Raw genomic sequence first — 72,089 nt, 5'->3', positions numbered from 1 at the left:
CAGTGTTTTACAAGTCTTCTATTTCCTTGTTGATCTTTCACCTGTTTGTTATATCCATTATCAAGAGTGTGGTATTTAAGTCTCTCTCCAGTTATTACTTCCTCATTTTTTCCTGGTCAGTTTAGCTAAAGTTTTGTCAACTTTGTTGATCTTTTATAAAAACCAACTTTTACCTTTCAATTCTGTCCATTTTGCTTCATGTATTTTGGGACTCTGTTTTAAGAAACATGTAAGAGTATTATATTTGTTTTTCTTATGAATTGACCTTTTTACCATTATAGAATGTCCTTCTTTGTCTCTAGTAAAAACATTTGTCTATTTTGTCTAATACTAGTATTGCACTTAGTTCTCTTGGTCACTGTAATGACATAACTTTTTCTATCAGGTTACACTCAACCTATTGTATCCTCAAATTTCAAATGTGTCTCTTGTAGGAACCACAAAGCTGGATAATTTCTTTAATCCACATTTCAATCTCTGCCTTTTGGAGTATATACTCGATTTTCATCTAATGTAATTACTAATGCTTTAAAAAAACTTAGGTCTGCCATTTTGCTAATTATTTTCTATATGTCTTATGTATTTTCTTATTCCTCAATTCCTTCACTGCCTTCTTTTGTATTTAATCTATACTGTTAGAGTATCAATTATTGCTTTATGACATTATCATGTAAATTAAATGTGAAAAGAAAATATTTGAAAACAAATACTTCTACTGTCATTTATATTTACCACTATAGTTACCATTATCAGCGTACTATATTTCTTCACGTGGATTTGAGTTATCGCCTAATATCTTTTCATTGTAGTCTGAGGGACTCTCTTTTGTATTTCTTCTAGGGCAGAACTGCTGACATCAAATTCTCTTTTTATCTGGGGATATCTTCACATTCACTTCACATTTCACATGAAGCATAGTTTTCCTGGATGTGGAATTTTTGGTTGACAATCTTTTTCTTTCAGAACTTTGAATGTATCATTCTATTGCTTTTTGGCCTTCGTGGTTTCTGATGAGTAGCCAATTATTAATGTTATTGAGGATCCTTTGTATGTGACAAGCTATTTTTCTGTTTGCTGCTTCAAAATCCTCTCCTTGTCTTTGACTTTTAGCAATTTGTATATGATGTGTCTAGGTGTGGAACTCTTTGAGTGTATCCAACTTGGACAGCATTGAATTTCTTGGATGTGTAAACTGAGTTTTTCATCAAATGTAGGAAGTTTTTGCCCATTATTTCTTCAAATATTCTTTGCACCCACCCCTTTGTCTCTCTTCTCTCCTTCCACTATTATGAATGTTTCCTTGTTTGGACTCACAGGTCTCTGAGGTTCTATTTGTCTTTCTCTATTCTTTTTTCTCTTTGATCTTCAGAATGCATAATCTCAATTAACCTTTCTTTAAGTTAATGATCCTTCTTCCTACCAGGTCAAATCTGCTATTGAAACCCTTCAAAGACTTTTTTCACTTCAGTTATTGCACTTTTCAACTCCAGAATTTCTAGTCAATTCTTTTTTATTTTATCATTTTATTGATATTCTCTATTTGGAAAGGCATTGTTCTTACTCTTTTCTTTAACTCCTTAGACATGGTTTCCTTTGGTTCTTTGAACATATTCACAAATAGCTAATTTAAAGTCTTTGTAGTAAGTCTAACTTCTGGACTTCCTCAGGGACAACTTCTATTGATTGCTTTTCTCCTATGTGTAGCCACATTTTCCTGTTTCCTTGCATGTCTCTCAGTTTATTTTTTTAACCTGGACATTATAAATCATATACTGTGGTGACTCTGGGAATCAGAAGCCCCCACCCCCCCCCACAGGGTTTTTGTTGTTTTTCTTGTTGCTCCTGCTGCTGTTTAGTGAATTTCTTGGTCTAATTCTGTGAAGTCTATATTCTTCGTTATCTCTAACCACTGATTGGAATATCTGTTTGGGTTGCTCAGTGGTTAGCTAATGACTGGACAGGTTTTCTTAAATAGCTTGAACTAGTAAGTCTCCCATCCTTTGCTGTGGGGCTGCGTGTGTGTAGTTGGGCACATCTTTAGCACTCCAAATGTTTACAATGTGCCTTAGCCTTTATGTCCTGCTTGCACAGACCCTGAAGGTGAGCCAGCGATGAAAAATTAGGGCCTTCTTAGGTCTTTTCTGAGTACATGAACAGCCCTGCACATGTGCATGGACTTCTAAATCCCCATAGGTTTTCAATGTCCCCTAGACACATCTTATTCCCCAATTTTCCTTTAAGTTTTTTGGTCAGCCTCTAGTTTGCCTCAACTGGTGTCACTGCCTTAGGCAGTTGTGATATTAAACAATTGCCAATGATTGTCAGCAAATACCCTTGGGAAAGGGCTTTTCCCACTGAATGATCTCTGCGTCAGATGTAATAAAAATGAGCTTTGTGGATGGGGTTTTTTCAGGGGAGCTCCCAGGCAGGTCAAATAGTTACAATTCTCCTGAGATAGGGCTCCTGAGAGGCTCCAAACCCTATGCCCCCTCCATGGCTGTTAGGCTTCTGCATTTCACAGCCAGCCTGCTTGCAAAGCTACTAGTTTTTTTGTTTTTTGTTTTTTGTTTTTTTTTGAAAGAACACAACACAAATTGTTGGTTTTATTGGTATTACAATGTAGTTTCAATACAAGCTAAATATAAACACAATTGTTAGATATTCAGTCACTTATCCTGTGAAACAAAATGCCAAGATCAACCTTGAAGGACTTATAAAAATGAAAATGTATAAAGCATCTTCTTCAATTAGCTCTAAGGACAACATATACGAATGCAAAAATGTGAAAGTGTCAATAATCACATCAAATGTTGAGCTGTTGACTGAGGAGTAAAAAACGATTCTACTTTTAAAATTAAATAGCTTCAGGTAAAAGCATGCAATTTCCCACACCCACTATCTTTGTATTCTGCACAGAGTTCCAAGGCAAAGATTGCTACTAGTTTTTAAGACAATCGGAGAATTAGGAAGTAGAAGATTGGAATAAGGCAAGTTAAAACATGACAAACTCATGGTTCTTACTGAGCTTCAATCATTTTTTCTTAAGTAAACAGTCACAAATTTTTGCAAGCCTTTGCTTAATTTCCAGAATTCTGAAAAAGTTGGTCTTAACAATTCTTGCCACTGTTGCTTTTATGAAGGTAAGTTTTTGAGGTTCTTTCTTAGCCATTATTCTGGAAATTCTTCTCCTAAAGTGTATTTTTAAAAGCATGAGACTAAGCATTTAGACTCTTCTCTTAAAATTATGCAATCGCTTCCCTTTAATTTTCAGATAAAGTCCCAAAACGACCTACAAAGCTCTATGTAATCTCGTCCCTCCCTCTCAGCGTCAATAAACCACCTCCCCACTGGCCTTTTGCATAGATCATTCCTTCCCCTCTAACCCTTTTCCTCTCCCCATTCCACCCCGACCAGGCTAGTTCCTGTAAACCTTTAGGTCTCCCTATAAATGTCACTTCCTGGGGGAGCCTTCTCTGACTCACATGCTACCTTCAGTTTCTCCATCAAATGCTCTCATGGCACCCTGCATTTTTACTTCATTGCACTTATTTTAACTGTAATGAAATGTCATTCATGTATTTGTTGAGTTTTAAGATCCACGATGGCAGAGATTTAATCTGGCTCAGAGGAAAATGTTCCAGAGATGTTTGTTGAAACAAATGAATGAATGAACAGAAGAAATGCATTATGCAAATACCTGGCTACAAAAGCTGTTCTGTCTTGGGAAAAGGTGATGAGGAATGAGAGACAAGAGATGTCACCAAAGTAGCCCTGAAGCTACACACACACACACACACACACACACACACAATTAGTGCTTCAGCCAGTGTAGCACCTCAAAATATTTATTTTGGAAATTAAAGAGGATTATGCTATTACTATGAACACCACTAGTCTAAATCCCTCATTTTATAAATGAACACACCTATTACCCGTGAGCAAGGAACAAAAGGTTGAAGCAGTTGTCAATCCCGGCTACCAATCACATGAGAGGATTTTAAAATAATCATGCCCAGATCATGGCCCCAGAAATTCAACGATAATTTGCCCTTGATGTGGCCTAAGAGCCTGGGTATTTTTGAAAAGCTCTCCAAATAATTCTCCTACGTGGCCAGGCTTGAGAATCATCATAGGTAAAAGGGTTTCTTGCCTCAGGTTTGTTTCTGTCAAGGTGCTCCAGTCCTTACAGCAAGGAAATGCAAAAAGATTTGGGAAAAGTCTGATAAATGAAAGACAGGAAGATAAGAAGCAACCGGGATGTGTCTCTCAACCAAAAAACTAAAGCAAAAGTACTCTTCACGTTTGAAATAACAGAAAAAGCTTGTCCCTCGGGAAGATACAACCTGTTTTCTGCTAATAAACTCCAAGGTGGCTTCTGTGGCTGCCGTGATTAATTGGTGACGATGAAATAACCAGTGCTCAGGGATACACGAGACAGCGAAGGATTGTAAGTGACAATTTGCTGTTAAAATTCATCGGCCCCTGCAAAGCTCCTTGATTAATGATGCGTCTGCCTCTGCTCTGAGGAGGGGGCCGCTGTGGGAGGGAAGGGAAAACAAATTTGCAAGGATGCTCTCGCTAAAGAGGTTCGGCACCCGGTTGCATTTAAACTATCTGCTGTTCCATTACGCAAGGACCTTCTCCCTCTCAAGTGTTCGCTGGCGCTGCCATTAATCACCGACTTCCGCAAAGGAAAGGAAAGTAGGCGAGGAGGTAGGGGACACAGAGCTTTCCTTGCTGGCTTGTAGTGGGGGTGAGAATGATGGGTAAGCAGGGGGCTCAGGAGGGGCTCAGGAGAGGAACCGCTGCGTTACGGCCAACCAGAGGAACTTGAAACGGGATTCAGAGTGGAGCCTCAGCAGGCCACAGCAGGATGCTCCTCCGCCTGCCGCGGCCTCTGTGGAGGAAGTTCTTGGTGCAACACCGCCATCTACAGCTCACTGTGAGAACTGCTCCGAGGGAGTCCTTGAGCTCCCGAAAGCGCCTCCCTTCCAAGTGATCTCACTTGCAAATCCAGTGGCTTTAGGAAGTTGGCGCACTGGCCAAGGAGGTAGGACAACATTGGTTTCCAAAGCACAGCCTGCCTTCCTTGGTGTCTGGTCCTGCAGCACGTCGTCCTGCATAAGGTTAAGGTAGTACCAATGTGAATATGCCACAAAGAATGGATTCCCACGAAATCATTTATGAATGACTTCTTTTCCCTAGAGGAAAAAACAACCAGTCCCCATATTTGAAATTCACCCAGTTAGAGAGGTCTGCTGCACTGCGTTGGACCTTGCTTTGAAAACAGTCTTAAGGAGTTTCTAAAATCAGTGCTAAAATCTCCTTATGTGGCCATACTCAATGTAAGGAAATCTGTTTTGTTATATGATCACATTCTCCAAGTTGTATTATGTGTAACATCTGCGTACTTTCTGATACATGATGACACTTCTGTATTTGTAGAGCCCCAAATTCTAATATGCCAGCAATGGAAGGGTCTGTTTGGAGTCTCATATATCTCTACAATATTCCTGCAGTATCATACAAATTTACAAACATGAGCTTATTTAATACCTACAAAACCTGTAGTAGTTACTACTGGTATCTCATTTTATGGATTAGAATAATTCATATGAGAGATCTTCAAAAGTACCAAGTGGCTCTCCCACAGCTAGAAGTTACTTTCAAACTTCAGTTCTATCAGTGAAAATAACTGTGTCCTCCTAGCCTCTATGAACCTTGCAATTCCTCTGTGAAGACAATGGGGCTAATCTACTAGCAGAGGATGTTGTCCCAGCTTTATGTTAGCTGTATGCCTTTGAACAAGTCACTTGAACTCTCTAAACCTCCTTTTTGTTGTTGTTCTCTGCACACTGATGAGGTTACATCAAAGGATCTAGCTTTGGGAATGTGGGAATAGAAGTTGAAAATTTTAAAAAGACAATGAAGCTTGAGGCCACTTAGGTCACAAATTGGAAGTGATTCAGTTACTGAAAGGGATTCAAGCCACAACTGGACTATTCCACTATTTACAACCACACAAGGCATCGGTCATCCATGCACCAGCCCCCCAACCCACTTCTCTCCTTTGCTTTGGGCAGTTGGCCAATTACTGACAGGTGAAGTGTCCTTTCCATCCTTGCCTTTGACATGCAGTAGAGGAGAGAGCCTGGGTTTTGAATTTGATGGAGTAAAGAGCCTCTCTGCCTTCCTACTTCACAGCATTCAAAGAAAGCTTACCTGGACACGTGCATGCTGTCAGTACGTGTCCTATTTCTAAGAGAAATGCACATTAGGATCAGGATGTGGAAAGCAACGACTCCCTGGAAATGTTGAAGCAAAAGATTCTAGGAATCTTAAATAAGATTTTTTTTACAGTCTCTTTAATAAAGCCACCTTGGAATAGGACATGGTTGACAGAATTCCCCCAGAGTATTAAATATAGAATTCAAAACAGAAAATGACTCATTGATTTGCCCTGTAAAAAGATAAACGTCTACTTAACTCTGCTCTGTCCCAGCACGGGCCTTGTTTTTCAGTGAAGCAATCTGAGCAAGTCTCCCTAATGAAGCCATGCAGCATGTAAACACAGCAAGCCCATGGCACAGGACAAGAGCCCTTGTCGACCAAAAGCAGCACCCCAGAAGGCCACGCCAGCTTAACAAGGTGGCTCTGCTATCCCAGCACACCAGCAGACACGCAGCCCAGAAGCAAATGCATGTGGCAAATGGAATCTCCGGCTAAAGACGGAGCAGAAGCAGCAGCTTATATAATTCACTGCCTGGAGAGCCTCTGAAGTCACTACCATTTCAGCTTTGGTTAAAGACAGTTTTCCCCATAATGACAGGTGACTGCCATCTGTAAGACCCTGCCAGACCACATATGCCTAATAATACTCTCTCATTTTTATCCAGTGTTTTACAGCTCACGAGGGCCCTTGCATGCCCAGTCTCATTTGATTCTCTTAACAACCCTATTAAATAGGTGGTGCAGGTACCCAGTGCACTGGCTGCATTTTGGTTTTTCAGAGAGATGCTGTCAAGTAGCATTGTATCTATTGTTCATTCAGCAAGCATGTATGCAGGGCCAGCTCTGTTCTAGGCACAGGCAGGAGGTGGAAGAGCATGGAGAAGGAAAGAGAGTGCAAAGGTGAGTCAAATATGGTCTCCATATCAATGTTTTCAAGGAATTAATAAATCTCAAGAGGAGGCAGACGGGTAAATGGATAACTCTCATTACATCCAGAGCTGACAAGGAGGTACACAATCTCCAAAAGAAATACAAGGGAGTGGTGATGTGATTCTGAAGAGCTGTCTGAATTATAAAAGAACATTTTAAGGTATGCTTGCCATCCTGATATGCACTTTGAGTTTACAGATCAGTTAACAGCTTATGAAATATTTTATTATCGATGACTTTCTTAAAGTTATCAACAAAACCTCCAGGTAGGACGAGCAGGCACTTTTATCCTTATTTGACTAAGGCTCAGAGGGGCTGAACGGCTTGTGCGAGGTAACAGGTCAGGAACTCAAATCTACTAGAGAATTGTTCCATGCTGAGTTCTAACCCAGATTCTAATCCAGTGCTTCTCAAATGTAGTGTATACATCAACCACCCGGGGATCTTGTCCAAAAACAGATTCAGATTTAGTCCAATAACAGATTCAGCTTTAGTAAGTCCGGAGTAGAGTCTGAGATTTAGCATTTCTGACAAGCTGCCAGGTGACAATGATGCTGCTGGTCCATGGACCTCGCTTTGTGGAGCAAGGATCCACAGTGATGACATTGCTCTAAAAGAGCGTAATATCAAGTAAGGGGGAGAACAATCAGAGTACGTGGATGCTAACAACGGTGAATTAGTTTAGCAAAAATTAGAAGGAAAAAAAGATTAGGGAAATTTACAGGCAGGCCCAGGATTTAGAAGAACTGATACAGCTAAAGAGATGTCAGACAAGTCCAGGAGTGCCAAATCTGGAGTTCTCCTATTTCCAGGAAGCTAAGAAAGCATCGGTGGGGATCCCTAAATGTTTTTAGATATTCAAAAAATACCTGCTAGAAATTGAATATCTGCACAAAACAAGGCTCCATTTGCTAATGAAAACATGGACTCATTAATAAGATTTACCATGGCTTTGTTTCTCTTTAGTCTTCTTATTTTTATTATAGTTATTGTTTATGCTGCATGCTCAGATATATATAAACTTTTTTTTTTAAGGATTTTATTTATTTGACAGAGAGAGCATAAGAAGAGGGAGAGAGAGAGAGAGAGAAGCAGGCTCTCTGCTGAGCAAGGAGCCCGATGTGGGACTCGATCCCAGGACCCTGGGATCATGACCCAGGCCGAAGGCAGCCGCTTAACTGACTGAGCCACCCAGGCGTCCCTAAACTTTTGATTAATTAAAGATAGGAAAACAAATTAAGTAGTAAGAAATGCAGTTCAAGTACTAGGTGGAGATTAAGAGAAGGAACACTTGGTAGTGAAAACATTGGGAACTAATTCAAACCTCTTATTTTACGGGGTATTTTTTATTTGCTGTTTTCTTTTGGGTTTTTCTATTTTGTCTTTTTTTTTGTTTTGTTTTTTTTTTTGCATTGGTTCTGCATTAGATTGGCCACATAAATATTAAGTAACTAAGCAAAGGTTTAACGGTGAGTTTTCACTACCAAGGATTCCTTCTCCAGAAGAACTAGACTCAGATTCAAATGTTCTAACTTCAAGCTAATACTAACACCATTTATGAACAACCTATTTTGTGCCAAGTACCTACATTAATCATCACATTAAATCATCACGATAAGTAAAGTAAGCAAGTAAAACATTTATTCAGAAATGGAGCCTAAGTCTGTGCCCTAAAGCTCATTCTTATATTCAAAATCCTGGTTTCAATTCTCTCAAGCTGCTATTAGATTCCAGTACCTTCATATTGTATATGTGAACACTGAGGAGAAATTACTGGTTTATATGAACCTGGACTCTTTCCAAAAATGTTTGTGAGCACAAGAGGAAAAGTCAACAGAGAGCAGCCTTGAGTTCTGGCCAGAGCAACGTCCCCTACTCAGCAGCCTACCAGTATGTTGCATTTCTCTTAAAGATTGAAATTTTCACTCCTACAGACACACAAAGAAGAGGGGCAATCATCTCAAAAACGTACTAGTAAAAATGCAAACCAAATTCTCTACCTTTTGCCCTAAGGGTGAAGTAGAATAAACACAAGTTGAGGGATCAAATAAGTTCAGGTTTAAATCAAACTCCCCAAGGACTGACTCGCCCTTGTTGACAGATCACCGGCCTCTCTGAGCCATTTTTGTCATTTGCTAAAAGAATAATAATACCACACGCTTCACTGGATGGCAGTGAGGATTAAAGGGCCTTGCATAGGTAAAGCTGCTGGAACAGGTCAAGTACCAAACACATCCATCAGCCGCTCTTATCAGATTAGCTAATTACCACCTTGGAAGACACACGTTTGGCACACCTCAGCCAGATCATGGGCTGCCAGCAGGAGTTGTCCTCTTGGCTGTAGATAATCCAAGATAAAAAAAAAAAAAAAAACCTGAGCATTTGTTTACCCAACCTTATTTCAGGCATATTCCAAAATACAGAAGCTGGGTGGCCATCAGCTAACGACAGCATCCATTCTGAAAATAAATGTCCCTTGGCAAAGACCACTAACGCGGACAGAGCAGAATCAGTGTGACCGACCAGAGGAAGAAGGCTATTTCTCAGATAAGTATCAGATTGGATATATCCTAATTTGGACTTCATTTCTCATCTTTCTCACAGAGTTGGAAGGTGAGTCTGATGAAGTCATTTCTCCCCACCTCCACGCCCCATCCAATCCTGTTTTGCTTACCTCACTCGCTCTGGAAAAAAAAAAAAAAATCAATTTCCTAGCTAGCACTCCAAAGGAAGAAAGCAGGAACAGAAGAGTCCTGTAATGCCAAACTGGTGATACCATAACATCTGGGAGGGCAAACGGGTGGAGGGTAAAATGCAGCAATGCAAACCTGCCTTTTCTGCGTTTAATAACACAGAAGGATGGTTTTGTTCAGGAAACTAAAAACCCCAGTTGGGAGTGGGGAGAGAGGAGAAAACACAACTTTAGTTTTTAAAGACTCTCAGTGCTCAGTGAAACTCACTGATGCCTCTGATTCTTTTGCTCTATTCAGATTCTCCCTGCACAGCCCACACCAGACCTCTCATATTCAAACACATTGACAAATATTGGTTTTTAAAACCCCCAGCTAAGGACTCCTTAGTCAGCTCTCAGAGAGCACATGTGTGTAGAATGCGTTCTGCAAGTTGACTCAAGTCAGTCCCAGCTGGATCCTTTCTCCTGCTGAAAAGCAGGTCCAAAGAGGCAGCCGGATTCCAGCAAAGAGCAATCTACCATCCAGCACAGCCATAACTCTCTGGGAATCCTCTGCACCTCCTAAGACATGGGTTACTCTGCAGTCAGAAAGGGATCAAAAGAGCTAGACCTAAGTAAGAAGATATTTGGGGTTGAAGCGGATAAACAGTAGGGAATTTAGGACTCCCTTTGAACAATTCACAAGTCTTTGACACAAAAACCATGACTTGACTTAGTTTAATTCTCCAGTCTCATGACTACACTTCCTTACCCTTGAAGCCCCAGCCCAAAGGATTACAGTAGTCCCCGTTTACCCACAGGAGGATATGTTCCAAGAACCCCAGTGAATGACTGGAACTGCATTTCGGATAATATGGAACTCTCTATTTTTTTCCCATACATTCATACTTATGATAAAGTTTAATTTATAAATTAGGTACAGTAAGAGATTAACAGCAATAATAATAAAACAGAACAATTATAACTATTGTGAAAGCTGAAATAAAATGGAGTCACTTATCTCATGGGGTTTTAAGATAGTGCTTACTAGAATCTATTAAGAAGACCGGGCGCCTGGGTGGCTCAGTTGTTAAGCGTCTGCCTTCGGCTCAGGTCATGATCCCAGGGTCCTGGGATCGAGCCCCACATCGGGCTCCCTGCTCGGTGGGAAGCCTGCTTCTCTCTCTCCCACTTACCCTGCTTGTGTTCTCTCTCTGGCTGTCTCTCCCCGTCAAATAAATAAATAAAATCTTAAAAAAAAAAAAAGAAAAAAAGACGAGGCTTAGACACATCCTCATTCTCACCAGGTGGAACCATGGGCTTTTGAACTGGGCCAAATTGCAAAAATTCCAAGGATTCTGCAAGAACACCTGCAACTTGTTACAGTAACAGACTTTTGCTTAGTGACAGCCTTAGCAACCAATTATGTTTAGCAAAGATTAGCTTTCTGCTGCCAACACCAATCAAAATTCTTGGTAAACAACCTATATAAGCATTCCCTTTTGCTTTAAAAATACCTGACTTTTGCTCCCTAGTGGAACACTATTTGGGTGGCTGCCCAAATCTGTGTACCCTGAGTTACAATTCTTTGATCCCAAATAAACCCTTTTGCTTAATTGTTGCCTTCTGACAATTTTAGGCTGACACAATACATTGTAATAAAAGTTACAAGAATGTGGTCTCTCAAAGTACTATACTGCACTCACCCTTCTTCTTCTTCTTGTGATGATCTGAGATGATAAAAATGCCTATGTGATGAAATGAAGGGAGGTGCATTAGGCTACTATTGACCTGCTCTTTCATCAGAAGGAGGATCGCCTGCCTCCTTACTGCGGTTGACTGCAGGTAACTGAAATCACGGAAAGCAGAAAGCGAAACTGCAGGTTCAAGGGGAGCACGTGTATTCACAGTTCCTTGGACTAACCATGCCTGTTCCCACAGGTTGACTCAAAATCTGCATCCACCAAATACACTTCCTTTGGTCCTTAATAATAGGCACTTATTAATATTTTTGACTGAATGCCAAATGCATGAATGAATAAATGAAGGAACGAGAAAAGGCAAGGGGCCATTTTGGGCCCCGTCGATCACTAGTAGGTTACTGAAAACATATTAAGCCATACTATTTAATGAGTTCCCGCTTTGTGCTAGTAACAAGCTAAGTGCCTTACACACAGTGTTCCTTTTCATCTTCACACTACCACTGTGAAATGGTAAGAATTATTAGCCTCATTTCAGCAGTAAAAAAAATAATTAGAGGCTCAGGAAGTAGAGAAACTTATATAAGTTCATACATTTAGAAAGTAACAGTCAAGATTTGCAACATGATGTGCTGCTTCCCTAGGATCCTCAAGATTTGGACAAATGCTAGGGACACTCAGGATATAGGATATTTAAATTCCTCTATTAGAGTCATTCATTTTTTTTTACTCATTCATTCATCCATCGATTTTTACATCCATTCAATAAGTATTTATTTAAAACTTGTTTTAAACAGGGCTCTGTGTAAGGCTCCAGGGGATGCGAAAATGACCAACATCCCTTATTCCAAAGAGCATTCGGTTTATTTGGAAAGATAATACAGAGAACTGTAATAAGTTGAGTCCCTCAAGGGCTATGAAATGTATTAGAAATTAAAGGAGAAAAGAATCTCCATTACAGTAGTTTTTAGGCAGTCCCTTTTGCCTTTTCCCATCCCCCAAATAGGACCCCACCCTCTCCACCAGCAGGAATGCCAAGAAGTAGCCCATCTTTTAATCACTTAAAAGTGTATTTTTTAAAAGATTTATTTATTTATTTTAGAGAGAGAGAGAGCGAGTGAAGGGAGGGGCAGAGAGAGAGAGAGAATCTCAAGCAGACTCCCAGCTGAGCCCAGAGCCCGATGCGGGGCTCGATCTCATGACCCTGAGTCATGACCCTGAGACCGAAACAAAGAGTCAGACACTTAACTGACTGAGCCACCCAGGTGCCCCTTAAAAATGTATTTTGATCAAGGTACTGCCTGTTCAAAAACATTCAGTGACTTCTCATTATTAAACAAAAACCTCTGACCTTATTAGTATGTTATAACCTGGGCCCACCTACATTTCCAGGTGTATCTTCTACATCTCTAGGATTTCCTGACGGGGTGCCACCATTTTCTAAACCTATACTGTGCCTTCCCGCTTCTGCAGTTTTGTCCAGCTACTTTCCTTGGGATTAGGTTTATTCTTTTTGTTTAGGCTTTTCTACCAACTATACTATCTCTCTTTCCTGGATTCTCCTAATACAGTTTGCTTCATATAGGTATCTCCTTTTTTAGATGGCTTCATCAGAAAATTATCCTGGGTTGGAATTAACTGTTTATCTGCTAGAGTCCTGTTCTAGTCAATGAACATCTTAATAACCACACCAGTTTCTCATTCATCTTTATATCCTCAGTGCCTAACACAGTGTCACATGCAGTGCGCTCAGTGAATGTCTGCTAAAATGAAGGGACTGACTAGTCTTGTGTAACATTTACTTGTTCAAACAGCCTATTTCCCATTTAGTTACATATATATATCTTTGCATCTTTCATTTTCACCTCACCATCGTTCCCATTATAGTCTGTGTATAGAGTAGGAGCCCAGTAAATATTTGTTGGTGAATGGAAACATTGTCAATTTCATAACAGGAGTGGGCTAATCTAATTTATTCATTGCTGCCTTTTTTTGTCTGTAGACATGGTAGATACTCAGTAAGTAAGTGACTGTCTGTTAAATGGGTACCAGTTCCCAAATATTTAGCCAAGGACAGTAATGGACATATTGCTTTGCCTGACCTGTCCCTGCTTTTCTGGCCCTTTCTCCACTTCCCACATGGCAACCGCACAAGTTGCCACTTTATAAGATGTGTGACTTGGTCCTACCTGGAGTTGATGGGTCCAAGGGAAAGAAACCATAATCAAACTGTTAATCATAGCTCCTTCCTAGGATTTTGGGGCTTGGGACACATTATCTAGATTATCTAGAACTGTTAGATGAAGAAATTAAGGTAAAGGGATAGTCATGATGACCCCAAAGTTTTTGAGTGCAATTGTCTCTTAGGTTAGGTTGCAAACCTGTCCCTGTCCTTTCTATGACATACTTGTGCTGTGTGACATCTGGGTGAAAAACATATTTTTTTTCTTAACCTTGTTCAAAATGGATTTTTGTCACTTTTACCCTAAAGAGCCTTACTGACCGCAAAGACCATTCCGGTCAAAGACACAGCAGATGATAGAGCCCAGAGAACAAGGAGAGATACAAAACACTAAATTACTCAATAAAACTATAGACCTTTCCCTGGCACCTTTCTAAATGCAAGACAGGGGGACTCAAACAGTAAGGAAGCCACTGAGAGTCTGACCAAGTCAGATACTGCATAATAGTTTCATGAGAAATTACTAGGCAACAGAGGAAGGAAACCAGGCCAGGTCATTTCAGTGGTATTCAGTGAGCAATCATCAGCAGCCCAGCCGGAACTGGAGTGGAAGAGAGTAGAGAACAACACTGGGAATGTGGATAAGAACCCACGATGTCACAAAGAAATTCTTTCCTTCCTTCCTCTCTCCTTCCCTCCTTTCCTTCCATATATTTATATATATAATTTAGTATGTCCTAGGCATACTACTTAATGCTAAAGTTACGGAGAATAAAAACTCCTTCAAGGATCCTCCTCATGGTGGGGTGATGGCAGGCTGACTGAGAGGTGGAGTCCATTGTGATAGGTGGTACGATGGTCTAGAATTGCATTATAGGAGTGTAGGTTAGGGGAACCAAGCTAGTGTAAAGGCTCCATGGGAAGTTTCCCTGATAAAGGCAATGCTTGAGAAGCCCCCAAAAGATGAGTAGCATTTACTTGTGCCAAGGGGAGTGCTGCAGATAGGAGCAAGCATTCTAGGACGAAGAAACCGCATATGCAGAGTCATGGTGACTGGATAGAATAGGACATATTCAGAAGGGGTGGCGATTCCTCCAAGTTTATGTTTTAGTGGGACAGGTAAACAAGTAAATCAACAACTGCAATGCTAAGTCCTTTGACAGAGATGAGCATATGGTGCTCGGTGAAAACATATATGGAAAAACCAACCCAGCCTGTTAAGGTGGTTGAGGTTATGGAAGACTCCTGGAGGAGGTGACACCACAGGTAAGTGTGAATGATAAACACAGGATATCCAAATAGAGAAGAGATGGTGAGGGAGGATTTCTATGCAAAATGCACAGGACCTGAACAGACACTCGCAAGTTTGACTTAATAACCAGAGTGAGTAATAGATTTTCTCTGTTCCAGAAGCAATGGGGAGGAGATGGGTCTGATTTTATTAACACTAAATATTTTCTTCCCAGGGAAGCTATCTTCCGAAGCAGAGACAGCATTCAATATAGGGAGCAGAAAATCAGTGTAAAAGAGGCAAGCAGGCAAGAATGGAAGGGCTTAAATGGGAACTGACACTTAGCTCCCACGTTGAAAGCAACCGGGTGCTGAAGACTGTGGTACAGGGTCCATCTAGATGGCTAGCACTCTGCTGTTCCAAACAATTGTCATGCAGGAACATAGCCTCAGAATTTCTAGATCTTTCTTATTGTCAAGCAGACCCAGATTGTGCGCGTGTAAGAAATTTCCTGATACCAATTTAACACTCTATGAACGTCACTCTTTGGATTCAACAAAACATTCCTGCAAGTCAGAGACTTACCAGAGCCCTATAGCTTGTGATCTTTGAGTTAAAACTTAGATGACAGACATGCTAAAAATGTACTTCAATAATCTGTCATGCATTTTTGTCTTCTCGGTTTGAATTAAACTTGAGAAGCAATTGGTATATGGCATAATAATTTATCTTTCTAAAGGAAAAGCCATAAAACCTGATTTTCCCCATTTCTTTATGTCCTAAGATCTGATCTGGATTGAGAATTACATCAGAACTGAACATCAGTATCACCTAATACGTGTTATAATAATTTTCTATCTTTTCTTTAAAAGAAAACCCACAAAAGGTGATTTTTCCCAATCCCTTAGATCTTGAGACCTGACCTTCCTTCCCTGAGTATTCTATAAGCCACTTGATAAATGATGAGGTCACTGAGGGTCATTTAGGATGCCATCCCACAGTTAGTTAGTAATAGCATGCCTAATTACAGACCAGAGGAAATATTTAGCTGGAGGGAACAGAGGAGAACACGGTAAGAAAAGAATCTTCGTATAAGTGCTTCTTCCTCCTTCATCTTTCCACTCATTCTCATGCTCCCTGCTCTGTCTTGCACTTATTGCCACTAAATGCCATTCATGAAGCAAGGAATGTTAGATTGTCACCCTCACCTGCCTCCATGGGATACATAAATGTTTCATGTTACTGTGTTTAAACTAGTGATTAAGTAGAACAAATGTTATAATTATATAAGGACCAGGGGCAGGAAGATCAATAATGATAATATCTAGCACTTATATGATGTTTTGAGTCCACCAGTGCCGGTCTAGATCCTAACTCACATGACACGTGTGGCAACATTTTGAGTAGATGGGGCAGATATTACTGTGTTTATTCTGCAGAGGAATGAGCTCCACCACATATTAACCATGTGAGATCAGACAATGTATCTTACCTCTTTGAAATAGGAACATTCATAGAACTTATAAAGTTACTGTTTTAAAGATCCTAAAAGATTGTTCATGGGGGCACAACGCCTATCTTCATGTAAAGGCTCAAAAAGATCAGCTGTGGGGCACCTGGGTGGCTCAGTCGGTTAAGCATCTGCCTTCAGTTCAGAGTCCTGGGATTGAGCAACACGTCAGGCTCCCTGCTCAGCGGGGAGTTTGCTTCTCCCTCTACCCAGCCCCCCTGCTCGTGCTCGCTTTCTCTCTCTCTCAAATAAATAAATAAAATCTTTTTTTTTTTTTAAAGATTTTATTTATTTATTTGAGAGAGAGAGCACATGAGAGGGGATAGGGTCAGAGGGCAAAGCAGACTCCCTGCCGAGCAGGGAGCCCGATGCGGGACTCGATCCAGGGACTCCAGGATCATGACCTGAGCCGAAGGCAGTCGCTTAACCAACTGAGCCACCCAGGCGCCCTCAAATAAATAAATAAAATCTTAAAAAAAAAAAAGATCAGCTGTTATTGTCACCATTGTTATGAAGAGGTTAACACTAACTACTGTAACACATAGTTCTGGGAGTTCAGAGCTTTAACCCACTTATATAAAGTCCAGTTGGCAGGGGGAGTAGGGAGCTAGAAATGGGCTTTGCTCCATGTAGCAAGCAGGACCTTCCATCAGCCTCTAGGGTTTGGGAGTCCCTGGAACAATTCCCTGTACCTGGCCTACAGATGAGGAAAGGGAGAGAATGAAGGGGGGATTTTAGAGTCTAGGCCTGGAATTGGCCTTCATTCTGTCTACCCACATCCCATGAACCAGAATTCAGCCACACAGCCAAAGCAACTGCAGGGAGCCTGGGGAATGCAGCCTAAGTGTGTGCTTAGGGAGAGAAGAGAATGACTTTGCCTGAACAATGAGTCATCTGTGCCACTTGAGGGGACTCTGCCCAGGCCCACTAGCTGATAACTGTGAGAGCTAGGACTTGAAAGCAAGTAAAATTCTGCTCCTGGATCCAGAACTCTTCCCTCTACAATTCTCCAAGGTCCCACATGAAAACAGAAACCAGGTGTCCTGATTTTTAATTCCAGAATCTTTTCTCCCACCCTTTCTGTCGAGTAAAAGCATGTTGATGAACTATAAATGGGTGGGTTCTTTCCATGACTATGCTGTGTTTCCTTAAGGTGCTCTGATAGCGAGCACACTCACTAAATTAGAAATCCAACCTTTCTCTTCTTTGACAACTGGGACAGCAGAAAATGGTCTTACTCTATGACTGTTTCATTGAAGTCTCCCCTAGGTGACAGATAGAAGTGACAATTCCTTTCCCTTAGAGGAGAGCAATTTAGAGCAACAACTCATTGCATAGGGAGTGTTTGTGTATGCAGGATGTATGGTATGAGGTCACATTGCTGCATTATTTTTCTGCATGCCGAAATCGAGGATAATTGGGCTATTTTTCAAAGTCAGTGGAGTGTGACTTTATTGAGAGGTATTGGCCACATCCAGATTCTTCTTTCCTTCCTCTGGGTGCTGCTTTAGGTTATTTTTTCACCGTTGGATAACGTCAGGCTCTTTGCCTGTCTAGAGGTAAATTTAGAGTAATTCAGAGAGAAGCCCTTTTGGGAACCTCAGCACAAATCCTAAGCATTGACATGATCAATTGCCCAGGCCAGAGAGTGTCAAGACACAATCAGAGTGCATCTGGCCTACTGGTGTCATGCTTGTCCTCACTCAGTAGGGCCACACGTGCAAGGCCTACCTAAGAGACACAGCTATTTCTTTCCAGATACAAAGCCTCTAATTCAAGGAACTTCCCCTGAGTAAGCTGTGGTGCCAGTTTATAAGCCATGGACTCTCCCTAAAGCTTGTAAACCGAGAACCACTTCTAGTAGGATATGTTTGAGTTCCTTTCTAACTGCAAAACCAGTTTGGGAGAGAGTAGAGATTAGTGCGAAGTACATAGGTTCTGAAGGCAAACAAAATCCGTTTCAAATGCTGCTTTTTACCTCATGATCACTGAAGAGCAAAGGTCGGCACCTTTCAATCCATGGACTCCATCCATCCTGCTCTCTGTTTTTAAAAATAAAGCTGTATTGGAACATGGCCACTCCCGTTTGTTTACATACTATCTATCACCACTACACACTACAACAGCAGGGCTGAGTAGAATGAGTGTGGCCTGCAAAACCATAAATCTTTATCATCTAGCCTCTTCCAGAAAATACTGTGGATCTTCAGTTTCTTCATCTGTTAAATGTAGGTAATTAACTGTGGGGATAATTGAAGAAAGTAGTGCATAAATCGCATCCAGGGCAAATCCAAAGATGAAATACATCCTCACTAAGGAGGATTCCTTTCTCCAGTTACTTTGTGCTGGGGTGCATGTGGGTGGCTGGAGTGCGGAGGTTCAGGGATACACACATGCAATGTGACATATACAAGAGGAACACTCTTCAAGGAGCAATGTTGCCCAAGCGCGGGTCCCAGACTAAAAGAACAAAGGAAATAAAATATGAACAATCTCAATGTCCTGCAGAAAGTGAGGAGATCAGGAAGGGGCCTTCCATTATTCTGATATCACCGCTACAAGGTAAGTCAGCCCGTTTTGATGTTCTTCATTTACCTAAGAAAGAGGTGAGCAGCAATTTGGCATCTGTTTTGGGTCCTGAAACTCTTTAAAACTTCCCCCAAACAACTCATCTTACTCTGAAAGGTATGATATGCATCCTTACTTCCACAGAGAACCAAATCTGTTCTGTAATTCAGAGGACCATCTACTATTCTTAGTGTTCTAAGACCCGTTTATTAGTAATTAATGTGTGTGGCTCTAAATTAGACAATTTGTATATATTATTCTATATTATAAAATCTCAGCCTCTCAACAACCCTTCAACACATATATTATCATTCTGAATTTACTGATGAAGAAACTGGGAGATGAAACAAGCTGCCAAGTTTGTGTAACCAATAATAGGCAGAGTTACAATTCAAAGCCAATCCGACTCTCTTTTGGGTCTCCCTGATCCTTAACAAAGCTGGCGATGTCAGAACTACAAAAGGACTGAATTTTAACTGAACCAAAACTATATTGTCAGAAAGCCTGAAGAGCTGGCAAGAGAAGAGAAGGAACAAATTTTACAAATATACCCTGAGTAACAACCATCAGTATTTTCTAAACCCTTTTCTATAGATACTTTACACTGCTTACATGTCTCAAAGGAAAGTGTGGCTAAAAAGCTTTGGGTCTGAAGTAAAAGGTTCTGGGCTCTTGTCTTGGACAAGCCATTCACCTCCTCTCAAGTCTTCTATTTGTAAATAAGAAACTCAAATAGTCTTTCAGGTCATTCTATCTGAATGTCTATGATACTTCCCAGGAAGCAAGTCTTGGTCACCGGGGACTGATGGCCAAACAAGCAGTCTTCTACCGTGAGCATGACCCTGCCACTGGGAAGAGTGCCCACCCCCCACCCCACCCCACCCCCACACACAAGCATGCACTCAACACACATTTTCTTTTCAGAGAGCCTGATTTAAAACACATGAAAATGAAAAGAAGTCAGTGAGAGAAAAATAAGCTTCATAAAAGCGCAGAGCTGGGTAGATAAAGGAAGAACATAGAAACAAACAAGGTATTTGCATAAGGTTTCTGACACTGATTGGGAATAAAATATACATGAAAAGACAGCAAAAGTGAGAGTATACCAAATGATAAAAGCAAAGAAAAGCTGTATCAAAATACGTGCCTCTGTGTACACACACGGGCGATTCTAGGCAGCATCTACTGAACTGGCATTCTTCTTCTTCTTGTTATTATCATTATCATCATTATTATTATCTTTTATTAGGATGGGAATAATGTCCTTCTTTTATGTGCCTCATTTCCAGGAATACTGGGAAAAACCTATATATTCTTCTTGAGTCCAAGGTAGAAGTCAGGCCAAGGCCTGAAAAGGGCTCTCAGTTCACAGGAAGACACACACTCCAGATCATGATGAAAAATGGAAGCCCTAAGTGGAAAGCTTTATTAGGCAACCTGCAGCATCCATTTCAAGCACTGATCTCAGCCAAGGGACCAGATCCCAGCCTCTGATTTATTGGAGATAAGAAGCACTGAAACAATGCAGCAAATATAGACTGGGAGAGCTGGTTCTTTTAACACCATAATAAATGCATGTTCCCAGAATCACTTAAATCTTTTTATTTTTCAATTCCCCACCCCCTTACCTAATGCATTTAAGACCTGAATAAATAATACGAGGGATAAACAAAGAGATGTACTGCTTCCCAGAGACTCAAAAGGAAATCTAGATTACCTTCCTGCATTAATGCTACTTAACAAATGGATCTCCTACCCAGGCATAACTTAGCATGAGGCTTCCCTTGGAAAAAATTAATTTGCCCCCAGATTTTCTGGTTCCAGCCAGTTTCCTTTAATAATTCTTGTAAAAAAAAATTTTTTTTTTTTGCTTGATTGCTTGCTTCTGCTTCACATTTTTCTTTGAGCAGGACATGCTATATCCTAAAGTCATGAGAATAGATCACTGGGTAAAAAGCAAGCAGATGGACACATGCAGATTTTTCCAAAGCAAAAACCTCAGAAATCCTAGTATATCATGATGAAGACAAATCTAAACCTGTTTTGAGAAAATAAAAATCCATGCTCTTGATTTTTGGAGCTTTAGTCAAGGCAGTGGATTATTTGAATGTGGGAAGCCTAAATTTATGACAAAGATCACTGGTTCTGAAAACAAAATTTTAAGGTATATTTTAAATCGCAATGTCACCAGGAGATACCAGTCGCCAAAACCCTCCCACAGGAAAGAAATAGTGTTTATCCCAGGCACAAGTCTAGGCTTGAATTCCAGATATAATGTTGACTAGCTGGGTTATTTTTCACAAGTTCCCTAAAGTCTGTGAATCCCCATTACCTTGTCTGTACAATAGGGGAAAATATGTTACAAATGTTTTATTGTGCGGGTTAAATGGAATAATTCATGACAGATATTCTGGGAACTAATGACCATAAGAAGCTCTCAATAATTATGAGGCATTATTAAGGTGTCATTTACCTTGTTGTATGATCCTGGATCAGCCTTGAAGACTTGGAAAAACCTAAAAATGTACCTGATATAACAAATCACCAGACTAGTAGAATAACTGAGTGATTCTGTAAACCAGCTAGAAAGGATTGATGGTGGTATGACATTAGCTGAAAATGCAATTCTGGAGAAACTGTGTGACAGATTATTTGGTTGGAATGTATATTAATTTTCTATTGCTGCATGACAAATGGCCACAAATGTAGCGACTTAGAACAACATATACATTTATTACTGTCTCACAGTTTTTATGGGTCATGAGTCTGGGCATGGCTTAGCTAAATCCTCTGCTCAGTGTTCTAGACTGTAGTCAAGGTAAGGGTTGGGCTATGTTCTTAACTGAAGGCTTGACTGAAAAAGGATCCATTTGTATGCGCATTCAGGATGTGGGCAGAATCCATTTCCTTGTGACCAGAGGATTCAGAACCTGCCTCCTTGTTGGCTGTGGGCTGGAGGACAGCATCAGACTGTGGAAGCCACCTGTGGTTCCTAGAGGCCACCAACAATTCTTTGCCATGTGGGTTTCTCCAATCTGGTCACTTATTTCATCAAGCCTCTAGATGCAATATGCTAAAATGGGGTCTTATTCAATGTAATATAATCACAGGAGTGATTTTAAAGAAGACCATCTATTACTTTTCTATTTGCCATATTCTTTTGGTTAGAAATAAGTCACAAATCCCACCTGCATTCAAGGAGATGAGATTGTACAAGGCTGTGTGTATTAAAGAATCTGACGCCATTTTTTTATGTTTGCTAATAAGCCTTCCTCTTTCCCTTCTGCCCCATATCTGGGCAAGGTGATAAGAAAGCCTGGGTACCCCCTCAATTGACACTGGCAGGATGTTCAAACCACACAAGCCCCAGGCCACACACAGGAACCCTTACTCCAGGCTCCCCCCGCCCCAAACACCATAAAAACCTCAAGCCATTTCTGACCATCTCAGAATCCACCTTGGCCTCCCCAGAAAGCCTCATTTTGTGAGTAATAAACATTTTCATACTCTCTTGGATTATGGTGTATGTGTGTCATTGGTGTTGACATCTGAACCAAATTTGGGGTGGAGGTCCATTCCATTCCGTGTGGTATCTACAATGGTGGCTCTCCCAAGGAGGGAGCATGGGGAACACCTTAAAGTCAGAATGGCAAAACTGGTTATTAGTAATATAAACAGGGATCTAAAGCTTTTTAAAGGATGACTATTTGACCGTATCAAATAAATATTTCAAGCACTGAGTGACCTGAACATAGTGGTTCTAAGTGCAAAGGGTTTAAAATGAACTTTTTTAACTACTAGAAGGGTTAATCTAACTTATCCTGTTCACCCATGCATGATTCCACCTATCCCTTCATTCTAAAAGGATATATTGAGCATCTGTTGTTAGGTGCAAGGGATACATTAGTACACAGGACATACCATATCCCTACCTATCCCATTATATGGGATATATAGAAAAACACAGAGAACTATACATCAGTAAGTGGTACACACTATGATGGGTAAAATTTTACCCATTTCAATAATTTAGTGGGATGACAGAATATGTCTGTTATTTTAGTCTCTGAAGACCTGCTTGAACTAAAATAACATGAAAAGCGTTAAACATCCAGTATTATGACTAAAGTAAACTGTATATTCAGAAAGTTTTTTGTTTTTTTGTTTTTTTTTTTTCAGTTTTATGGTGTACAAAAGGCAGACCTAGAGATATTGAGTTGGAAACATGCTGGGATCTTTACATGATCAACTGGTAATCCTAACACATGCCTACTGGATCTCCTATGTAATGTTTAAGATGAGTTTAATTCTCTAATTTTCTCTGGAGTCATCATAATACAACATGGAACACCTATGCATTGGTCATCATGGTGAAGGCTCTGTCGTGCTCAGTTTACGGTTTAACTCCAACGCGTAAGAGCCGAGTAGTCCTGGGTTTCTTAGAACCCCAGTTTCTTCACTTGTGAATAAGCAATAATAATATTTCCAAAGATATCACTTATGAGAATATGGGATTTCTTTGATTACATCAACTCTTCCTGTGTTCCACACCCCAGAGCTGTCATTATAACCCACTCCAAAGTTGGAGAGAGACAACAAATCTCCTCAGAGAGAAAAGCCTCTGATCCAAACTTTGGCTTCACAGTGAAAGATCCTTCAGTCTGAGTAGTTCAGGGCTGCCGCTGTTGATTCATTTTGTGTCGGCACCTGAGAAACTTAGTGACTTGTGTTGGTATTTATGCTGGCATTTGGAGTCACAGGAGGTGGGATTGAGATATGAAAAAAGACAAGAGAAAACAGAACTTTTTAAAAGCCAGAACAAGTGCTGGAATTTGTCTTTTCTCTGTGGGTTGACTTCTAAATAACTTTTTGAGGTGTCTTTCTTCATAATCTAAGAAGAGGGATCTTGGCTGAGAGAGAGAAAGAGAGAGGAAGAAAAAATTTAAAGGACATAAAATATATTCAGATATAATTTCAATGAATATAAAATATGTGCAAGGAGTTACTTTCTTAAACTATTATTTTATATATTTTTCAGAAATAGATCAGTGCTGGGACACCTGGGTGGCTCAGTCAGTTAAGTATCTGCCTTCGGCTCAGGTCATGATCCCAGGGTCCCGGAATCGAGTCCCACAACAGGCTCCTTGCTTAGCGGGGAGCCTGCCTCTCCCTCTGCCTGCCGCTCCCCCTGCTTGTGCTCTCTCTCTCTGACAAATAAATAGATTAAAAAAAAAAAAGAAATAGATCAATGCAGAGTAAAATTTATCCATGCACAAAATTAGAGGCAAAAGATTCAGGGTCTTGACAAAACTATACTTTTACAAAAACCTGATTCTATAGATGACCTACGTCCTTTGAGAACAGGGGGCAGCACACCAAAGCTAGTGTGATGTGTGGTGGAGCAAATCAAAGTACCATTCTTATATTTCTTTTAAAAAAAAAAGATTTATTTTTTATTTGGGAGAGAGAGTGGAGGGGTGGGAAGGGTGGGGTTGGGGGGAGAGAGAGTCTTAAGCACACTCTTCACTGAGTACAGAGCATGGAGCCCAATACGAGGCTCCATTCTACAACCCTGATATCAGGACCTGAGCCGAAACCAAGAGTCACATGCTTAACCAACTGCACCACCCAGGCATCTTTCACTCAATCTCATCTTTCACTCTTCATCTCATCTCTCACCAGAGACTCCAGACATAGCCAGCAGTAAAACCCTCCTGTCCTCAATCTCAGTCAAATGAGCATGCATGCATGCCGACACAATGCTGAGCTTATCCTGAGAGAGAAGCTCAATCAACAAAACAACCTACTTAGCACTTATGGGGCTTCTGCATTTCTTGATCAGCTTGAGGAAGAGGGACCATGTGGATGAGAAGTCTCTTCAGGTTAAAGAGGACTGCAGTTATGAATACTGTACTTCCATTTCACTACACAAGCTTCCAGTTTAGGGGAAAAAAGAACTCTCACTCCCTTTGTAATCTTTTTCCTCATTCCAGATGTTGCTTCTCATTGTTCAATACAGTAATTACACATCCCACACCCATTTGCAAAATTACTCTTGCACACCAATGATGGATCTCTCCCCAACACTGACATTAACACCTCCCAGAACTGAGCCCATTCTGCCATTTTACAAAAGCACAAAACAGTGATTCCTGAAAGATGACCCAGTAGGCCCTGGAAATCAGTTTAAGTGCTTTCAGAAAGTAAGGACTGTCAACAAGGTTCATTTATAGTAATGAAGTTGTAAAATCAACCTAATTGTCTAAAAGCAGGGGATCAATTAAATAAAGTATGCTATAACTTTAAAACGAAGTTCCATATAGTCATTATAATTGAATAATAAAAGCATTTTTGATGGCATGGGGACCTGCTCCTGCAGTGTTGAGTTCCAGAACACCATGTGCAACAACATGATTCTATTCTTGCAATACACTAATGTGTATATTCCTAGAAATTTCCCTCTCTGCCTCCCCTCTTCTCTCTTTCTCTGTGTGTTGGCAGAAAGTACTCACTCTTTTCTTACAGATCTCTCTCAAAACTCACTTCCTTAGGGAAGCTTTCCCTGCCCACTACACCTAAAATCCCAAGCTCTTCTCAAGTACTTCAACCCCCATTCCCTTGTTTATTTTTCCTCCTTAGTATTTATAACTCTGTAGCATACTACATGTATCTGTCAAGGTCCTGGAAAGAAACAGATGACACACACAGAGTATAGTAATTGAAAAAAAAAAGAAAAGAAAATAGTGCGGGAAGTATTTACAAGGGTGTAAGCAGAGCTAAGGAAAATCAGCAAGATAATGCAAAATACACCAAGATGAGTAACGACTGGGGTGGAGGCGATGCCATCCCTGGAAATGCAGGGGCAAGAGGAGAGCACAGTCATCAGAACCTGGAGAGAGCGTACTCACGCAGACGTGGCTCCCAGACAGGAGCTGTGGGCTGCACGAGGGAACAACGCCACTGTGCACCATGGCCCAGCAGGAATACACACTCCGGCCTCTCTCGTCTTCTGCCTTCTGATCTCCTGCCAGGGCCTCCCATGAGATTCTGTATATATAAATACATATGTATAAAACGTATATAGTGGAGTTCTGATGGAGAACATATTTTCATTTGTTTTTCTGAGATCATTCCTTGGTTGGACTAGACAGACTTTATTTATGTGTACTCTATGGGCCTTTCTTAATGGAAGGTACACATTCCAAAGCCAATCAGAATGCAGAGGACAAAGGAGCTGCTTGATGTGGTCCTTAAAGTCCATTCTCCCACACAGCAGTGTGGAAAGACCCAGGTGGAAAGTATCCAACAACCACAAGGTTTACTTATTTATTTGTATATTGACTCCCCCCACTAAAATGTAATTTCTGAGAGGATAGGGCTTTTTTATCTGTTTTGGCCACTAATGTATTCCCGGCACCTTGAAGACTGCGTGTGTACAGTATGATGGCTTCGTAAATATTTGATGAAGGAAGGAATGTTGAGTGATAGATATATAATGTTTATATTTGGGTAAGGAGTTTATGGGTGGTTTTCATTTCTTCATGTGACTTTCCATATTTTCTAAGTTTTTTTCAATAAACATATTTGCTTATAATCAAGATATATAGAGAGATAGATAGATCTATATATATACACACACGCACACATACACATACTGGAGTCTAGCAAGAAAGCAGAGAGAAGGAAGCCAATTCCTATTCTGGAACTGATCAAGTAATAAAACTGGTGCTGTGTTCCCCAGCTCCCAAACCGTGTAGACTCAGTCATGTCTAGGAACGCTAATCAATATTACCTTTCCAGACTTTACAAATATCCCAGACCAATTGCCTATGTATTATTTATGCTGTCAAGATAATATTTAGGTAATGCATAATTAAACAACAGCTAACTCCAGAGACACAAGCAGAGCACTGATCACGAAAGAATCCAGCCTTATTGTGACAAAAGGAAGGAAAGGTGTCCTTCGGGGTTTGACAACTACTTTTTAATAAAACAAGACAAGCAGCTTGGTAGTTCCTTTTCCTAGTAGAGGCCCCCAACCTCTAGCAGCGTGTGTCCCAAATGAGCATCATATCTTAAACTTTTATCTAGTTACCTGTAAATTATAGTCTGTAATACAAGCCCAATTCAATCATTGGTCCCTAAATACCAGGCCGGAAGTCGATTCTAGGAACATGTTTCCCATGGCAGAAGTTATTCTTTCAGTAGCAGAAATGTTGATTGGATGATGTGAAATTGTATTTTATTAGTCGACTCAAAATATATATAGTAAAATCCTGTTAAGAATGCCTCACTGTACCCAAGTTCTACCTGCCCCAGATACTAGGTGTTCCATCATACAGCTGTTACGACGACACCGAGAGCTTAGAGTTACCTCATACGTTCATATCAGTCTTATAATAGGGGCTTCTTCTAGCATTTTTAATGGAATGTAATAGATATTGATTTACACACCCAGGTGTGAAGGGTGTATTTTCCTTTTTCCACCTTCCAGCTTGAAAATAAATGAGCTTCTATTTCTGTTCACCATTGCCCCTTTCCTCATTCCAGATGTTGTTCCTTGCTCTTCAGTATTGTAACTGCACATCGAACACCCTGAATTCTCCCTGAATGCTGGGGAAAAAATACCAGATTGCACGAAGGTGTTCTGTCAATCGCAGGGAAAAAATCTTAGATGCAGTTTATAAATATCATTAAATCAATGAAGGCTTTAAGTTAACCTGTTTCATCTATGTTATGTATTTGTGTATTTATAAAGTACAGGTATATTTTTTCTGTATTTATCATGGAAATTTCATCTTCGACTCCAAGAACAATTCCCAATCAGGTAAATGGCAATAGAAATTTAAAATAAGACATTACGTTAAAAGGAGAAGGATAAGATATAATAACTTTTGCCATCTGATGTTTCATAGCATAGTATCCACTGAAAATTTCTGGCTGAAGACCTTCATTAACAAATGTTCCAAGGTTCCGCGGAGCCGTGGCCAGGACTTTGCTGGCTCACCACAGGCAGTGGGTGGCAGCATCGGCACCTCTGACTGGAGTAATGAATTGACTAATAAATGGTAACCAAGTTTATACAGTGTAAAGATGTTTGATTCGACACACTGATTCATCAGGGTTGTAGCTTCATGCTGAATTAGCAGGGCAGCCCCAAGAAAGGGGAAAAGTCAGTGGTAAGAAGCATATATAGCAGCCAAAATGAAAGCCTGAAAGCCTTTGCTAGAAGTTGAAATGGAAAAACAGAAAGAATTCTTTGATAAATTTGGTCTGTGGTTCAACATCATTAACAAACTAATTTGTATGTTCATCTAACTCCATTTTATGCAATTAGCAAAAGTCACCAAGAGACCGAAACAAATACAGAATAAAAAACAGGATATACAGTGCCCTTTGCCATAAATAATGCAAATTTACTACCTGCAAATTTCCTAACTACAACGATGCTGGAAACGTAACTGACTCAAGTGTATCGGGCAAAACTCTATCCTGGCAATCCATCGTTGACAGGGTTGACATTTTTCTAACATCTGTTTTTAAGAGTTTGAAGTTTGAAACTATTTTTCACTGACCACACTGACATTTTTCACCAAGTTCTCCTTAGCTAAACTGGTACCTTGGCTTATTTAATCCAAAAGGCACAGCTAGGTCTTCAAAGTTTCTGGGGACAGTACAGAGAGCAATATTCAAAACTCTTATTTCCCACCCTCCCTTAAGAAGAAGTAGGGAGCTGTCCTCTTGTGGGAAGGCTAGTTCTCAGAAGTTGGGTCAAGGATTTGGTTTGCAGTTTCTTTTTGTGAGTACTGCCAAGTCAGCACAGTGTTTATTTAAAAAGAAAAAAAAAAAAAAATCCTGGATCCTTCAGTGTATGTGAACAGAGTATGATATCTGGTTGGTTCAAGATTAGAAAATAACTGGAACTATTACTTTGCTCATTGTCGTGCTCCAACGCTGAGTACAAAGAAATTCTATAGTAAAAATGCACTGAACTTTCTGTAAAGCATTTAAAAGATACTGTTTCCTTATTTTCTTGTGAATAAAATAGAAAAAAATGAAAGCCCAATTAATGAAAAGAGAAAAGAAATGAATAGGAGAAAAGAATAACTAGGAGAAAAGAATAACTAAAAGCAGGCCTTTAAATAATAAAAGGGTTTTCATGTGGAATAATAATAACATTCTAATATGATTCAGGGGGCTTGAGGAATAGCTATGAAGGGATCAAATGTCTTCCCATTGATGAGCTCAAGGTGATTTTAGAGTAATTTCCTGAAGTCCTGAAATAGGTAAGCCATGTAGATACAGGAAGAAGCTGGGAAACTACGCTTAACTACTGTATTAGGTCAAACCACATTTAGTTGCCTTTTCTATAGCCAAAAAGGGTCCACGTAGAGGTCCTTTGATGTGTCAGCTTGGCTAGGTTACAGCACCTGTGTAATTCCATCAAACGGGAATGTAGGTGTTGCTGTGAAGGTATTTGGTATATGTGAACAAAGTCCATAATTGCTTGATTTTAAGCAAGGGAGATTATCCTAGATTATAAGGTGGGCCTCATTCAGTCAGTTGCAAGGCCTTAAGAAGAGGGCTGAAGCTTCCCTGATGAAGAAGTTTTGTCTCTGGATAGCAGCTATGCCTGTGCTGGGAGTTCTAGCCTGCCTTCCCTGGTTGCCTGCCCTAGGATTTGGAACTTTCCTAGCCAGCCCCCACAATCCTATCAGCCAATTTTTTTGCAGTAAATCTCTTAACTTATGTCTCCTCTGTAGGTTCTCTTTCTCTGGGTTGTATTCCAACTGGTGCATTCAAATTTCATCAATCTCTTGTGGTTCAGTGTGATATAAGGTCATTCGCCAAAAGAGATATCATATATAGGGCGCCTGGGTGGCTCAGTTGGTTAAGCGACTGCCTTCGGCTCAGGTCATGATCCTGGAGTCCCGGGATCGAGTCCCGCATCGGGCTCCCTGCTCGGCGGGGAGTCTGCTTCTCCCCCTGACCCTTCCCCCCTCATGTGCTCTCTCTCTCTCATTCTCTCTCTCAAGTAAATAAATAAAATCTTTAAAAAAAAAAAAAGAAATATCATATATAAGAAAAATGTACAGTTTTCTGAAAATGAGAAAATGATTTTAAAATGGGTATGAGAAAGCAGCTATATTGTAACATTATGTTACATTATGTTAACATTTTGCACTTCCTTGCGTTTGTTATTTTGCTATATATACCTGAATATGTGCAATATAAAGCAAAATTAAAATGTCATTATCTTATAACTTCAGTGAGACTTAATCTGTCCCTATTTTCTAGTCAGTCATTTAAAAAGATGGGACCAAGGAGACATTAATTTTGATAAGAAGGTTAAGAAAAAGGTTTTGAAATTTCAGAATTGCTCAGGAAAGACATTGGCAGAGTCCTTTGGTGGGAGGGATAAAGGAGACACGTTGCCTTTCTTGTTGTTGGAGGCAATGTCTAGCTTTACCAAACACATAGTTTTTTGGTTTCTTTTTTTAAAAGATTTCCTTATTTTAGAGAGAGAGAGAGAGCAAGCATGCGGCAGGGAGGGGCAGAGGGAGAGGGAGAGAGAATCCTAAGCAGACTCCCCACTGAGCGCGGAGTCTGCCACGGAGCTCCATCTCATGACCCTGAGATCATGACCTGAGCCAAAATGAAGAGTCGGAGGCTCAACCGACTAAGCCACCCAGGTGCCACCCCCTCCCTGCCAAAAACACATAGTTTTGATAAAAGGCCCATTACTATCCCAGTTTCTATACTTCTGATCAATGCTTTGCCATCCTAATGCTAGTGGAAGCCAGAAAATGTTAAATATCTGAAGACCCATGATTTTTGTCACCCTGCATGAAATTATAACTCTAGCAGACATCTCCAAACACTTTGGAGTCAAATACAGCCATGGGGTTGAAGCCAAAAGGCTGACCCTAGCTCTAACAGAGAAAAGGAAACTGGAGTCATAAAAGGTTTCGATGAAAATGATCAGCGATGTGAGTAGCACAGGTAAGGAAGGCTCTTAAATGAATGTTTTAGAATCTGACAGCCTCCCCTTAAATAAGAATTTATGGGTTTACCAATATAGGACAGTTTAAAATGGACCCACATGCAGGGAAGAATAATGAAGAGAAATACTAAAGGTGAGCTGTAAAGACAGCCATGGCCCCTACACGATTTCTCTAAAATCTAGCTCAACTGAATCATTAACGTGTTCTCTATTTAATAGGAGCTTGCTCTCTGACACCATAAATCCAGCAATAGTATTTTAGTTATTTACTAAATGATTAAACTGTAGTAATTTATTCCATTCTTACACCCATATTTTTCCCCTGGGATCCTAAAAGATTTTACTGCCTCCCATAAAGCATTTTCGCTCTAAATATCGATATTGATTTAACTATATCCTATTATTTTTTAGATTTACTTTCTAATTTTGCATGAAGTTCTAATCTCCATGCAGTTTATAAAAAGATAAAGTAGCTCACTTCTAAAACCCCTTTCTGAGTCCTTTTCTCTGCTGTTTTTCTGGCTGCCAGTTCTGGGGAAATTACCTTTGACAACAATCCTAATTGTGACTTTACTTTGGTGCTCCTTATAGACATTTTTAAAGAGGACGTGCCACATTAAAAGTAAAAACTGCATAAAAAGTGTAAAATCCCAGGCCTCTGAGGAAATACTTAAGGCAATATTGAGCTAACTAGCCAGCAAACTTGATGAAACAGTTTCTCATCACATATCCCTCACACCTCTGGCTAGTGCTGAGTATGAGGCTGGGGAAAAATCTGCAGTAAAAGGAGGAGAAACCCCTGGATGAAGTTAACCCAACATCCTGGATCATCAGTTTTACTCACATATTTAGAAGAAATATTTTATATCAAACCAGTATGAGTCATTATTTTAAATATTAATGTATTCTATATTAATGCATTGTTAAATAGTGTTAAATATTAAAATTATATACTGTATTTTATAGTTTGGCATTGTGTATTGTGGGATGGAATGTTAAACTGGCAGGAATTTGTAAGACAAATTGCAACAATTATTAAAAAATCAGCCTTTGGGGTGTACCTTCAGATATCATTAGCATCACCTTTTATGTTGGACTCACAATTTCTTCCATTTTCTTCCCCCCATCCTACTTAAAAATATGTACTCACTCTCTTCTTTATCAAAGGGTACTTGGGTGAGAAAGTTTGAAGAGGATTATGTTAGAGGTACTGATCCTAGGGAAAGGTGTTTCAGCATTGAGATGAGGATAAATCCTGGTTACTTACCACGAGTCAGACATGTTCTTAGCAGGTGAGAGCTAAGAGCTATAGTTCCTCCTGGGAAGGTCTGAATGAATGTCCAGGTTGTTTAAGGGAGCCATGAGGATGGGACTAAGCAAGTAGTCATGTTTCAAAGATCCTTGGATTCAGGAACCTCTAAACAGAGATCTGAGGCAGTAATTGCTTCCAGTATGTTTCTACTGACACCTAATACAGAAAGTCTAGACATAAATGGGCAAGCCGTTCAGAGGTTGAAAAGCTTCTGTTGGTCTCTAGCCAGTGTACCTTATTGTCAGGGTCTTCAGTCAGAGTCACATCTTTAAGGCAACAGGCTAGTCTGGAATAATGCAAGGGACCTGGAGAACTGAAACCAAATGCCTTGACATTCCTTTATAATAGCGACAAAACTCTGAGGACCAGATGAGGGGTCTGTCCTAGTTCCAGCCCACTCTTCACCTCCACTTGGCTGAAAAATATTCATTTTTTTCTTCCACAGACTGGCTTTTCCTTCCATGAGAATACTACTCAGTCAGCAATGCTGCTTGGAAACATCATATGGGGAAAAAGGATGTTGACCGGTGTCCATGGGGCCACTGAAATCTGAGGGGAGTCTTATCTCAACTCTAAAACATCGCTTTCATTCTTTCTTTGTGCCTGTTCCCCCACTTACTAAAATAGAGGCAATGACTCAACAAAATCCCATTGAGATAAAATGCTTGGTGCTTTCCAAAAGGCAATTTTAAAATAACGTTCATAGATTTATTTCATAGACATCTATATATCTCTTCTTCAAAATCAATAAAGTTGTGAATGAAACAAGTAAGGACATTTAGCACGGTCACCAGAGTCAAATCAATAGCTTTACCATGCAAGTTAAAATTCTTTTACTTGAATTAATGCCTTTATTTATAAAGAATGATTTTTAAAGAATATCAACTGAAACCAAATCTCCACGTTGTAAAGCAAAATGCAAAGCTTAAGAACACCTTTGGATAATAATATTTTAAATTTACCTTGTTTATTGAATTTTGCACTAATGAAAATAAGACATCTTAATCCAAATAAGCATATGATTACAATCAATTAAAAAAAGGCATACTTGTCCTCTACCTCTGATCTTTATCCTATACCTAAGACTGATGTTCATTAGCCAGACTCTCAGTATAAACGGCAACAGCTGTGTTGTGTCATTTATTTCCCTTTGCACAAAATAACAGTGTACCTTAAATAAGGACTTTTCTGTGCATTTTCCATGGACCATTTTAGCACAGTAAATCAAAAAGGTTGACATTCATTTGTTTTTTTTTTCCTTAGCCCCACTCTAATGTCTCAAATTAAGTAAATCAGATTCTAACCTAATAATTCTCTCCTTAGCAAACACAATGTAACTCTTTGAGCTGAATTTCCCACAAGTGGGATACGAAGATTTCCTGGCTTGCTGCACAACAGGCTATTGAATTTCTCATCACCGGCACCAAAGAGTACTGTATCCTCCCACGCCCCATATTCTAAGCTTGCTTCATTCACACATGTGCACATACACACGTACATGCACATACACACACACACACACACACGCCTCCTTCATTGGCAATACCATCCTTAAGTACCATGTGTTCACAGACAAAGCTCTTCTCTTACCCACACTAATAATCCTATTTTATGAGTTAAAAGCAACAAAAGAAATTTAGTACTTGTGTCCTTATCTAATCCATATTTACTGCACAGATGTCAGGAGTGATCAGACAGAAGAAAAAGGAGATATATTTCTCTGTATTCCAGAAGAAAGGATTTAGATATGGGACTGGATTTTCTATTTATATATCCTTGCAATACAAATGCAATAATGCTGGCACAAAACGACCTGGCTGCCTTTTTCAATAAACAGCAAGACTGTGAGCCAGCGCATTTCATAAGCTTATCTTAAAGGTGAAAAAAGAGGCATTAAAAAACACAACAACAATTATCTTACAGCTGTATTGCACCTTTCCTCTGAGCCTCTTAAAACATTCTGGAAATTATGGTCCAAATACTATGCTCAGCACATAACCATCCTCCTCTGGTCCTCTCAGTGAGAAATACAGTACATAAGAGTGGATAAAAATGACCGTCCAATAAAGACAGTTCATCATTTTCTCATGAAATACAACTATTTTGGACCAATACACACAACTCAAAAAGCCAAAGGTGCATAAAACCTAAGAGGCCCTTCCCAGGAGTTTCAGGCTTGTAGCCCCCCAGGACTGAATCCAATTCACAGATGTTGTTTGCTTGGCCTGCACATGTTTGAAAGATTAAAATTTTCACATAAAGTCTGGGTTTCCATCTTCTCTTGAAAGACGAGGGATTTGACAACGCTGAGCCCATATTCCTTACGGCAGCTGTTACAGCTTTCTCCTCAGGGGTACCGGCTTCAGCAGTGACTTCTTACCCTACATTTGCTACACTTGTCCTATTTGCTTTAGCTGCTCACCCTTGGAAGTAATCAAGCTTGAAATCTTAGTTTTAACCTGGGCAGACAGAGTACCTTAAATAGGTTGCTTTTCTCTATGTGCTTCTTAATCACACTTTAAAATTTAGTTATTGAGATAACCCTGGGATGACAACTTATATTACAACCTGGACTTAATTAATTATTTCAGCAAATACTTGTTATATACACAAGGCAAAAGCCTGGGATCTGGAGGATATATAGGAATAAATCAGACATAAATCCCATCCTTGGAAAGCCACTGGTCTAGTGAGGAAGACAAAACTTGGACAGAAATTTCAAGGCAGAAATATACCAACACTGTAAGAGGGTTATCTAAGAGCGCTCAGAGAATTTCAGACAAGGGAAAACCCAGGTCCACTGGGAATGGGTGAGGAAGGGCTTTGTGCAGGAGGTTTCCCAGGTCCTCTTCTCTGGGAAGCAGACTCTGAGATGGAGGTTTGTGTGCAGGTGGCTTAATAAGGATGCTCTCAGGATCAACACTTTGGGGAGTGAAAGAAGCAGGACTGGGAAGAGGTGTTGCTGAACCAACATGTAGAAACAACAAATGGCTTCAGAAGACCTCATGGGGAGCTTTGGAACTGGGATGGCCGTTCAGAGTTGTTCCAAATGGGAGCAAGTAGGCCAAGACTTTACCACCCACACCAGCCAGCCCATGTACGTGGTCATCAACAGGCAAACTTGCTGGTTCCCATGCATTCCCAATTTTTCCTTTCTGGGCTCAGGTATGACCAACTCTGCTTTATATTCTGTTCCCACACAGTGGGCATACAGGGCTGCAGGCCTACCTTGCCATTTTTTCCTGATTATGGCTCTAATGGGGCAGATGAGCCAATACTCACTTCCCCATGCAATTAGGTGGGTTAGTAGACTCAGGTTGCACTGCATGCTCACATTCACTCACACTTCTCTGTCTCAGCCTCATCACCGAATCTGTCTCACTCTCATTCTTGCTTCACTCTCTTCCTGGGCATGCCTGAATTTGCAGAACCCTAAATGTAAATTCAGAATGGAAGATAAGCAGCCCCACTTTGGCATTGTGTCCATAATCTGGTTTTAGCCAACTTTTCCCAGAAAGTCCCATGATGGAGTTAGATTTTTTTTTTTTTTTTTTGCTACTTTGCTCTTTGACATCCTTGTACATATGATCCATCAGCCAAAATGCCAGAGCAGTGGAGGGGTGAGCGGCACCCGAGCCCTAAGGAATGAATGTGTTTGGGTACCATTACTTATATCGGTCCAAACTAGGAAGGCATATTATTGAAGGTATTTTATAACACTGACTTAGAGAAATCCTCACTGGCCATGGCCAGCTTGATAACAACAACAGCAACAAAAAATCATAGTTATCAATTATGGACCAGTTTCTATAACAACAGGTATAAGAATAAGCAATTGCGCATATTCTCTTTAATTCTTATATCAACTCTTCAAAAGACATATTATCCCCCTTTTATAGATGAGTAAGCAGAGGATAACAAAAAACTTGCTCATGATCACATAGCTGGTTAAGTTGAAAGCTAATGTTCAAATGCTAGTCATCTGGTTCCTCAACCTGAGGTCTTTCTCCTATATCACACTGCCTTTAGAAATAGTAAATGGTTATTTAGTTCCTACTAAGTATAAAGTTCTTTACATATATTACCTAACTGAATGTTTATAGCAACTCTGTAACATTTATTACTGCCTGATTTTTCCACATGGAAAACTTGACAAAAATCAGTGAGCTAAAGCAAGATAAGTCAATCAGAGAAAGACAAGTATCATATGATCTCACTGATATGAGGAATTCTTAATCTCAGGAAACAAACTGAGGGTTGCTGGAGTGGTGGGGGATAGGAGGGATGGGGTGGGTGATAGACATTGGGGAGGGTACGTGCTGTGGTGAGCACTGTGAATTGTGTAAGACTGATGAATCACAGACCTGGACCTCTGAAACAAATAATACATTATATGTTAAAAAAAAAAAAAGAAGATAGTAGGAAGGGAAAAAAGATAGAGGGGGAGAAGAACCATGACAGACTATGGACTCTGAAAAACAAATTGAGGGTTCTAGAGGGGAGGGGGGTGAGGGGATGGGTTAGCCCGATGATGGGTATTAAGCAGGGCACTAATTGAATGGAGCACTGAGTGTTATATGGGAACATTGAATCATGGAACACTACATCAAAAACTAATGAGGTAATGTACGGTGACTAACAACATAATAAAATTAAAAAAATAATAATAAAATAAAATAAAAATAAAAGTAAAAAAAAGATCAGTGATCTAAGTGGCCATGCCAGGATTCATGGTCTTATTGTTCCCTGAGCCTGTATCCTCTCCACTCTGTCTCAAGCTCTGTGTCCTTGGTGAGAAAATAGAAAAGCTCAGAGAAGTCACATGGGAATGTTCAAACATCTTTACAATCTAAACAAGTCATGAAATATTGTCTACACTAACTGCTACATATGTAGACTAATGTCAGAAGTCAAAGTGCTCCCCCCTTTTAGCAATAAACCAGATTTTAATGATCCATATCCTCTCCTTCTAATTGAAGTCTACTTGGCAGCCTTTACAAACAGAGATCCCTGGGTCCCTAGAAAGACCCCAGGGTTCGCAAGGAAGATGATCTTCATTGCAAAGAACTATTATGAGACTCATAAGCATCCATGAAAGTTATGTAGAAGAGGGCAGATGGAAGAGGGAACGTTCAAGGCAATGTCTTTACACCTACTGAGCCCATCACCAGGTTACCAGAGTCCCTGGGACCCAAATATAACTCCTCTGAGTGACTCCAAACACATATTAACCTCCACTAGCACCTGAGAAGAGATCTAGGGGAAATAATATTCATATATAATAGCCTCTTCCAACATTCACCAGGATGAGGTCTCAGAAATGTGACTTCAAACAGCAATTCAAAGTGCTGGTGAACCAAATGGAATGGAAAATTAGTCATGATTTCAGGGTTTTGCCAATATCAATTTAAAAGCTGAGATCTTAATAAAGCTGACTTATGATAGGCTATGTAAAAGAGTCCAGACACAAAAGCTTACATAGATATCACTCCACTTACAGGAAATGTCCAGAATAAGCAAATCTGTAGAGCCAGAAAGTAGATTAATGTTTGCCTAGGGCTTGGTGGGGGGATAAGGGGCTCAAGGTTTATTTTTAAGGTGTCAAAATATTCTAAAATAAATAAATAAATAAATAAATAAATAAATAAATAAATAAGATTATGGTGATGGCTGCACAATTCCTTATAAATACTCAAAACTTCAAATTGTACATTTTAAATAGGTGAATATTATGGTATGTAAAAAAGATAAAAGCTGTTAAAAAAAGAAAGATGATTTGCAACATATTGATGAAGCATCAATTAAGGACACTTACAGTGAAAAGAATAATCAAAAAGCATTAAAAATAAAAATAGGTAAGGAGGAGCGACGATGGTAGAAGAGTAGGAGACCCTCATTTCATCTGGTCCCTTGAATTCAGCTAGATACCTATCAAATCATTTTGAACACCTGTGAATTCAACCTGAGACCTAAGAAAAGAATTGCTGCAAATCTACAAATAGAAAATCGAGTACTTTTTGCAAGGTAGGAGGTGTGGAGAAGTGAATCCAAGGGGATATACCAGAAGATAAACTGCAGAGGGAGGGAGCCTCCATAAGCTGGCACCGGAAAGTGACATAGCCGCGGAGCGCAAAATCAGAACTTTTAGAGTCTACTTCTGTGAGGGACATCCCTGCCTGAAAGGTGCTCAAGTGGCAAAGTGGGGCAGAATCCTAGGTGGGACAGTGTGGTCTCAGGATCCCTGGGACCCCAGAAAGAACGGGGGTCCCTGATTATGGCAGTGTTGCCAAGCATAGGAGCAGGGGAACTGGCTACAATCAGCAAGCCCAGAAGTGGGCTTTCAGGTAGGTGTTGCCATAAACCCAGAACCATGGCACAACAGGGTGACCACTCTCCAAACAAGGGCCCAGCAAACAGCAAAAGCACTGTAAGACCCCTGCCTTTCCCCCAGGAGGAGCAGCACAGGTGCAGGCATGACGGGGCAACCGCTCCTGGAGCAGGGGCCCAGGAAATAGCAAAACCGCTACAATGCCCTGCTCCTTCCCCTGGGGAGGAGTGGTGTGGGTGCACGCATGATTGGGCAACCACTGCCCAGAGCAAGGGACCAGAAAGCAGCCAGGCATGGTGAGATCCCCCTCCCTCCCCTGGGAGGATTGGTGCAGGTGTTCACCGAAGGAGTCTGTGGAGTTTAGCACATACAAAGGTGCTTGACTGCTTCTCCCTGAGGGTGCACTAAAGAGTGGGGCCTTTGGCTCCAGGGCTAGAGATTGGGGTGCCACCATTTTTGTTTCATTTTCATCCTCTAAAGCAGAGCAGAAAGCCTTCAGGGAACAAAAGCCACACAGAGCAACCTGAAACAACTTACACTGAGCCCTGCCCCCTGGCAAGGGGTGGTGCAACTCCATCCAGGCAAAGACACCCCAGAATCAGTGCAACAGGCCCTTCCCCCAAAAGACCATCAGGAATATCAGGCTAATACCAACTCTATGGATCACACAGAACGAAAAAACTCCTGTGCTAGGGAAAAATAGTATATAGAATTTGAGGTTTTATTCTTATGATTCTTTAGTCTTTCAGTTTAAAATTTTCTTTTTTTCCTTTTCAACTACCTTTTTATTTTATCAACCTTTTAAGTCTTTCTTTAATTTTCTTTTTTTTCATTTCATAGATATATTCTTCATTTTTGCCCTTTCACTGTATTCAATTTTATTTTAGTCTCTCTCTCTCTCTATATATATATATAGGTTTTCTTTCTTTACAACTTTGAGATCAGGTGTCATCTAACAAACACACTAAAATAAACCCACGACCAAATGTACCACCCTTTTCTGTCTACCTGTTTGATTATACTCTCTCTTTTTTCCCCTTTTTCTTTCTTTTTTTGGTTTCTGATGTTTTCTGATTTTCTTAGTGTATATTTCACTGGGGTTGTGGTTGATATTTTATTTTTTTATTTCTTTTTTGTTCTCTGGTTCGTCTATTCTTCTCTGGACAAAGTGACCAGAAGGAAAAATTCCCAGAAAATAGGGTAAGAGGCAGTAATCACCATCAGACACTTAATAAATATGGATATTGGTAAAATGTCAGAACTAGAATTCAGAATAACAAATATAAGATACTAGCTGGGCTTGAAAAAAGCATACAAGACACTAGAGAATCCCTTTCTGGAGAAATAAAAGGATTTTATTTCTATTTCAATATTAGGATTATTTCCAGAAGAAGAAAGAGAGAGAAGGGCAGAATGTCTATTTGAGCAAATTATAGCTGAGAACTTCCCTAATCTGGGGAAGGAAATAGGCATTCAAGTCCAAGAGGCACAAGAGAACCCCCTCAAAATCAATAAAAATAGATCAACACCCTGACATAGAGTAGTGAAGCTTGCAAATTTCAGAGATAAAGAGAAAATTCTGAAAGCACCTTGAGCCAAGAGGTCATTATCCTACAAGGGTAGGAACATTAGACTGGCAGCAGGCCTATCCACAGAGATCTGGCAGGCCAGAAAGATCTAGCAGGATATATTCAGGGTACTAATGAGAAAAACATGCAGCCAAGAATACTTTATCCAGCAAGGCTGTCATTCATAATGGAAGGAGAGATAAAGAGCTTCCAGGACAAAGAGAAACTAAAAGAATTTGTGATCACTAAACCAGCCCTGCAAGAAATATCAAAGGGGATCCTGTAAGCGAAGAAAGAGCCCAAAAGTAACATAGACCAGAAAGGAGCAGAGACAATACACAGAAACAATGATTTTACAGGTAATACAAGGCACTAAATTCATATCTTTCAATAGTTACTCTGAATGTAAATGGGCTAAATGTTCCAATCAAAAAACACAGGGCATCAGAATGGATAAAAGAGTAAGACCCATCGATATGCTGTTTACAAGAGACTCATTTTAGCCCAAAGACACCTCCAGACTGAAAGTGAGGGGGTGGAGAACCATTTATCATGCTAAAGGACATCAAAAGAAATCTGGGGTAACAATCCTTATATCAGACAAATTAGATTTTAAACCAAAGACTATAGTAAGGGATGAAGAGGGACACTATATCATACTTAAAGTGTCTATCCAACAAGATCTAAAGTTATAAATATTTATGCTCCTAACTTGGGAGCAGCCAATTACATAAACCAATTAATAACAAAATTAAAGAAATACATTGACAATAATACAATAATACTGAAGGACTTTAACACCCTACTCACAGCAATAGACAGATCATTTAAGCAGAAGATCAACAAGGAAACAAGGGCTTTGAATGACACACTGGACCAGATGGACTTCAAGATATATACACAGCATTCTATCCTAAAGCAACAGAATCCACATTCTTCTTGACTGCACATGGAACATTCTCCAGAATAGATCACATCCTGGGTCACAAATCAGGTCTCAACTGGTACCAAAAGACTGGGAGCATTCTCTGCATATTTTCAGACCACAATGCTTTGAAACTTGAACTCAATCACAAGAGGAAATTTGGAAAGAACTCAAATACTTGGAGGTTGAAGAGCATCCTACTAGAGAATGAATGGGTCAACCAGGAAATTAAAGAGGAATTTTAAAAAATCATGGAAACAAATGAAAATGAAAACACAACTGCTCAAAACCTTTGGGATGGGGGTGCCTGTGTGGCTCAGTTGTTAAGCATCTGCCTTCAGCTCAGGTCATGATCCCTGCTTGGGTCTTGGGCTCCCTGCTTGCCAGGAAGCCTGCTTCTCCTTCTCCCACTCCCCCTGCTTGTGTTCCTGCTCTCACTGTCTCTCTTTCTGTCAAATAAATAAAATCTTTAAAAGAAAAAAAAAAAAACCTTTGGGATGCAGCAAAGGCGGTCTTAAGAGGGAAGTACATAGCAATACAAGCCTTTCTCAAGAAAATAGAAGTCTCAAATATACAAGCTAACCTTATACCTAAAGGAGCTGGAGAAAGAACAGCAAACAGAGCCTAAACTCAGCAGGAGAAGAGAATTAATAAAAATTAGAGCAGAAATCAATTAAATAAAAACCAAAAGAACAGTAGAACAGATCAACGAAACTAGAAGCTGGCTCTTTGAAAAAATTAATAAGACTAATAAACCTCTGGCCAGACTTATCAAAAAGAAAAGAGAAAGGACCCAAATTAATAAAATCATGAATGAAAGAGGAGAAATCATGACCAACACCAAGGAAATGCAATTTTAAGAACATATTATGAGCAACTATATGCCAACAAATTAGACAATCTGGAAGAAATGGATGCATTCCTAGAAACTTATAAACTACCAAAACTGAAACAGGAAGAAATAGAAAACTTGAACAGACCCATAACCAGCAAGGAAATTGAAGCAGTAATCAAAAATCTCCCAACAAACAAAAGTCCAGGGCTGGATGGCCTCCCAAGGGAAATGCTACCAACCATTTAAAGAAGAATTAATACCTATTCTTTTGAAGCTGTTTCAAAAAACAGAAATGGAAGGAAAGCTTCCAAACTCTTTCTATGAGGCCAGCATTACCTTGGTCCCAAAATGAGACAAAGACCCCACCAAAAAGGAGAATTAAAGACCAATGTCCTTGATGAACATGGATACAAAAATTCTCACCAAGATACTAGCCAATAGAATCCAACAGTACATTAAAAGGATTATCCGCCACAACCAGTGGGCTACAAGGGTGGTTCAACATTTGCAAATCAATGAATGTGATATATCACATTAATAAAAGAAAGGACAAGAACCATATGATCCTCTCAATCAATGCATAAAGAGCATTTGACAAAATACAGCATTCTTTCTTGATTAAAACACTCCACAATGTGGAGTGGCTAAAATTAACAAGACAGGAAACAATAAATGTTGGCGTGGATGTGGAGAAAGGGGAACCCTCTTACACTGCCAGTGGGAATGCAAACTGGTACAGCCACTCTGGAAAACAGTGTGGAGGTTCCTCAAGAAGTAAAATAGAGCAATTGTACTACAAGGATTTACTCCAAAGATACAAATGTAGTGATCCAAAGGGGCACATGCACCCCAATGTTTATAGTAGCAATGTCCACAATAGCCAAACTATGGAAAGAGCCCAGATGTCCATCAAAAGATGAATGGATAAAGAATATGGGGTGTATATACATCCCATCTTATATATATATACCCCCCCACATACACACAATGGAATATTACACACACACATATATATACACACACACATATACACACAATGGAATATTACACAGCCATCAGAAAGGATGAGTACTTAACATTTACATCTACGTGGATAGAACTGGAGGGTATTATGCTGAGTGAAATAAGTCGATCAGAGAATGACAGTTATCATATGGTTCCACTCATATGTGGAATATAAGAAAGAGCGCAAAGGATCATAGGGGAAGGGAGGGAAAACTGAATGCGAAATAATAAGAGAGGGAGACAAACCATGAGAGACTCTTAACTATAGGTAACAAACTGAGCGTTGCAGAACGGGAGGTGGGTGGGGGGATGGCGTAATTGGGTGATGGGCATTAGGGAGGTCACGTGATGTGATGTGCGCTGGGTGTTCTATGCAACTGATGAATTATTGAACTTTACATCTGAAACTAATGATGTACTATATGTTGGCTAATTGAATTTAAATAAAAAATAAATTAAAGTTAATTAAAATTAAAATAGGTAAATACATAAATACATGAGAAAAGTCAACCTAAGATTTTATCAAAAATTGCCAATTAAAATTTAGGTCTGAAGTTCAGTACATACTTTGTCTAATTTGAATTGGTTTTCCTATTTCAAGTCTTTAGTTAAGGTTACATGAGAATAGAATCTGAAATCCCAAAAGAAAATCAATACCACAGTTGACCCAGGCCAGGTTCAATAACACTGCCCACATCTGAGAGCAGTGAGGGAAAACAGCATTCATTAGTCATATAATAACTACATGGCCTCCTGCTTATCTCGGAAATTCCCCCAAGGAACACAACCATTTCCCACCTATTATTTCCTATTGATTTTTACCATCTGCCAAGAGGCAGAGAAGGAAGAGGAATTACAACTGAAGAAGGTGAGACCAGAGGGGGCAAAGATAGCACTGCACAGCTCTGTGGATGCAATGGCAGATGGGCATGCAAGGCTTTCAACTCATAACTCACTTTTTTGTGTATTCAATTATCTGACTCAAGCTGATCCTGAGAGAGCTGGAATTCCATTTGCTCACCTGAGTCCTATGTTCAAAAGAATTTGAAGAGACATTGTTACATTGAGAAATCCACCATTATCATCATCATCATCATCATCTTGTTACTGTTGTTATGATGATGTTTGGCATATATGCAAATACCATCACAATCCCAGCTCACTATTTTCTATAATGAATAATTATCAGAGAGCTCTCCCCCGAGTAGTCAAGGTTCCCAGAGGATCCCTTTATATATCAAGAAGAAGCAGAACCCGTTTCATTTAACACGTGAAGAAACTTAACATATGCAGTATTTATTAAGTGCCAAGCTCTATTCTAAGTTCTTTAGGTATATTAACTCATACAATTCTCAGAACAACTCCCCAGGAAAGGTATTTTAATTACTGCTTCCATTTTACAAATGAGAAACTGAGGCATGAAGTTTAGGAAGCTATACAAAGTCACAAGGCTATGAAATGGTAAAGGGGAAATTGAGCCAAGGCAGTCTGGTATTTAAGTGCTTACTCATAAGCACCATGCAAACTGCCTTCATAGGAGAGGAAAGCTCTTTCAAAGGAGAACATTTTGTTCTGGACTCATACTGATCACATATAGCCAAAGTGCAGTAGAGGTAGGGATTCTGATGACTATCATTTCCCAAGTCATGCAATTTTTATCCCACAAAATAGAGGAAGATGGAGAAGAATAACCAGCGATAAATACTGAGAAAGAATGGCAAGGTGGCAGAAACAAACACTTCATAGGAAGATTGGGATGCCCTGGAACAAACTGCCAAATTTAAGGAAGTTACTAAAGAAAGTGTTTAGGCAGGATCTTATCATTGAAACAATACTATCTTAAAAGAACTATCGGGGCGCCTGAGTGGCTCAGTCGTCAAGCGTCTGCCTTCGGCTCAGGTCATGATCCCAGGGTCCTGGGATCGAGCCCCATGTTGGGCTCTCTGCTCAGCGGGAAGCCTGCTTCTCCCTCTCCCACTCTCCCCTGCTTGTGTTCCTGTTCTCACTATCTCTCTCTCTGTCAAATAAATAAATAAAATCTTAAAAAAAAAAAAAAAAAGAACTATGAAATCCCTAATTTGAAAACAGAAATGAGGGTGAATCCTGGCGTGTGCTTGTTAGCCTGCAATGTTTGTGTCAACCTGTTTAATATTATGGTTCCTTAACCTCAATATAGAACACAGCACTTAGTGTCTAGAAGCATTATGCTAAGTGCTTTTTAATCAACAGTTACTCTTTGAGTCCTCTCAACTAGCCTACAAAAAAGTGCTAACATATTAAGAATAAACATGAATATAGTGAGTCCAGGCCCATCCTAAGCACTTCATGTACTCAGGTAATTCTCACAATACTTTCAGAAAGAAACTGTTCATTTTATTATCCTCATTTTACAGATGAGGAAACTGAGCCAGTGAAAATTTACGTAGGTTGTCCAAGGTCACACAGTTAGTAAGAGGTGGATTGAGGGTTTGAACCAAGCAATCAGACTCCAATCTGTGCAATTTACCACTGACCTGTATTGCTTCTATATAGCACTCTGCTAGTCATTTTACAAATGCTATTAATAATTATACTAAGCCAATTTTACAATTGAGGAAAATGACCTTGGAAGGGTTAGGATATTTCACCAAGGTCACTTGGATAGTGAGTGGCAGTTCTGCATTTTGAACTCCTGTCTCTTAAACTATAGGGCTCTCACTCTTAAATATTAAGTAAGTATCATAACCTACAAGATACATAGAGAGAAACCTAAGTTACAAGAAGGCCCAGAACTCAGATCAAAGCTTTAGCTAAAAGACAGCATGACCTTGCTCTCAGAAGCAAATACCAATCCCTCTTTATGTCCCTTACGGACAAAGTCCAGCATGGAACTAAGTTTTTGGCCCCTAAACATGAACACCCACTCTCCTCAATCAGAGTTCCAGCTACCGACCTCTAAGAGGCTACCAGCAGTTGGGTGTGGGTCTCCACCATTGTTAGCACCTGAACCCATCTTGTTCTTGGAATGGACCACCCTCCATTACTTAGTGCCTTCCCCTTTTGACCAATCCGGCTTTGTAATAAAATATCCGCCTTGTAGGTCATTTGTTACAAGGTGGTATTTGCTCAGTAAACATCTCTTGATTAAGTAGTAAATGAATGCTAGAGTTGTTGAATGGATCAAATTAGATAAACCTACAAAGCACTTAGTTCCGTACCTAAAATATAGAGCCTGCTCAATAAATAGTAGCTCCTGTGCTACTATTCTGATTGTTAGTACATCATTTTTAGTTTTGTTATTGCTATTTATTAAAGGACAGAAAAAACATATAGATACATAGTAAAGCCCAAAAAGTAACACTAGTTACTGGAAAGAACTCATAGAGGAAAAAAGGGGAGATCATTTTCCTCCCTGCCAATAGGGTGGCCAGGAGAGTTCAGAGGGGATGACTACAATGTAACATGGCGTATCTGCAATTCAGCACCTCCCAGTGGGATCAAGACTCATTATCAGGTTTAGATTGGTTTTATACATGTAGATCAACTGAGAAAAGAATGATTTACTTCAAATAATAGTTTAGTAAACTGTTATTTGGTTTAAAAGTTCTAAAATACCTATTATTTTAGTTATAATAGATGATTATAGAAACTCGAAAATTCAGATAAAATGAAAAAGACAAAATTAAAATTACATGTGAATGACAATGTTTTCATATATGCATGCATATACACACACACGTACACACACACACAGATGGTCCCTGACTTACAGTGGTTCACCTTATGATTTTTCACCTTCATAATGGTGTTGAAGCAATATGCAGTCAGCAGAAAGCGTACTTCAAATTTTGAATTTTGATCTTTTCCTGGGCCAGCAGTAAGTGGTAGGATCCCCTCCCGTGACGCTGGGCACTGGCAGCAAGTGGCAGCTCCCTGTCAGCCACTCGATCATGAGGGTAAACAACCAATGCACCTTACAACCATTCCGTACCCAACCAACCATTCTGTTTTTCACTCTCAGTACAGTATTTAATATATTACATGAGATAGTCAACGTTTTATTATAAAATAGGCTTTGTGTCAGATGATTCCGCTTGACTGTAGGCTAATACAAATACTCTGAGCACGTGTAAAGTAGGCTAGGCTAAGCTACGGTGTCTGGTAGATTGGGTGTATTAAACGGATTTTCAACTTATGATGAGTTTATTGAGATATAACCCCACTGTCAGGTCAAGGAAGATCTGTATATAGTTTGGTATCACTATTTAGCATTTAGTATTACTAAACTACTTAGTAGTCAGTTACTATTTAGTATTACTAAACTATTATTTGAGTCATTTAGGGGAAATATATATACCTTTTAATATATTTATATATTTGTTCAGAATTTTCCTATCAAATATGTATGCATATTTCTCCAGGCATATTTCTCTCTTCCTTCTTTGTATACCTATAAATACACACACAAACATATCTATATACTCAAGGGTTGCATGTTTTTGTAGTTCTTAGTATCTCTTGTGTATATAGGTCCTTAGACCTCTTTGCTACTGCAAGCATCTGATCCAGAATAAAAAGTAGCAAGGCTTTTAGAAGACTAGAGTGAACATTTATTTTTTGGACCACTCACTAACCTTTCTCCATGCTTAGTCTGTGAACTTCAGGTAAGGCATCACTCCTATTTCCAGATGGGGAGCCAGTCCCACCAATCAGCAAAAGGAATTCCTTGCCACTGTGATTGGTTCAGAAACAGTGGACATATGACCCACCATAGTCCAATCAGAGTGCATCCCAGGACTAGTTGAAGAGTTCCCTCTTCGCTGTTAGACCTGAGGCCACCATACTGAGCATGAATGAAAGAAACTAACACAAGGGCAGTTATGATGAGAGATGGTGAAAATCCCAAGAACTGATGGTAACTTCTGAGTTCCTGGATCAATATCTGAGCAAGTTTGAATTCTGGCCTCCTCAATTACATAAGCAAATAAATTCCTGTTCTTAATTTAGCTGATGAGCAAAGTTTTGCTTCTGGGCAATAGAAATCATCTTAACTACTATAAGCACAAATCCTAGAAACCAAACTTTAGTTTTAGTCCCAGTGCCTCCCCCCTCTTTGTCTCTTTTGCTTGAGAAAAAATTCCTTTCCAGTATAAACCCAAATGAGTCAGCATACTCAGACTTAGGCCAGCCAAGAACACATGGCTTATTACAACAAATCATCCCATCTATCTCACTCTAGAAAGACCTTTCTTTCTGTATGTTTCAAATACCCTTCTGTGTCATGGATTTCTAAATGCCAAAAGTTGTTCAAATTCCTCCAATTCAACAAGCAAATAGAAATTAAAATTTTGGTGAACATCAGGAAAGAAAATCTTACAACCGGATTGTAAAAGTTCCCTCATGAGGTGGTTGCACTTGGAAAAGAGATTTGTGGTTCAATACAATAAAAAGTTATTTCCCCACCTGTCCTCATCAAGCTTAATGAATACCCAACACATAAAACACCCCCTTTTATTTCTGCATTCTGTGTCCTGGTGGGGATCAGACCCCCAGCACATCAAAATGGTACCTCCACCCCCAGGTAGAGTGCAATATCTCCAGGCATCATTTGCCATAGGCAAATACAGAGCCTTTCCCAAATGAAAAAACAGACTTTGTATCAAAGAAAGCAGCAGACTATCTTTGAAAACTAGAGCAAAAAATACTAATAATGTAGTCAGATATATTCAAGAGGTATATTGAACAAATATACACACTGTTTTACAGTATTTACATTTTGAAGGGAACACTTTATATCTATTTTTAAAACCTTGTTATGTTCTGTAATCTCCATGGCCTGTCACACCCATAGCAATTTATCTGCACCTCTCTTGTGGAATTTATCATTTGCCACTTTTATTATCATTACATATGTATAAGTCTTATCTTTTCTACAAGAATGTAGACTCCTTGAGGGGAGGGATCTTGTTTATCCTTGTATCTCAGCCTTGACATAACACAGTAGCTTATAGATACTGGGTCTTCTGTAAATATTAGAAACATGAGAAAAGTGTTTAAGTGTATTTTTTAAAGGCAGGGTAAACCTGGATGGAAACATAAAGCATTTTTTCACTTGTTAAAGGAGATTGGGTTAGAAGGAAATTGTAAAAGTAGATAAGGAGTTGTAGCTCAAACTGCAGTGGAGAAATTGTTTCTTCCTGGAAACTCAATCATTAATTCATACATTTAACCTCATTCATTAACTGAACTGATATCTATAAAAGCTACTGATAAAATTAAGAGTAGTAGGAAGATTAGACCAAGTTACTTCTATGGAAAGATGGAAAACTGCTCCATTTTCCCAGATCTCAGTATTTTGTGCAGTCAGTGACATCATGGAATTTATTTTATCACACTTCTTGCTTAATTAGGACATAAGAGAAAGGTAGGATGATAAAGAGTAGGGAATTTTCAAATGAAAAATGGCCTTCCCCCCAGCAAGTTATAAAAAGGAAATTAGAGTTTCTTGTTTGTTTGTTTTTGTGGCAGGAAAATTGAAACAAAAAACACCTAAAAGAGGAAGAGAAAGCAAGGAAGAGAAAGAGAGGAAGAAGAGAGAAAGATTATGTAAAACCTCTCTAAATTTCCAAAGAACAAGAGACAGAATTATGAGTGAGTCCTAGAAAGACTCCTGAGCTGGGATAAAAAGACACCACGTGAACAAAAGAAGTATTCTTTTTAAGTCTAGTAGCCTCCCCTGGATTAAGAATAGTCAAAATTAGTGAGAAATGAGAAACATGCTGTGCCTTGTTCATTGGTTTCATTCAAACCTAGCTCTAAAATACATAAATAGTCTAATACATTGATAACTTCAAAGTCTACGTTTTTCCACTGGAAAGTGTGACAGTATTTATTATTTTGCCCTGTTCACATTCAAAAAGAAATTATTAGATCCAGGTATAATGATATTATTCAAATAAAATATAAAACAAGAGGCCAGTAATGGTGCTAGACAAGTAAGAGATCCTAAAATGTTAGTCAATGAGTAGTTAGTTATAAAGAACACTTCCCTGTCAATTATACCTCAAAAAAGCTGGAAAAAAAAAAAACTGTATGTAAAAGTTTGGGGAATTTTTCTAATATAATTACCTTGTTTAAAAAAAAAAACACTTTGAGTATGCTCCCGTTCATATAAATATTACAAAATCACATATCCCCCAGTAAAATATAAAGAGTAAAGAAAAAGTATATGCTATTATCCAAGTAGAATCCTTAATTCTATAAATGGCAGGTAAATACATTTGTGTTCAACAAAATAATTGCATTTTAATTCACTCTAATAAAAAAACAAGCAACAAAACTCTTTCTCCCATTTCTCTGTGTAGGTGGTATCCCAGTCCATAGTCCAGGCATACAAAAGAAACCCATTTTTTTCTACATCAATATAATTCATCTTTCAAATCTGGATATATCCTGAAATCCTCAGCCAACTTGATGTTTCTTCTTTTTTCTCTCTGGGGAAGCTTCCAAGTTCCAGACAGGGTTTATATAGGCTATAGGAGTCCAAGTGGGGATTCTGTTCCTTGATGCCATTTCTCCATGTAGGCGTTTATTGGTAAATCCATCGTCCTGCTTTGTCTTTGGTCATAGGTCCACACAAATAGCTTACAGAGATATGCCTCACTTCCATTTATGTGAACCTTACAGGTACGGTCTTCGCTGCTTTAGTGCAATGCTTGGTGTTAGAGGAATGATTCAGCTTCTAGTTCACTCTGAGACACTCTCTGAGGCTTTGGAAAGACTTCATTGGGTTTGACTCAACAAGCAGCCATTTCTGGGCATACTGCTGCTTCCTAGAGCTCAGTTTAGTTTCTATTCTAGAAAAGTTTCTACTCTAGAAAAGATGGTCACTGTAATAGAAGGGATGGGGCTGTGGCATGTGCAGAGTCAGCAGGGGAGGTGGTACACTCTTCCTTGGTCTCATTATGTTTCTCCAAATATTTTTTCTGGGCTTGGAGCCTTCTCAATTCTCTTAAGTACTTCAGGCTGTAAACCAATGCCAAGAAGAGATTGGCAGGCTATTTTTTTTTTTCTTTCTGAATTGCTACATCCTTCTCCTGAGGCAATGGCCCAGGATGCCCTAGCTATTTGAATAAGAAGGAAGTTCAGAAGAATGGAATTATCAGAAGGGGTAAAAAAAAAATTGTTTAATATTTCAAACTTTCCCCGGAAATAGGAAAAATGTCTATGAGGTTATATGGAAGAAAATTAGCATAACATTGAGGTTAGGTGGAAGAAATTAGCATAAATTAGAATAAAGGACTCTGATTTTGCTGATCTCTTTGCCTCCAAGCAATCCTATAGAACTGAACTTTGAATCTCTTTCAAATAGAGAAACTTGCAACAAAGACATTCTTTCCTATAACATATTCTTCTGTAGACTTCATTGTACACCCTGAAACATCTCTAGGGATAAAATCTTTGTTTTCTTCAGTAGATCTCACTATTAGAAATTGAACTCTTCCCTCTACGAAATATATCCAAGATCAACAACTGGTCATCCTGGCCTTGCCTTTGGAAGTTTTTCTAAGTCATACAGATAAAGTTCTCTTCAAACTCCTTAATAAATTAATCCCTTCCAAACCAATATCATATATTCAGCTATTTTTCTTCAGAGTTTATAAATTCCTTCACAAAGAAAGTGTCACTAAAAGTCAGACAATGTCTACGTGTATCTCTTATATCATGCAATATCAGAAATTTCTTATTGATTTGGTCATTTTGTCCCACATTCATTACAATAAAAATCCACACTTGTACTCATCTGGGAGGACTATAAACAGCTTGATGAGTCTATGATTTATAAATTAGTGAATGTTCCCTTTTATTTGAAAATAGTTCAAACATTTCAACAGCCCATCAGCCTCTAATAGTGTGTACAAATCATCCATCTGGACTGCCTCTGTGCGGTGAACATGCATCATTTATGCATCTACAACATGCCCTGCACACCTTATATCTGGTGTTTACTTATATTTGGTCATTTTCTACTTTTAGGAATCTTGCCATTCCAAGGTAGAGCTAGACAACTTGAATTACCAGACATCTCTGCTACTGGGATACAGATATGTGACATGGATTCTGCCACTCACACGTACCTGAGCACACCTGGGTTCTGAAGGATGTGACAGACAGACACTTCCAAGGATGTAGGAATTGACATTCTGGTAATTGTGGTGACAGAGACACCTGGTTCTTTGCAGGTAGCAGTGGAGGGGCTCCTGGCATCCAATCATAGAGCATCGTAGGTTCAGTGGTGATAGGGTGACATTTTTCTCTGCTGAAGGCCCTTTAGTGGGACTAAGAATTGTCCCTGGACAGGAGATTCAGAAATCTAGTTCTCATGCCCTCCTGCAAAGTCCTAAGTTACCAGTAACCTTTTAGAAATTCCTCTTCTGGGGCACCAGGGTGGCTCAATTGTTAAGTGTCTGCCTTCAGCTCAGGTCACGATCCCGGGTCCTGGGATCAAGCCCCGCATTGAGCTCCCTGCTCTGCGCGGAGCCTGCTTCTCCCTCTCCCACTCCCCCTGCTTGTGTTCCCTTTCTTGCTATGTCTCTCTCTGTCAAATAAATAAATAAAATCTTAAAAAAAAAATTCCTCTTCTGATTAAACTAGATGTTGTTTGCAGTGCAAAACACTTTTATAATTACTGAACAAATAAATAATCATATGGTATTACATGTATACGTAAAAAAATAATCTCATTCATGTTGACATGTTAACACTGTTACTGAGATTCTAAGGAGGAAAAAAAAGCAGATATTTAAAACACTAGGCATTTGCTACATAGTCCAGGCAACATGATGACCTGATCTTCGTTGGCTAATAGTTTTTTCACTTCTTTTTTTCATGTTTATACTTTTGGTGCCTCTATTTTTGACCTATTAAAAGGAAGGAGTGTTTACAGGTATCGTTTTTATTACTGGTGATTTATTTTAATACAGTCCTATGGAAGACGAAACAGGACTGCCTAATACAATTATTCCAAATCCTAAAGGCATACATTCTGTGAGCAATTACTGACTACTTTCCATGTACGGTGGGTAGCAAAGATAAAATGCACAAAATAAATAAATGGAGATAATCCCAGTTATCAAGCAGCTCTCACTAATGCAGTTTCCTTGGGGGGGAAAATGGTATCCAAACTAGAAGTTCTCATTATACTTCCATAATTTCTATTCAGCCCTCAAATCAATTGTTCTTTCCCTGAAAGTTAGTTATTACTAATACTATCCAAGGAAAATAACATGTTCTCGCCCTGTAGGTTTCACTGGTAGGACTGACACCTGCTTTATTATATTTAAAAGTGATATTATACTGCTCCCATGGACCATATGAACCTAACAAATGTCCTTTGGGAAAACAACCAGATGAATCACTTATGTATTTCCAACAATGACCATGTGCCTTGTGTGAATCATAGAGCCAGCCACCCATCCTACACTCATCCTAACAGAGATCTGCTTTGTGGTATCGATAACTAATTACATTACAGTTCTGCCTCAGTAACACAGATTGATGGTTTCATTATACCATTTAATTAGAACTGTTTTTAATTTATCAGGAAGAAATGGTGTAATTGGTGAAAGAACAGCTGTTGCAGGTCACATGGAAACAATACGACTGAGTAACAGAAACTGGCAAACTTTGCTGGGAAATCCAAGTGGCATATAAGTCTTTTGGAATGCAGTACGTGGAGGGACAGGAAGTCTGCCATCTGTCATATTTCATCTAATCAACACCTCTGAACTTTATCACCAATGTTACTGGTGCAGGATGCATGAACAATAGCCAAAAGTACTTTGCAGAACCAGGGTCCACTCTGGCTCAATAAATTCTATTTCCCCACGACATGGTATCACCTTAGCTTCAAGGGATCTGAAAGAGAACTTTGATCCCTTAATGTAGCTACTTCTTAGACAGTAAATGCTAATCTTCTGGTGTTGTCCAAACTAGTAGCAGGTATAACCATTTATATTATTAAACGAATAATTTGTATTAGACTTATCATACTAGAGTATGATAATCCTATAATCTTACAGAGTAAAATCCAAATTCCTTTAATTTAACATTCAGTGTCTCCCATAATCTAACCTGAGCCATCTTTCCAACATTGTCCCCAGTCTCCTATTCTGAATTATACAATCCAGAAGACTGTGCTACTTGCCATTTCCTGAAAATGTTTGGCATTATTCATTTGCATGCCCTTACACATGTGTTTGGTAAGTGTTTAGCCTGATTTCCTCTTTAAGGATGGACCCCTGTTGAATTAGAGCTCTCCAGAGAAGCAGAACCAACAGGGTATATCTCTATGTATATGTGTGAGATATAAAAATCATTAAGGAATTGGCTCATGCAATTGTGGAAACTGGCAAATATGAAATCTGTAGGGTAGGCCAGCAGGCTAAAAACTCAGACAAGGAGTTGATGTTGTAAGCCTTGAGTCTGAAATTTGTAGGTCAGGCTAGCAGACTGGAAATTCAGGCAGGATTTTTATGTTCTGTTTTAACACAAAATTTCTTCTCTGAAAGACCCTAATTTTTGCCCTTCAGGTCTTCAATTGATTAGATGAAACCTATTCACATTATTGATAGTAATCTACTTAAAGTCAACTGATTATAGATGTTAATGACATCTACGGAACCACCTTCACACCAATACCTGGACAAGGTTTTGACCAAACAACTAGATACCACAGCCTAGTCAAATTGACATACAATTTAATCATCACACCTAACAAAAAAATCCTCCCAAGGTTTTTCAGACTCCTACCCTTAGCTCTCTGAGACAAGAATGGCATGTTTCTGCACAAATGTTATCTCTCTGTCTTCATGCTCACAAGGAACACATCGTTAATCAATTATGGTGCTCTTTTCCATTGACTACAAAAATGTTTCTCAACCCCATGCTCCAAAATGCCACTTCCATTTTACTAGAGCTAGCATGCAAAATAAATGTATGGACTCTCCCTTCTTAAGCAATTTAGTCACCTTGTGCTTTTAGCTTTTGTTTCTCTGCTGATTGTCACAATACAGTTGGAAGCTGGATACTGAATATAGAAGAATCATTCAAAAAGAGCCTATAGTCAGAGATGAATGCAAGAAAAGAAACAATGGAACTGCAAAAACCCAACCCTGGTACAAGAGCACTACAGGATCCATATGATAACGTTAAGTCCAATAGAGCACAGGCAGTTAACTAAGTGTGAGCAGGGAAGATTTGGGGAGTTGCTCCAATTAACATCAAGAATGAAGATCTAAAACTTCACGGACCAAAGGGGACCAGGCTGAGACAAAAGAGGATTTCCATGGCAAACCCAAGATGAATAAATGGTGAGGATATTCTGCATTTGCAAAGGATCCATCCTGGACTTTAAAATTGTGTTATTCCCCCATGAAGGAGCCACTACCAGCGGTTAGTAGAATGGCCACAACCAGTGCTTCTTCACAACACAGCTGGCAAGACACTAAGCCTGCTTTTTAGGCTTCCCAGTCAAGAGGAGTGAGTATTAGGATACAGTGTATTCTTCTGCTGCCAATACAGAGTTCAGTCAGGGATCCTCTGGAAAGTAGCATGAGAGGGCTGATCAATACATGATTCTGAAACTGTGGCTCTAATTGTCACTTCTGGTCTACTGCATTGAATTTTATTGGTTTTGACTGATCTTTTATCAATCTTGTATACAATCATTATCTTTTATACTCATCTTTATCTTTTGTTTCCTTATTTCTCCTCAGGATTTGAATAATCACCAATCTCATAGAATCAAAATACCAGGTTTATCTTTGCCTCAGCATCTCCTTCACGCTCACTGTCAAAGCACCAAATCCTATAACTTCTCTCCATTCCTTTCCCTCATCCCCTATCCTCTTTGTTCATTTATCCTTTTATCTATACTTCTCTGTAAAGATCACTTTAGAGACCTCCTAGCCTCCCATCTCTGCCACTCTGACACATATTTTTGCCCCTTCTAATAGATCAAAGGCCCTTAAAACATGATTCTGCTAATGTTGCTTCTTTCACCAAAGGTTTTTGATAAGTCCTATAATCTTACAGAGTAAAATCCAAATTCCTTTAACATTCAGTGTCTCCCATAATCTAACCTGAGCCATCTTTCCAACATCGTCCCCAGTCTCCTATTCTGAATTATACAATCCAGAACACTGTGCTACTTGCCATTTCCTGAAAATGTTTGCATTATTCATTTGCACGCCCTTACACATGTGTTTGGTCTACTAGTTGGTTTCTACCTCTCTATTAGTCCATTCTTCAAAACCCAGCTATAAAACTATTTCCTTTACAAAAAGTTTCCCTGATCTCTTACTACAATGAATTCTCCTTTTTTTTTTTTTTTTAAAGATTATTTATTTATTTATTTGAGAGAGAGAGAATGAGAGACAGCAAGCACATGAGAGGGGGGAGGGTCAGAGGGAGAAGCAGACTCCCTGCCGAGCAGGGAGCCCGATGCGGGACTCGATCCAGGGACTCCAGGATCATGACCTGAGCCGAAGGCAGTCGCTTAACCAACTGAGCCACCCAGGTGCCCTGAATTCTCCTTTTTAATGAACTGCTATATCACTTGTAACATATAGCATTTTATCACAGTTACCTAAAAAAAGACTGTATTTCCTTACCATATAAACTGGATGATAAGAATCATTTTTTCATTCTTTTTTTTTTTTTTTTTTTTTGGCCAGCAGTGCCTTTCACACGTTAAATGTACACTGTATGTTTGGTAAATGGAATAATACACTGAAGAGTGAATCAAACCTTGGAGCAACCTCATTCTCAGTCATCTCTCATAATCCATGTGAATGAAAGATTTGGTTAAGCAGAGATGATTACAATCTCAAAAAAAATCCCTCAACTTCACAGTATACACGATTCTAGCAAATCTTTTTTTCCTGAAGCAATTTACAAGTAGCGAAAAATTCAATATGAGTTACTTCCTTCACTCTATACACAGTCTCATTTATTCTTATATTCTTTCATTCAGCTAATATTTACTGTGTTTTTAATATGTTCCAGGCCTAATGCTAGATTTTAGAACTGTAGAGAACATAGCTCCTGCCTTCAAGGGCTTTCAGTGGGGATGATTGAAATGGTCAACTGTCATAATTACAGTAGAGTATGATGAGGTGTCTAATGGAGAAATACAGGTGGCCTTGGAAGACAAAGGAGGGGTACCTAAGCCAAATCAAAATTCAGTGAAGATTTCACCCAGACAGCAGTATCTCAGCTGAATTGTTAAGGAAAGACAGAAGTTACATAAATGAACAAGTTTGGAGGAAGCAGCCCTCCAGGGAGAGGAACTGCGTATGTATATGAGAGCAGAGAGGCACGGGTGGAGCAGGATGGACTCGAGAATTTGCAAGCAGTTGACTCACAGAAAACAACACTAGTGTAGGTTAGTTTCTTATGGCTTTTGTAACAAATTACTACAAACCTGGTGCCTTAAAACAGCATAAATTTATTTTCTCACAATTCAGGAAGCCAGAAGTTGGAAATCAGTTCACTGAACTGAAATCAAGGTGTCAGCAGGGCCACCTTCCCTTCTGAGGCTCTAGGGGAGAATCTAATCTGTTCCTTGCCTCTTCCAGATTCTGGTCCCTCAAAATAGAGGATAAAAATTGTTATTCCTTTATTAATGTCAACTAAACTGGGGAAGGAGAAATCACGGCTCTCCCCTAATACAGCATAACCAACGAGCATCAGAGCAGACCCCAAATTCACTCCACTCTACATCTGAATAGACATATTTATCCTTTCAAGAGTTGAAAAGAAATTCTCAGGAAATAACCACATTTAATTTCACAATATTATCCAGCAAGAAAAGGCAGGGAAGACATTTCTCTTCCACTGTAAATAGAAAAATCAAGTCCTACACAGGTTAAGTGCTCAAAGACGCCCAGCCAGTCAGATGCAGATGAGACCTCCAGACTTAGCATCTGAGCTCCTTCTCAGACTCCTATCCCTAACCACATCAAAGAAAACAATAGGGAAGTTGTGTAAAGCAAGAAGACATTCCCTCCAAAGCAAGCAATCCTTACACCCGGCCTCAGGTGAGTAATTCCATCATCTTAGCTTCTAATCTGTAACTTAAAAAGCCTAGTCAGCCAAATGACATTGATTTTATTGCATATTCCAAGATATCATAAGGATAATTAATCTCCTGGAAAACAATACAGTCTGTTTTATCTCCAGAGAAACAAGGGCTAAGTTTGTTCTTGGTGAATTACACCCAAAGGGTGCCACTAACCTTCAAATGTGCTACTATATTATTTAACTTTAGACAGTTTAATATAGTTCTTGATTATTAATATGATTTTAATATCTGATAGTGCAAAAGGGTAATAATGTTGTAGAACTAAGACAGTAGAAAGAGGTAAAATTATCATCACTATTGGTGATTCACTGCTGGTGGTGAGTGATGATAAAAATATGCTTTTTGATTTGGTTCTAACTTAACAATTCAGAAGAAAAAATAGCCAATCAATCAGAGAGACCGAAAAAAGGAGTGGCTATATTCTCTTTTTTTTCCCCCTATATAATTCAATAAAATTGAGATATGAAGGTGTTTCAATCATCCAGAGGAACAGGTGTTTATACTCCAAATATTTGCTGAGCACTTACTAAGTGCAGGGCCCTGGATTAGGCATCCAGGCTCTAAAACCCCCTTTTCTCAAGTGCTCACATTTTCACTGGGAAGTCATATGGGAAAGGAATATATCATGCTATGCTACATGCTATAATAAAGATATGTACCAAGTACTGTAGACTCATAGAGGAAGGAATTACTTTTTCTTCTTGGATAAGCCCAAGAAATCTCACAGAAAGGGTGCAAGCAGATGAAGGGTATCAGTTCCTTCACCTAAGAGAAAGGAAAAGAAAGAGAAAGAGAAGCATTCACGTGCCTGACCCTATGGTAGAACAAGCACAGAAGCAGGGATTTTGTCCATCTTGTTCACTGTCTTATCCACCACATGCCATATTGTTTCTACCACTCGATAAATATTTATTGGACAGACAGATGAATTCTGGTACAAGGATAACGGAATGTGAGAAATTTTGTTATCTTGACTCATATTTAACCATAATTTTCTATCTGTCTACTTTCTAATTCAGGTTCATCATCTATTATTAGCAATGCCAAAACACAAAAACTTCTGAAAACCAGAAGTATTTTCCTAATTCATTTGGTGTCAAAATATAGCCCGACTTGATCCCATTTACTGGAAAGACCTGCCCTGGACTGACATAAGGCTATTTTTAATCTTTATTTACTCTAATTATTGTGAATATGTATCTACTCTGCTGAGAAAGTAGTAGTGTGTTTGATAATGGGGTGCTGCCCCAGACCTCACTGAGGGTTTTGTATAAGATTCACTACAAGTACTGTAGCACCTTTTTAAAATCTGAACATTTTTAAATTCCAAAACACAGTTGCCCCCAAGAGTTTCAGGTAAAAAAACTACAGACTTGTAAAATAATATAATTCTAATAATAGGATAAGCCTGATAAAATTCATAGATCCTATCAACCTTTGCTTCATTACCTCCTTCTGGCCTATTGTTCCAGGTCTGTCTTATGCCAACTTCAGAGAAGGTTGATGTGTTGTCTCACTATGGCCCTGGATTACTGTCACTTCACGTATGTGGTCGACTCCAGTCCAACCCCAATGTGGTGCTGACCTATCCAGGGGCCCAATATTGGCTCAAAATGGCCAAAGGTACCTCTGACACTTGACCCTGATATATTGTCACTGTTTGGGTGATCATAAACTGTATATACCTCTTTAATAGTAATGGAGACAGGGCTCACACTCTGTGTGCCAAATGGAAAGAGACAGCAAAGTAAGAAATTATCCTCACCTTAATGTGAATGGACTGTTGCTAGCTGCCTCAGAGACCAGAAAAGTCAATACGCTGAAAGAAAAAGTGCAGAGAAGCAAGGAGATAAAGTCAAAGACAAATGTGTCTATCGCAAATCTTGCCAGGGACAAACCCTAAAAACGGAGATAAAGACAATCTACTTATACTGAGCAACTAGTATACGGTATGAATTAGATGCTACAGCTGATGATGTGTCGTCACATTTAATTAATTTAGATATCTTTATTTTACAGAGAAGGAGGGAAGTTTTTATTCAAGATGGGAAAACCTCCCTCAAAGCCAGAATTGGGAACAGGTAAACCGAGGATTAGAACAGAGATAGGTTTCCCCCACGTTCTATGCCACACCACCTCACACAGCTCTGTGCTTTCAGTCACATGCGAAAGGATACTAACCTGAAAACAAGAGTGACCCTCACGTTGCACTCCTAGGTATGTCCATAATGCCCACTTTATCACAGATTAGCAGCAGTCAATAGTGAATAATCAATAGGCCATGCTCTTGCCACAAGGTCATGTGATTTATTCTTACTGTTATGAGTAGCAGGGGAAAGATGGGGAATTATTATAGCCTGGGCCTTGCACTGGAAACACTTCCCTTATAGTGATTTGTCTTCTCCTGTACCTTGCAAGGCAGGCATTATAATCTCTGAGATTAAGAGAAGTTGAGTAACTTTTCTTCCTCTGCTAGCAAGTGGTGGATAAGGGATTTAAATATTCAATTATCTAACTCTAAAGCCCATGCTCTTTCCACACATCATTCTGTAACACTTTCAAATAAGGAGCTATTGTTGACATTGAATCATAAGGGCCATCTCTTATTCACAGCACGTAGCCTTGAGCCATAACTGATGGAGAATAGAAGACTCATTGCCCAGCCACAATTGCTCGCTCCCGATGAACAAGAGACACAAAAGCACAAAGAGAATTTCAAATGCCCTAGAATAGCCACCTGCGACTCACCTAGCTCTGAGAATGCAATCTCGTTTCAGAAATATAAGACCAAAAATATGTAAATCAGCATATCGTCATCTACTCACTCTTCACCCACACTTCTCAGTCTCAAGCCACCCATTGGTTCTGGCAGGTCTCCCACCTGCACACCACTGGAGCTATACTGGACTAAGCCATGGACAGGCCCCCCATGATGTGACTTTTCAAACCTTGCTCACCCAGTATATGACAGCATGGGTGACAGGGCACACAGACACAAGAAAATGGGTGCTACTCTTCTCCTGAGGAAGGACTGCAGCAAGAATATTCGCTTCTAGCTATAATACAGAATGGTATTAAAGAAGGGGAATAATCATTAGCACAGAGCTTTGCATCCACCATTTCCAAGTCTTCTCACTGCAGCCATATTCTCAATGACCTATGAGACACCCCTTCATATAGCATCTCCAGCACCTTGGAACTGGATAACACATTGGTTCTCAACCACAGGAGATAATGCCCAACACTTATCACCGGGCACTAAGTAGTGCTGGTGATGGGATTCCTATGTGTGTGGGGTGTGAGAAGTGTTGCTACGGTTATATGGAGTGGACGTCTGTCCTTTATGGGAAGGGATCAGAAATCAAAAGGTGGTTCAAGAACTGTCCCACAAAAAATTAAGATACCAATTCCTCTATTGGTAAGTTCTGCCAGAGGACCGTCATTTGGTCCCAAGCTTGTGGTTAAACTCTGATTCCAGATTATTTCCTTGCCCCTCAATCCTTCAAACCATCATGCTCCTTTCACACAAAAGGTGTTACAGAAAACCAGCATTGCCTCAGATACTGAAATAAATATTAGTTTGGTATTTTCTAAAAACTTAGCCGTAAATAATAAGTAATGAGGGTAAAGAGAGTGAATGAGGGAAATAATATGAGAATTCTTAATCAAAAGTGCAAATATCATACTTCTTGATTTTAAATACAGTTTTAAAAAAAAAGTAAGGGTCAACCTAGCAAGGAACGTGGTACAAAAAATAATACTGTTCACCATTGTCCTAGAGTTACCTCTCTTTCACCCTCCCTTAATTCTGCATCTTACTTCATCCCCAAATTTAATCCTGGACAGGAATAGATGATAGGATATCACTACTTGATTATTTGGTTCTGCACCAATAGGAATTTTTGGCTGATGATAAGAGTATGTAATGTATTATAGGGTCACCACACTATGGCCTACAGGTCACATTCAACCATGTCCTGTTTTTTGTATGATCTGGAAGCTAGGAATGTTTTTTGCGTCTTTAAAGAGTTGTTAAGAACAATAAAGAGAAGAGAGAGGAAGAAAACATGACAAAGTTTGTATGTGGCCTTACAAAGCCTAAAATATTTACTATCTGGGTCTTTACAGAAAAAGTTTGCTGACACAAGAAAATGGATGTATTAGTAATTTGTACTTTAAGCATTCTTAGAACAGGGATGGTGACTCCGATTCTGCTTAGATAGCACTGATTAGTCACAGCACCATGCCAAAAGGTCCCCAACTCAGGATATATTTTTTAATAATGAAGACAGACAGCTGCTAACATGCCATACCTACATGTAGTCTGGAAACAGTTATCAAATATAAAGCCCCACGCACCTTAGCAAAGGATCATGTACTTGCTGCTTATTTGAAGAAAGCCCTCATTTTGCCTTAAGGTTATTACCAATAGCCCTGTTCTCCAGATCTTTATTTCTATGTTAGTAATACAGGGGCCCAAACAGCTGTCCTGAGCTCTCTCCATCACTCCTACCTCAGTTTCCATTAATTCTTTGCCATTGAGTAGCAATAAATTAGGGAAATATTGCCAAGAAGGGAATTATGAAGATCATAATTAACAAAGGAGACAGTTGGAGGATTTATAGTGAAGGCTGATCCCAGTCTAGTTTCACTGGGAAAGAGCATCATCTCAATCCCATTTGCCAGTAATTAGCTCTGCCTTTATTGCATTGTAAATACTGCTTTAATTACCATGCTCCTTAGTTCAGAAGATGGAACTCAGTATCCTTATTGGATTTCATGTCCTGGCATCCCTCTTCATCACTCCCTGAGCCTTTGCTGTGCACAATAGATGTATGCAAATAAAACTGGCAATGGCAGCAACAGAGGATTACAAGGGGTAGTGATGAGCAATATGAGAGATGCACAGTTTTCGGGAAGGAGCTGCATCCCTCTCCCTAATTGTCATCCTGATCCCTCTTATCCTGGAGTCTCAGGAGGAATTAGCCAACATGGATACGGCAATCCTGTTGGGATAACTTCTGAAAAGGATAACTTCAACAGAGCCAGCAGGGATAACCATATTCAGAACTTCAAGACCACAACAAGGAAGCAGTCATTAATAGGCATTAATTAGTGTCAGCTAGGAGCTGCACCAAGAAGTACAGTGGCCAGAGTTCATGGGATGTAAACTTGAGGCTCAGTTCATCCACTAACTCAGGGCGGGAGTTGAATAAATCATTTCTCTTTTTGGACAGCAGCTTCTACCACTGAAAAATGCAGTTTGATGAGGGGCTTGCTTACAACTCTAGATCAAAAATTGTATGAATTTATAAATAGTATGGGGGTGCCTGGCTGGCTCAGTTGGTTAAGCGTCTTACTCTTGGTTTCAGCTCAAGTCATGATCTCAGGATCCTGAGAAAGAGCCCTGCAGGGGGCTCTGCACTGAGTGTGGAGCCTGATTAGGATTCTCTTTCTCCCTCTGCCCCTCACAAATCCTTGCGCATGCATGCACTCAGTCTCTCTCTCTCTCTATCTCTATCTCTTTCTCTCATAAATTTTAAAAATATATAAATTGTATGAATTTATAAAGACTTTTTTTAAAGATTTATTTATTTATTTATTTGACAGAAAGAGACACAACAAGAGAGGGAACACAAGCAGGGAGAGGGGGAGAGGGAGAAGCAGGCTTCCCACGGAGCAGGGAGCTGGATGCGGGGCTCGATCCCAGGACCCTGCGATCATGATCTGAGCCGAAGGCAGATGCTTAATGACTGAGGCACCCAGGCGCCCCTATAAAGACATTTTAAAGAAGATCTATTCTAATTTTGTGTGGCAGACATCACATCTCCTAAACCCACCAAGTGATTTTAGCTGCAACTATGGTGGACAGTTCTGTGAACATTTATGTTTCTTTTGAACTGCCAATTTTTGGGGTGCCTGGGTAGCTCAGTCAGTTAAGCATCTGCCTTTGACTCAGGTCATGATCCCAGGGTCCTGGGATCAAGCCCCGAGGTGGGCTCCCTGCTCTGCAGGGGTGGGGGGGTGGTCTGCTTCTCCCTCTCCCTCTGCCTGCAGCTCCCCCTGCAAATAACTAAATAAAATCTTTTTTTTAAATGTTAAAAAAAAAAAAAAGAACTGTCAATTTTCCACCTCAAGCATATACCCTGCCTTACCACATTCTGCTCTGGGGTCAGCTCACTGAACATCATGCAAGGAGAGTCCCTGGGTGGAACCCTGAACAAACAGGGGACAGGAGTGGATGAATAAGTGCCCCATTCTTCCGTCTTTCAAGTGGATGATTTTGGGACACATCTGGTATGCTGCTCATGAGAATTGAACCCTGCTGCCTGTGTGACCTCGATAAAAATCCCTTATATTGGCTTTTCTTCCTTCCTCGCTCCTTGACATCTGCTTTGTAAGTTCAACTCCTAAAAAAAGAAAAAGAAAAAATGGCTTCGACCCAAGTACCTGTCTAGGGCTCTGTTGTCAAGGAACACAAACTAAGATACCCTTTCTGTTTAAAGACAAAGAAATTAAGGTGAGAAGAAAACAATGTAACTAGACCGAGGGTAGTGTACTTCCTACTGCCCTATTTATAGATGGACAGTCCACTGGGTCGCCTAACATGCCCAGAAGAGAATGACTATGGTTCCTTTCAGGATCTCATCCAAAAAAAATATATCCAGCAAAACAGAAATATTAGTAATTCCTATTGTATAAAGAGTAAGAAATATCATAGGTGACGGAAATATCAGCAACAAAAATAAGAACACATGATCTGATATTAAATAGACCTGGATCTGAACCTTAGTTCTACTATTTTGTAGCTGTGTGAGCTTGTTGTATAAGCTTTTTATACCTTATTTTACTCACCTATAAGATAGCAGGAATAATACCTAAAATATAGCGACTTCCCAATAAATTATCATTATAATCTTGTCATTATTATCATTCTTATATCTAATAATTTTGTAATTGCCATTCAAACAAAAAAGAAAACTATCAGTGCTGCAAATGGTAACCTTACTCAAAATTTAAGGTTTTAGCTACTCTGTGCCCTTTCAAAACAACCGAGGGAGTGTTTTTTTCTTTTCTGATTATTGTGACACAAAGACACAGGAAAACACAAACGAAAAGGAGCACTGCAAATTGTATCCCCTTCTCCCTCTGTCTGGAACTTTGACGGAGGCCCACTGATGGTACTTGGCATTAATGCATCTCATTCCTTTGGTTTATGGACTGACACACCCAGGCTTGATGAAGACAGAGACAAAGATCCACCCCGCCTGGCTCTCCATTTTTCTAAGCCACTTGTGCCAAGTTGTTAGGGAACACATCCCAGGTTCTGCAGAATTAGCAGGCAAGCATCCAGTGGTGAATACACAGGAATGCAAAGCCATGTCAGACGCTCTTCCAATCTCAAGGACCTTAAATGTCATCAGAACCCTGCTACAGCAACCTTGCCAAGTGGTCACCCTGCTTCTCCTGAACGTTGCCACATTACAAGACAGCTTATTCTGTATTTAGACAGCTCTGACTTTTAGAAAGCTTTTCTTTATTTTCATCTAAAGTATTTTCCCTGTAGCTTACGTTCATCATCTGCCATAATTCTAATCTATTAAGTCATCTAGAATAGAAGTGAATCTTTTCTCCATATGGCAACCCTGGAAAAAAACTGGAAACCTCAGTCACATCTTCTCTTGGTTGCCCTTTCTTCTGACGAGACAACTCTGTATCGTTCCTCAGCTCTTCATGGATTTCCCACCACTCAGGAAAACCAGAGAAAAAACTTGAAAGTATCTAAATAGCTAAATGCCTCTGAAATTAAAAATAATAATAATAGGTATGGCTTAATTCCTAAACAAATAATTGAGAGTTGGCAGCATGATCAAATAGAGTCCATGAACACATTAATTACTTAAAAGGAAGATGGTTATTCAGGAAGAACATGGGCTCCGGAGGCAGACCAACTTGAATTTGAATCTCAGTTCTGCTGCTTATTTTGTCGAGTGACCCTGGACAGATTACCTAACCTCTCTTAGCTTCAGTTTCCTTATCTGTAAAATGGTCTTAAGACACCTGTTCCAGAGGGTTATTGTGAGGCTTCAATGAGAGAAAGGATGCGAATGCGCTTACCGTTACAGCCTGGCTACAAGGTGTTGTAAAAAGAACATGTGCTTTGAAGCCAGATGGAGGAGCTGGAATCCTGGCTGTCCCACTGCTGCTCTCTGAGATTTTGCACCAGTAACTCAGGTGTTCTGAGCCTCGCTCTCCTCATTTGTCAAATGCCAAAGAACACCGAATCTGAGAATTTACTGTAAAGATTAGAAATATTATTTGTGAAGTACATAGCACAGAGCCTGCTTCTTGAGTTATCCTTATTTTTATAAACTCAAAAAAAGTTTCTTTTTCTTTTCACTTCCATGGACTCTCATTAGAAGATGCAAATCAGTATAATCTCCTGGTTTGGGGTTTTTACCAAGATGGTAGTGAGTGGGATGAGTGTTATGAATAAGATGATGTCTAACATGAATTTATGAAATGTAAAAAAAATCCGGAAGACTCCCCCATAAAGAATTTACAAAAAATAAATAACAATTATGCCAAAACAATATACAGATTTTTTTTTACATACTAATGTTGAATAAGAGACCAAAAGAGTCGTAACTTGTGGTTTTTGAGTTTAAAATGCTGGCCGAGAAATTCACAGGGATGGAGCCAGACGGTAAGCGTGGGGAACATTGAGAAGAATGTCGAACATTCTGGATGGTGCAAAAAGAGAAAGAGCACATAGATTCTATCCAAGGGCACACCTTTCAAGAAGTGCAGTGGGCTCAGTGCCAATTCATCTCTGCCAAACACACATCCTTTCGAGAAGGATTGTCTGAGCACATGAAAGGCAAATTAGAAATGACAACCTGCAGGATAAAGACACTATGACTTCCAAGCCCAAATTTAAAAGCAACTCTGAAAACATATAGTGGAAAAAGTATCAGAAGATTTTACTTCTGACCTGTTCTCCACTCTACTTTGTACCCTGAACAAATCACTTCTCCTGTCTCTCTGTCTCAGCAGAAGATGTATGATAAAGAAGGGTGCAATGGCTGATTTCTGAGGTCCCTTTCAGCACCAACAAATGCTGTGTGTCTTTCCTGTCAAAGGTATTCAAGACTGATTAGCATCAAGAAGTCAGCAAATTGCTAGGGAGCTCTTAGCATGGAGCCTGGAATAGCACAAGTTGAATAAGGAAATATGCCTAGACGTGTACGGCTTCGAAATTAAAATCCATCAGTGAATGTCTAGTTAATGCTCAAAGTGGTTCATTAACATCCAATTAATTGAAACATGAGATCACTTTGAGGACATTGGCTTTCACTTATTGGAACCAGTTCAGACTGAAACCCAGATCCAGAAACTCTTGCATAAAAGTGTAACTTCCCCAAGAATATCAGTGTCTCCCTCAATTCTTTTAAAAGAGTTCTCTTTGTTTGAAAAGAATCTAAGAGGTGGTAGCAAGAGCCTCTGTCTTTTAAGCCAAGAGGGAAGTCTCCATCTCTTTCACACACATGGCTGCATCCTTCCTCCCTTATTCTCAGCTCCTGGCACTTCTTTATTGTGAGGCGCAGGCTAGATACATTCAAGTGTGTGCCCTGTGCAGAAAGCAGAAGCGAGTCTGAGGGAAGAGGATGGTGTCTGGGGGCCTTAGGGACATGAACACAAGGCTGCCCACACACCATCTGCTCATTTGCTATCTAGATAGAAAAAAAAGAAAAAAGAAAAAAGAAAAATGGGCCTGCAGATGCAATATTTTTAGGGATATATCCCTCCTGTAGATACAGCCTAAAAGTTCAATATTAATGACATAATTATGTAGATATTACATGTAATGATAATAATAATTATTCTGACCACCCTAGTGGAACATAAGCACCCTCATTTAGCCACAAACACATATCACGCTGTCATTGCAGAGGTTATAAATTGCTTCTTCATGGGCTATTTCCTCATAGAAATGTAGATGCTCGGAAGCTTTGTCCTCCTGCCATCTCTAGGGAAGTCAGTTGCCCTGATGGGCTGATAAAGGAAGTAATCTTGCAGCCCCTCCCCTTCGCATGGAGAAAAAGCAACATTCATTTTGGACCACCCACTCTCTGTCTTACTCTTTATCCCCTTTATTAAATGCCTTTGCCATTCCATTCCAGCAACAGAAGGCTGGGGTGGGCCAGCCGGACGGCATGGTGTTGAAATCGCTCCCCATAAAAACGTGCCTACGATGTTACAGCAGCTTTAATGCTGTCGTAATGCACCCATAAAATCAAGGAACATGTGTAGAGGCAGCTGCTGGTGGCAGCGAAGGAATGTAAAAAACATGAGGCTGTTGAAAAACTTTGATAGGTTTTACTGCCAGCCAAGTATATATACTTTTTATGGTCTGCTATATGAACCTACAAAAAAAAAAAAATCATGCTTTTCTTTAGTGTGTTTATTCATTGCATCGTTTACAACAAATTCCTGAGACAAACTAGGAGACCAGATGATTACTTTTCAAATCAGTGGTCTCTGTGTAGCCTTAAGAAACTGAGAGAGAAAGGAAAAGGCCTTTAATAACTGGTCCGTAGAAGGCAAACGAGGAAGCCCCAGGAAGAGGTTAATGTCACTGCACATAAACCATTTCTCTATGTCGTACCCTCTGAAAACATCAGGACCCCCAGAGGATGGCTACTCAACTTCCTTGATGTGGCACAGGCTTTGCTGTAATTAGTAATGGTCAGGCAGGGATATGATCATTGATGGGGGAAGAAAATCAGAATACCTAAGCCTAAGGGCAGTATTAGTTTACAAACAATATAAAGGTGCACAAGGTAAGTCAATAGGATGTGGGAAGAAAATATCAGAACTGCCATTATATTTATTCATATGTAAAAATAACAGGGAATAAAGTATGCTTTACTAATATTTAATATATGCTCAGTGAGAGTGCTCCTATCACTAGCAGATCAATACAGCTGAGGATCTGATCCAAAATCCATACGCTGTAGATTCATATACTGGGATAAATGCTCCAAAATTCCTTACTATAAATGTGGGATCAAAAAGTTTAGAGATTGCCAAGTTAATAGTACAAAACTCTTTACTTAACACTATAAGAAAAATCCCAAGTATTTAAGAAATAGATAACCCTTCTATTAATAAAATGCTTGAGAGCATGGAAAAATGGCAAATTTCCAAATCGTTTTATTTGGCTGGTACATGTGTTCTGTATTTGGTTGGTTGGCTTTTGTTTGTTTGCTCTTCCTTTAAATGTAATCCTTCCGTGACTCCTGTGTTTTTTCTTAGAGTTTTTATTCCACTGGTATTTTAATGGACATCTGGAAGGGTTAAAATGCATACATCCACAACGTCCCCTTATCTTGCTCTTCCCAGTATATGAGGTGATTATCCTTGCTGGAAGACACAGTGAGGTTCAAAAGATTAACCAGCTACTAACAGTCATGTCCATGACTAGAGCAATACTCATGACTATGAATTTTAATAACAGAATTTAATATATTAAAAAAAAAAAACCCTGGGTTTGATAATGGGAACAGGGTTCATATTCCAGATCTGCCACAAATAGGCCTGTGTGTTAAGTGTTACTCTCTCTTAGACACAGTAGAATCATCTATAAAACGGAGATAGTTCACACATATCTTTATGAGTTTGGTCATACTTGATAAATGGAAACTATGATCACAAATATTATAACATGATATTTATTTCCTATAACATCTGGAAAGCATCCTGAAGAACAAATAACTCAAAAGATTTAGCATTACCATAGTAAAAATAAGGTTAGGGAAGGAGGAAGTAGTAGAGGAAAATAAGAGAAGCCTGAATGAAGAATGAGAAGGAAAGAATTTAAAACACGGTTGAATGTATTCTGAAGTCCCGCTTAGCAATGCAAGATTAAAGGAGTTAGCACCATCCTAAGCAGCCAGGAATTGCTTTCTTTGGGAAAAGATACGGCTTGGTTTAAATCTTTCCAAAGGTCTTCAATGATTTATCTCTTGGCAGCACAGGAACCAATGAAAGGAGCAAATTTCCATTCCTGACTTGTAGGACGCAGGTGAAAAATCTATTAATAGGCACGAAAGGCCAGATGGACTGGCCAAGGCCTGGAGCACAAAGGTTAGTTTTCAAGAACCATCTGGGGCTTGTTCTTATGCCTTAGTGAAAAAGCAGTGAGAGCCCAGAACACAACACAGTCAATTAGGAAGGCAGTAGCTGGAGGCCTGCTGGTCTGCCAGGCTTTCACTGCTATAGAAAAATGATGGCTTGGAGAAGGGAAAAACTTATCAGTTATTTTCTTCTTTTTTTAATTTTCAAGAACACCTGGATACATTTTGGTGGCTAACACAGTAAGCAGAGAAATTAGGACTTATCCAGGTACATGCTTCCCAGTTGCACATAAGTTTCCAGAACACTCCCCCCTTCCATCTCACAGGATGTTCCCATGGTAGGAAGGGAGACAGACCTGGATCTGGGCATGCACTGTATTAAAATCCAAGCTACTCCTCAGAGGTTACCCAACACCCTCACAATTTGGTTGCTATGAATATTATCTACCTTCCTGAAGAGTTCATGGTAAACTTTCAGATACATAAAGTTTCTGGTGTAAACATAAATACCTCCAGCATCATCATAACAGGACAGAATGGTTTTAAATGTCATCTCTTTGCTACCTAGCCATTGGATTTCAGACAGATTACTTAACCATTCTGAACTGCAGTTTCTTCATGTTAAATGATGATAATAATTGTCTTTTTTCATGTTAATAAGTGATTAAAGAAAGAAAGAATTTACGTGAGAAGTTTATGTTTAGCTTGGTGTGTTCACTGTTTGCTCCATTCATTTTGTCAACATGTGTTCACTGGGTACCATCTCAGTGCCATATAATAGCATAGTGGGGAAAAGATACGTGGTATACCAGTTTATAAAAGGCAATTAATTTACAGCAGTTATTTTTAAAGAAACAACTGCAGAAATTTGGGAAATAGAAAAAAAAAGGATGTTTTTTAAAACCTATAACCCTACTGGCCATGTATAACCAGTTTTAATATTTTTATATAATTCCTTGTTTTGATTCATTTGAATAACAACTTAGGCTAAGGCTTAAAAAAAGTATAAATCAACTATAAATGATGTGCTTCCTATGAGAATATGTAATAAACAATATTTAGAAATTATTTTTTGCTAGTTTTATATTTTTTATGTGCATTCATACATACAGGTGCATAGCCAAATTTTTAGTTTATGAGAATATTTTAATTTTGGAATAAACAAGGCAAAAATATTATTTGAAGCAGACAGGTCTCATTTTGAATCTAGGCTATGCCTCTAACCAGCTGATCTTGGGTGAATTTACTTCTCCTTCTCTAAGATTCAGTTTTTTCATCTTCAAATTTAGTTAAGGTTCTATATATGATCTAGTTATTACCAATGTCTAAAAGAATACAAACCTTTTGTTATTTTATGAAATTAATAAATGTCTGCCTCAAATTTTATGGTGAGTTTATGACAATTCTGTGGATAGAATTTTAAAGTATATGCTTTGACCTAAAAAATCAATGAGAAAGATAAATGTATTAAATAACTTTATACTGAAACAAAATGACAGCATAGGTCACATTAGATTCAACTACTGCAGAAGTTTCTCACCCTCTCCTAAAACATTCTTTCAGGCATAACTGAACTGAAACCAACCGGTAATCAAGACTTTAAAAAAAACAAAACAAATGAGAACATGTCTGTGAATTTTTCATCATTGAAAGATTCAAGTTATAGGAATAAGAGGCTGAATTTTTATGTTTATTTGTTGCTTGGTTGGTTTTAGTATGAACTGATGTGATTTTCAGGACTTTTCCAACTTCTGTCATAGTCCCAAAATGATGTATTTATTTGGTTTAAGTAAAGTAGAGACTGGGTTGCAGGTAACCGAGGAAG

At 39.4% G+C, this 72,089-nt stretch overlaps 1 long non-coding RNA gene across 1 annotated transcript; it reads left to right on the top strand.

Moving 5' to 3' along the window:
• Positions 1-14,797: 14,797 nt before the first annotated feature.
• On the top strand, positions 14,798-22,539 carry LOC144379511 (uncharacterized). The gene is made up of 2 exons (XR_013442673.1): positions 14,798-14,980; positions 21,910-22,539. It is a non-coding gene; the product is annotated as an uncharacterized LOC144379511 (long non-coding RNA).
• The last annotated feature ends 49,550 nt before the right edge of the window (positions 22,540-72,089 follow it).

This window comes from Halichoerus grypus, chromosome 11 (genome assembly GCF_964656455.1).
Source record: "Halichoerus grypus chromosome 11, mHalGry1.hap1.1, whole genome shotgun sequence".
NCBI lineage: Eukaryota > Metazoa > Chordata > Mammalia > Carnivora > Phocidae > Halichoerus > Halichoerus grypus.
The sequence above is the reverse complement of the archived record's forward strand: the minus strand, read 5'-3'. Positions and strand labels throughout refer to the sequence as shown.